This window comes from Triticum urartu, chromosome 1A, assembly GCF_056163025.1.
Source record: "Triticum urartu cultivar PI428250 chromosome 1A, HENAU_Tu73, whole genome shotgun sequence".
Taxonomy (NCBI): Eukaryota; Viridiplantae; Streptophyta; class Magnoliopsida; order Poales; family Poaceae; genus Triticum; species Triticum urartu.
In genome coordinates this window covers 78,444,477-78,516,565 of record NC_141873.1, presented here as the reverse complement: position 1 = coordinate 78,516,565, position 72,089 = coordinate 78,444,477, and positions in this window count along the sequence as shown.

Sequence of the window (72,089 nt, the reverse complement as noted above, 5' to 3'; positions counted from 1 at the left end):
GGTAATCTTTATCTTGAGGCTGGAAATTATGGAATTAGTGGCACGCATTATGCAAGCAACCCAAGAATTGGAGGAAGTAAGAATGTTGCATTTGAAGATGGAGGAGGTCCTGCTGTTTCTGCTATCTGAAGCACAAGGTAATCCCAGTTCTTCTTTAGATACCAGTTGAAATTGTCATTAGATTATTGTACTTGCATGTTGTGTCATGTCTCTGAATGGATTATGTTGCAAGACCCCCTATGTTGTCCATGTGTTGTAATGATCCGAATTTTTTAGGCGAGGTAATCCTCAGTACATGTATGATTGACATAAGGTGAACTGTTTTTCGTGTGAGCATATTGTATTGGACGAAATAACTGTTTGACTCAGAGTGTATCCAACCTACTGAATTCGAAGATCACGGCATTTCTAAATCATAATCATATATAAAGGTGGAATAAATCTTTGTTGTGGTTTTGAAGAAATAAATAACAAAACGTATAATTGTCTGTGGATATTCGTAATCGAATACAAATTGGCTATGAATTTAGTTAGCCAGGTCCCAGGGCAAACATGAATGCTAATTCTCCCAAGTTTTGAACGAAGCGGCTAAACACCCACTATAATTTGTGGGCTGCCCGAAGCAAGTGTTTGCGAGATGGAAATTACTGTCTACCCCTAACACTTGACATCCTTATCGACCGGATTTACACTGCTGTCGATAGGGGTAGTGTCGTGGTTTTGTCATGGCAGATGTCCTAGAGAAAGGACTTAGTCGTGGAGCCATCGCGACGGGTTAGCTTGAAGGGGTTAAAGCGGACACAGGGACGCAAGAGAGTTTATACTAGTTCGGCCCCTTCGATGAAGGTAAAAGCCTACGTCTAGTTGTGATGGAATTGATGGGGTTTCGATGACCAGGGAGCAAACAAGCTTCGCCTATGTCTCGAGTTGTTGTCTGTTGTCCTTGAACCGCCGCCGGGTCGTCCCCTTATATACACGGGTGACGCCAGTCGGTTCACAGAGTCCCAATACTGGCTCATAGATGTGTCCGGTTTGGTCTCTACTTATTCCTAACTTACAATACAAGTTAAATACCAATGTCGGTTTACGGCTACAGGCCTTGAACCGACTATGGGCCTTGAGCCCTCATCTGCCTTCTTGGGCTTTAACATACTTAACTACTGACAAAGTTAACCCGGCCCAGATAGGCCAGTTTATGCCCAGTAGTGATATCCCCAACATTAGGCCCCAGATTGATTTGAACATGTTCATGTCAATCCTTTAGCAAAAATCTTCATCTTCAATATCTTCTTGTAGTTTGTTGAATCGCCGTGATGTCATCTTCTCTAGTCGTTGTAAACCAGCGTGACGTCACCTATTATAAAGGACCTTAATAGGTCTGCGACAATTAAGGCGACATCTTTGTTTCCAAACCCATGGTCCCTTGATTTTCGTGCCTGACTCCTGTCCCTTGCCTTATAAATAGGACCGAAGGGTCATTTCTTTTTCCCCTCCGTGCCCTTGTGCTTTGTCTTCCTCGCATCGCCCAGCTTCGGAGCTCCGCCGCCACCGTCAACCTCTGCATCAACCTTGGCCACTGCATCAACCTGGGTGCACCAGAGCACCGCGGCAACCTTCCACGTCTTTCTCATCTCCAGTAAGTCTTCTATTCTTTTCAACACAGATCTGCTCTAGGGTTTCATGTTCTTCTAGTGTTCATCACCTGTTTCGTGTTCATACGATAACTCCTAGATGCATCTGTGAATCCTTACTCTATGTAGCGGTAGTTTTTAGCATCTGCCTTTAGTTTCATGCCTCAAGACCATAGATCTATATGTATCTCTGCCCATTGGTTCAGTACTGTTCTTTTTTGAACCTTGAATATTTTCCTTATTTTCTAAACTTGCTTCAGATCCGTCGCTGTAGAGAAGTCTTATGAAATCTATTTCTGTAAACTTACTCATCTGCTTCAATGTTTAGACCAGGCGGTTTAACTTTGTAGAAAAAATTGCCAAACCGCTATATACCATTAGTCCCCTTGTTGAACCGCCAGATGTTGTTGCTTCATAAAACTCCGGTTTAGATAGATCTGTCTCCGGTTTAACATTGCACATACCAATGTACCTTAATCAATGCATTTTTGAACCGGGATCACCTACCTTGTAGATTTCATCATGGCCAAGCAAGTATATGAGTGCAACTGGGTTCCTTCTCGCGTCACAGAGGCTCAACTGGACGATTTAGTCCTGATCGGCGCCTTAGGCAGCAAAGATACCATCCATTGGAGGGCTCCTGGCAAAGAATGCCCTCCCACACCTAAAGAAGGAGAGTTCGTCGTTTTCGTAGATCACTTAGCCCGGGGCTTTAAGCCGCCCGGTTCTAAATTTTACCGGGACGTTTTAGCCGATTTTCAACTCCACCCACAAGACACTGGTCCCAACTCTGTTACAAACATGTGTCTCTTCCAAGTGCTCTATGAGTCGTTCTTTCAAGAGGAGCCCACAGTGGAGTTGTTCAGAGACTGTTTCCATCTAAACCGCCGTACTGAGTTTTCTGATGGTTCCAATATGGAATTGGGCGGTGTGGCGATTCAGAAATGGAAAGAGGTCACATACCCTCATGCCAAGCTGCATAGCCACCCCAAAGAGTGGAATCAAACATGGTTCTATTGCAAAGACACCTCCCCTGCTGGTGAAAATCCTTTGCCGGGCTTTCGTCCGGAGCGGCTTAGCAATACACACCCCTTTCCGCAAAGGTTGACTGCCAAAGAGAGAAGCAAATACACTCCTCAACTGTCCAAGCTCAGAGCCTTTATGGCCAACGGTTTAAAAGGGGTTGATCTCGCTCGCTGTTGGATATCATGGAGCATACTACCCCTTAGTCAGTGCTCTGGTTTGATGTGCGAGTATACTGACAGTGTTGATGACCCACTGCGACATGCTAACATCCAGCTCACCGATGAAGAAATCACAGAGGCTGTGAACAAGATGCTGAATGAACCGGAACACATCTGTGCTAAAACCGGCCTGCTTCCCTTCTGTGCCACCAACAAACCGCCAGCTATAAGAGTTTAATTTTTCTTTTTGCAGAACCTGTTATTGATATATCTGGTCATTGTTTAATATCAGTGTCTGTGTAACCAGGGCAATGATCCTTTTTGGAGCAAGAAACTGCCACAGGAGAAACCAGAAAAACCAGACAAACCGGAAAGAGCAACCCGGCAAAAGACTAAAGCTGTGAAGAAGACTGCCCACAGGAAAAGAACCACTGCATCCTCTAATCCGGCCCCTGATGATGATGTGAATAATCCGGACCTTGAGGTAGGGCTTGACTCACTTGGCTTATTTTTCATGCGTCTTATTGATGATGATATTTGTCAGGATGATGCTGAAGCCAGCCATGCTGATGCTGCAGAGGTAATTATTCTCTCTTCCGATTCATAACCTTTGCCTTCCCTAAAAATCCGTCAGGCAAACCGGAAAGTTAATTTTTCTCATCCTCTTGTTATTTGGATCCCAAATTTCTTATGAAGACCCAACAGCACGAAGCTCGTCGCACAACCCAGCACAGCGGCTAGGTAGTTACCTCCGCCGGTTTACCGAACATTCCGGTTCGGAAACGCCGTTTAGAGGTCTCTAATTTGCTTGTCAGTGCTTGTCCTAAAGCGGGCTGTTTTCGTCAACCTCTTAATCCATCTGACTCTGATTATCAGGTTACTTCCCACTCATCCTCTGGCGAGTCATAGGCTACTCAGTTGCCACCGCTCAAAACGGTGCTTGGGTAAGCTATACTTATCATAATATTTGCAGTACATCACCTTGGAACATATGCTATATTTGATTTTCTTATTTCTTTCAGGGCCAAGCCTAGGCCAAGCAAGAAGGCTCGCCTGGACAAAGCGGCCGAAGAGGATGCCGTCCTTGAACCGGGCAAAACACCAGATCTTGAAGCGGCTATTCCTGAGGATATACCCAATGATCCACCGCAGCAAGACGACGATCTTATTGCTGAAGAGAGACCTATTGATACCTCAAGTCCTGTCAATCAACCCGCCAACTCCATCCGGATTGAGAAATCCACCGGTCCAACAAAGCCTACTGACAAGCCAACAGCCCCAGTGCAAACCGGCGATGCCAAGGATGATGAGGTTGTCATTACTGGCATTGGCTATACAGAGCCAAGCAATCCTATCGCTTTGTCCAAACATACTGCCAAGGAAGAATTTGCTGCCTTTGGCAAAGGCAAGTGGAATGCTGATCTGGCGACTTACGCTGCTCTGAACGCCCAAGATATTCATTCCGGCTACCTGAACCGGCTGTATACCATTCGGGACTATGAAGCCGGTCTGGTTATCATGATGAAAGATAAATATGAGGTAGCTTCCATATGCTCTTTCCTGCTTGTATATTTCAATTCTTGTTGACGCTCCTAGCCCCCGAGGGACGGTTTGTAATCTTCTTTCAAACCTGGACTTACTAATATAAATCTTAATACTTTGAAATTCGCTGATGTAGTCCCCAAGGGCCGGTTCAACTTAGCGTAGTTAAACCGGGACTTTAAGTAATTGAGATCGCCGCATCAGAATATATATGAGCAAATAGCCATTAGCCCCCAAGTGCCAAGTTGAATACTTGTATTGATCTTGGGACTTTGTAAGCAATTGAAAGATGAAGATCGAATATGCATTAGCCCCCAAGTGCCAAGTGCATAACTTGTTATGTGGTTGGTACTTCAATCCTTGTACCGTTTTGCTGAATCATATAACTGTCTGCATGCAGGCTGAGCTGAAGACGAAAGAAAGCTAAGTCGCCGATCTCCAAGAAAATCTGAAATCCCAACAAGCTGAAACCTCCAAAGCAAAAGAGGAATTAACCAGCGCTTTAAGCGCCATGGAACAGCTTAAGGAGAGCTTCAAGAAGAAGCGGGCGGATTGGGCCACTGAAAAATCCGCTTTAATCAAACGAGCAGAAGATGCCGAGGCTGCACTAAAACCGGTGGCGGATGAACTGACCAGCATAAAGCGGCACGTGCATGCCATGACCACTGCTATCTTTGGTAAGCCGGTTTGTCTTCTGAATTTATTCTGCCGTCTTACAGAGCTGCCGGTTTGTTAACCCTTTATGATATTTCAGGGACACACATTGGTCACTTGGGGTCAGATGTGCGAAAGAAATTGAAAGCCGCCTACACGTTGATCGAACAACTGTACACTGGTGCACAACGGATCATCTGTACTGCATCCCACAACAAGCCGACGCCCACTTTGATTCAGGACACTCTGATGAAACTGTCGGTGCTTCCTTCCCGGGTTGAAGAGCTGAAGAAATCTGCTGCTCGAACCGGTGCGATCAATGCCTTAATCTGGGCAAAAGCTTGGGTGCCGGATTTTGACCCTATTGAAGCGGCTCAGGGCTATCCCAGCTTGAAGGAAGACGGGTCAGAGTTTAGTGAAGCGGATCCGCGAACAATAAACCGGGAGGTGCGTCCGCTAGCTTGTCAATTGGCTGAAGAAGCAGACTTGTCTCATTATCAAGCCCAATATGATAATCAAAACAAGCAAGTAGTTGCACCAATTCATGAAGCGGAAAATCTTATCCCTCCAATCCGTAAGCATACTTACGCTCCCGATATTGACCCATCGTTGCTGATCCATGATGAAGCTGTCTTTCAAGCATTAATGGGAATCGACTGGACAACTGTTGATTTCCAGCCGCTAGGTAGAGAAACTGAAGCTGAAGCGGCGTGGGATGACCCACAACCATCAGGTCGGGCTGGTGCCCAAGCTTGAACTGGAAGTCGGTTTAAAACTGCTTCTCCCTTGCGAAAAACAATGATCTTATTGTGGGCACCGTGTTGCCTTGTAATAGGCTAGCTGATACTTTTGATGCTGATATGCCTTCGTGCATAATTACTGCAACTTGCTCTTCCTTTGGGTGATGAACTTTCCAAAGTACTTTCTGCAATAAAATTTTTAAAGTGCCACCACGGTTGTACGGTCAGGCAGAATATGATGTCTGCATACATGAAATCAAAACATCCGAAATTTTAAAGTATATGACCAAATTTTGAGATACATAACACCTGCCATCGTTGGACGTGAAGTTGGCTTGGCCAATCTTGAAGCGGAGTTTTATAAACCCACACTGTTGGACGAGATAGCAGCTCCTGTATATATATGATGCCGGTTTACCATGTAAACCGTGCCGAGTTGTAATAAACACCGTGTTACTCCGTAACAGGATGTTAACAAAAAATCAAACCGAGCAAATAGTCTCTAGATTAAAATGGACCGTGTTCCGTCAATTGACAGTTTGAACCAGCTTAAAACTTTGTCGGTTTAAAAAACGCAATAAAAAGAAAGAAATATCTTTCAAAGAAAAGTGTGAAGCAAAGGCAATGACAAAACTGTTTGCAAAAAGAGGCTTATTTGAGATGATCAGATGGCGTTACCATGGTCGAACATGACCAAGCTCCCGATAGGTGTAGCTATGGTTCAAGTCAGCCAGGTCCCCAAATGAAACCGTGGCATTTATGTCGATCAAGTGTGTCGTGGTTTTGTCACGGCAGATGTCCTAGAGAAAGGACTTAGTCGTGGAGCCATCGCGACGAGTTAGCTTGAAGGGGTTAAAGCGGACACAAGGACGCAAGAGAGTTTATACTAGTTCGGCCCCTTCGATGAAGGTAAAAGCCTACGTCTAGTTGTGATGGAATTAATTGGGTTTCGATGACTAGGGAGCAAACAAGCTTCGCCTATGTCTCGAGTTGTTGTCTGTTGTCCTTGAACCGCCGCCGGGTCGTCCCCTTATATACACGGGTGACGCCCGTCGGTTCACAGAGTCCCAATACCGGCTCATAGATGTGTCCGGTTTGGTCTCTACTTATTCCTAACTTGCAATACAAGTTAACTACCAACGCCGGTTTACGGCTACAGGCCTTGAAGCGACCATGGGCCTTGAGCCCTCATCTGCCTTCTTGGGCTTTAACATACTTAACTACTGATGAAGTTAACCCGGCCCAGATAGGCCGGTTTACGCCCAACAGTAATATCCCCAACATTAGGCCCCAGATTGATTTGAACGTGTTCATGTCAATCCTTTAGCAAAAACTTCATCTTCAACATCTTCTCATGATTGCTGTAAACCGCCATGATGTCATCTTCTCTGATTGCTGTAAACCGGAGTGACGTCACCTGTCATACCGAAGCTATCCATTATGCTTCCTTGTTTAATAGATCTACGGGAATCGAGGCAACAGTTCCGTTTCGTGGCCCCTTGATTCTCGCGCCTGACACATGTCTTTTTGCTTTATAAATAGGACCGAAGGGTCATTTCTTTCCTCCCCTTCGTGCCTTTCTTCTTCGTCTTCCTCGCGTCGCCAGCCTCGGAGCTCCGCCGCTGTCGTCAACTTCTGCACCAACCTTAGCCGCTGCATCAACCTAAACGAACCAGAACACCACGGCAACCTTCCGCGTCTTCCTCAACTCTGGTAAACCTTCTGCTCTTCTCAACACAGATCTGTTCTAGGGTTTCGTGTTCTTGCAGTGTTCATCACCTGTTCCTGTTCACATACTAGCTCCTGGATGCATCTGTGGACCCCTGCTCTGTGTAGTGGTAGCTTTTAGTATCCGCCTTTAGTTTCATGCCCAAGACCATAGATCTCACATATATTTCTGCCCATTGATTCAATATTGTTCTGCTTTGAGCTTTTGAATATTTTTCTTATTTTTTGAACTTGCTTCAGATCCAACGCTGTAGAGAAATCTTGTGAAATTTGTTTCTGCATACTTATCCATCCGCAATCTCAGCTTTTCAATGCTTAGATCAGGCGGTTTAACCTTATAGAAAATTTTCCAAACCGGTATATGCCATTAGTCCCCTTGTTGAACCGCCAGATGTTGGTTGCTTCATGAAACTCCGGTTCAGATAGTTCTGTCTCCGGTTTAACAGTGCCCATACCAACGTACCTTGATCAAATGTATTTTTGAACCGGGATCTTCGACCTTGTAGATTCCATCATGGCCAAGCAAGTATATGAGTGCAATTGGGTTCCTTCTCGGGTCACAGAGGATCAACTGGACGATTTAGTCCTGATTGGCGCTTTAGGCAGCAAAGATACCATCCATTAGAGGGCTCCTAGCAAAGAATGCCCTCCCACACCTCGAGAAGGAGAGGTTGTTGTTTTTGTAGATCACTTAGCCCGGGGCTTTAAGCCGCCCGGTTCTAAGTTTTATCGGGATGTTTTAGCCGAATTTCAACTCCATCCACAAGACACTGGCCCCAACTCTGTTACAAATATGTGCCACTTCCAAGTGCTCTGTGAGGTGTTCTTTCAAGAGGAGCCCACAGTGGAATTGTTCAGAGATCTTTTCCATCTAAACTGCCATACTGAGTTTACTGATGGCTCTAATACGGAGTTGGGTGGCATGGCGATTCAGAAAAGGAAAGAGGTCACATACCCTCACGCCAATCTGCACAGTCACCCCAAGGAGTGGAATCAGACATGGTTCTACTGCAAAGACACCTCCCCTGATGGTGAGAATCCCTTGCCTGGCTTTTGTCCGGAGCGGCTCAGCAATACACACCCTTTTCCTCAAAGATTGACTGCCCAGGAGAGAAGCAAATATGCTCCCCAGCTGTCAAAGCTCAGAGCCTTTATGGCCAACGATTTAACAGGGGTTGATCTCGCTCGCTGTTGGATATCATGGAGCATACTGCCCCTTAGTCAGTGCTCCGGTTTGATGTGCGAGTATACTGACAGTGTTGATGACCCACTGCGACATTCAAAACTCCAGCTCTCCGGTGAAGAAATCACAGAGGCTGTGCATAAGATACTGAATGAACCGGAACACGTCTGCGCTAGAACCGGCCTGCTTCCCTTCTGTGCCACCAACAAACCGCCAGCTGTAAGACTTTGATTTTTCTCTTTGCTGAATCTGTATATGATATGTCTGGTCATTTTTTTTAATATCAGTGTCTGCATAATCAGGGCGATGATCCATTTTGGAGCAAAAAACTGCCGCAGGAGAAACCAGAAAAACCAGAAAAACCGGAAAGAGCAACCCGGCAAAAGACTAATGCTCTGAAGAAGACTGCCCACAGGAAAAGAACCACTGCATCTTCTAATCCGGCCCCTGATGATGATGTGGTAATCCGGATTTTGAGGTAGAGCTTGACTCACTTGGTTTATTTTTCATGCGTCTTATTGATGATGATATTTGTCAGGATGATGCCGAAGCCAGCCACGCGGATGTTGCAGAGGTAATTATTCTCTCTTCCGATTCAGAAACTTTGCCTTCACAAAAAATCCATCAAGCAAACCAGAAAGTTAAATTTTCTCATCCTCTTGCTTATTTGGATCCTAAACTTCTTATGAAGACCCAACAACATGAAGCTCGCCGCACCACCCGGCACAGCGGCCAGGTAGTTACCTCCGCCGGTTTAACGAATAGTCCGGTTCGGAAACGCCATTCCGAGGTCTCTAGTTTGCTTGTCAGTGCTTGTCCTAAAGCGGGCTGCTTTCGTCAACCTCTTAATCCGTCTAACTCCGATTACCAGGTTACTTCCCACTCATCTTCCGGCGAGTCATCGGCTACTCAGCTCCCACCGCTCAAAACGGTGCTTGGGTAAGCTATACTTATTGTGATGTTTGCAGTACATTGCCTTAGAACATATGCTGTATTTGATTTTGTTATTCTTCTCAGGGCGAAACCTAGGCCAAGCAAGAAGGCCCGCCTGGACAAAGTGGCCGAAGAAGATGTCATTCTTGAACCAGGCAAGACACCCAATCTTGAAGCGGCTATTCCTGAGGATATACCCAACGATCCACCACAGCAGGACGATGATCTTATTGCTGATGAGAGACCTACTGACGCCTTAGGTCCTATCAATCAGCCCACAGGTTCCATCTGGATTGAAAGTTCCACCGGTCCAGCAAAACCTACTAACAAGCCAACAGCCCCAGTGCAAACCGGCGGTACCCAGGATGATGAGGTTGTCATTACTGGCACTGGCCATACTGAGCCAAGCAATCCTGTCGCTTTATCCAAACATTCTGCCAAGGAAGAATTTGATGCCTTTGGCAAAGGCAAGTGGAACGCTGATCTGACAACTTATGCTGCTCTGAACGCCCAAGATATCCATTCCGGCTTTCTGAACCGATTGTATACCAGTCGCGACTATGAAGCCGGTCTGGTTAATATGATGAAAGAGAAATATGAGGTAACTTCCATATGCTCCTTCCTGTTTGTATGCTTGCATTCTTGCTGACTCTCCTAGCCCCCAAGGGCCGGTTTGTTATATTCTTTCAAACCGGGACTTACCAATATAAATCTTGATGCTTTGAAGTTTGCTGATGTAGCCCCCAAGGGCCGGTTCAACTTAACGTAGTTAAACCGGTACTTTAAGTAATTGAAATTGCCGCATCAGAATATATACGAGCAAATAGCCATTAGCCCCCAAGTGCCAAGTTGAATACTTGTATTGATCTTGGGACTTTGTAAGCAATTGAAAGATGACGACCGAATATGCATTAGCCCCCAAGTGCTAAGCGCATAACTTGTTATGTGATTGGTAATTGAATCCTTATACCGATTTGTTGAAGCATATATCTGTATGCATGCAGGCGGAGCTGAAGACGAAAGAAAACCAAGTCACCAATCTCCAAGAAAACCTGAAAACCCAACATGCTGAAACCTCCAAAGCAAAAGAAGAATTGGCTAGCGCTTTAAGCGCCATGGAACAGCTTAAGGAGAGCTTCAAGAAGAAGCGGGCGGATTGGGCCACTGAAAAGTCCGCTTTGATCAAACGAGCAGAGGATGCTGAGGCTGCACTAAAACCAGTGGCGGATGAACTGACCAGCATAAAGCGACACGTGCATGCCATGACTACTGCTATCTTTGGTAAGCCAGTTTGCCTTCTGAATTGGCTCTGCCTTCTGACAGAGTCGCCAGTTTATTAACCCTTTATGGTATTTCAGGGACACGCATTGATCACTTGGGGTCAGATGTGCGGAAGAAACTAAAAGACGCCTATACATTGGTTGAACAATTGTATACTCGTGCCCAGCGGATCATCTGTACCGCGTCTCATAACAAACCGACGCCCACTTTGATTCAAGATACTCTGATGAAACTGTCAGTGCTTCCTGCCCGGGTTGAAGAGCTGAAGAAATCTGCTGCTCGAACCGGTGCAATCAATGCCTTAATCCGGGCAAAAGCCTGGGTGCCGGATTTTGATCCTATTGAAGCGGATCAGGGTTATCCCAGCTTGAAGGAAGACGGGTCAGAATTTGGTGAAGCGGATCTGCGAGCAATAAACCAGGACGTACGTCCACTAGCCTGTCAGTTGGCTGAGGAAGCAGACTTGTCTCATTATCAAGCACAATATGACAGTCAGAACAAGTGAATAGCTGCACCAATCCATGAATCGGAAAATCTGATCCCTCCAATCTGTAAGCATACTTACGCTCCCGATATTGACCCGTCATTGCTGATCCATGATGAAGCTGTTTTTCAAGCATTAATGGGAACCGACTGGACAACTGTGGATTTCCAGCCACTGGGTAGAGAAACGGAAGCTGAAGCGGCGCAGGATGACCCACAACCATCAGGCTAGGCTGGTGACCAAGCTTGAACCGGAAGCTGGTTTTAAAACTGCCTCTCCTTTGTGAAAAACAATTATATTATTATGGGCACCATGTTGCCTTGTAATAGGCTAGCTGATACCTTTGATGTTGATATGCCTTCGTCCATAACTTGTTCTTCCTGTGGTAATGAACTTTCCAAAACACTTTCTGAAATGAGAAATTCGTTAAGTGCCACCGCGGTTGTACCGTCAGGCGAAATATGATGTCTGTATATATGAAATGAAAACATCCAATACAAAATTTTAAGTATATGATCAAATTTTTGAGATACATAATAACTGCCATCGTTGAGTGTGAAGTTGGCTTGGCCAATCTTGAAGCGGAGTTTTGCAAACCCACACTGTTGGAGGAGATAACAGCTCATGTATATATATATGTTGCTGGTTTTACCATGTAAACCGTGCTGAGTTATAATAAACACCGTGTTACTCCATAAGAGGATGTTAACAACAAGGATCAAACCGGACAAATAGTCTCTGGATTGACGTGAACTGTGTTCCGTCAATTGATTGGTTAAAAAACTTTGTCGGTTTAAAAAACACAATGAAAAGCAAAAACCCCCCTTCAAAGAAAAGTGTGAAGCAAAAGCAATGACAAAAACGTTTGCCAAAAAACGTTTATTTAAGCTGATCAAATGGCGTTACCATGGCCAAACACGACCAAGCTCCCGTTAGGTGTAACTATGGTTCTAGTCAGCCAGGTCCCCAAGTGATTCTGTGGCATTTATGCTGACCAAATGGCGTGGTCATGGTTCAGGTTCGACCAAACCCCAAGTGATTCTGTGGCCTTAGGCCGATCAAGAGGCATGATTGGTTCAGACATGACCAAGTCCCCAAGTGATCTGGTGGCTCTCGCCTATCAAGAGGCATGGTATTGGTTCGGACACGACCAATCCTCCAAGTGATATAACACAATGATTTTAGCAAAGCGAACTCAAGGGGTAAACCGGAGGCCGCTTTAGAGCAACTCCGTGTAACCTCACATGATGTAAAAGAACAGATACCCCGCTTTAGCTGAGGCTCTGGTTTATTATATTTAATCATAACATATACATTGTCATAATATGTACATAAGTATAGCCAATGGCTCAGGTATAGTAAGGCCGAAGATGAGCTATATTCCACGGCCTATTAGTCTCCTCCTCTGATGTACGTGAGTCCTTATGCTCTCGAATATCGATCAGATAGTACGACCCGTTGTGCAGATTCTTGCTGACCACGAAAGGCCCCTCCCAAGGTGGGGATAGCTTATGCATATCAGTCTGATCTTGGATGAGCCGAAGCACCAAATCTCCTTCTTGAAAGGTTCTGGTTCTGACCCGGCGACTGTGATAACGACGAAGATCCTGCTGGTAAATCGCCGATCGGGCGGCTGCGATGTCACGCTCTTCATCCAACCGGTCCAAAGCATCTTGCCGTGCTGTCTCGTTGTCCGCTTCAATATAAGCTATGACACGAGGTGAATCATGACGGATATCACTGGGGAGAACCGCCTCTGCTCCATAAACCATGAAGAACGGTGTGTATCCTGTTGATCTGTTGGGTGTTGTATTGATGCTCCATAACATAGATGGTAATTCTTCTACCCAACAACCCGGCGTTCTCTGCAAAGGAACCATGAGCCGGGGCTTGATGCCTCTCAAGATCTCTTGATTAGCTCTTTCTGCTTGACCATTGGACTGTGTATGTGCCACTAATGAAACGTCGAGCCGGATGTGCTCCCGTTCGCAGAACTCCTTCATAGCACCTTTGGACAAATTGGTACCATTATCTGTGATAATACTGTGCGGAAAGCCAAACCGGAAAATCACCTTTTTGATGAACTGAACCGCCGTGGCCGCATCACACTTGCTAACAGGTTCTGCCTGCACCCACTTTGTAAACTTGTCAACCGCCACCAGGAGGTGGGTCTTCTTATCTTTGGACCTTTTGAAAGGCCCAACCATATCCAGCCCCCAAGTCGCAAACGGCCAAGTAATTGGAATCATTCTCAATTCTTGAGCCGGTACATGAGCACGTCTTGAAAACCTTTGGCAACCATCACATCGTCTGACCAGATCCTCCGCATCAGCATGAGCAGTTAACCAATAGAAGCCATGGCGAAACGCTTTAGCCACCAGAGACTTTGAACCGGCGTGGTGACCACAATCTCCTTCATGGATCTCACGCAAAATTTCACGGCCTTCTTCCGGAGACACGCAACGTTGAAAAGCTCCTGATACACTGCAATGATGCAACTCGCCGTTGATGATAGCCATGGACTTGGATCGCCGGATTATCTGCCGGGCCAGAATGTCATCCTCTGGCAACTCGCCCTGGTTCTTGTACGCCAGGTAAGGAAGCGTCCAATCCGGAATAACATGAAGAACTACCACCAATTGAGCCTCCGGATCAGGAATAGCCAAATCCTCTTCACCAGGGATCTTGACCGATGGGTTGTGCAGCACATCCAGAAAAACATTGGGTGGGACCGGTTTGCGCTGAGAGCCCAGCCGGCTTAAAGCGTCTGCCGCTTCATTTTTCCGCCGGTCCACGTGGTCCACCTGATAGCCTTTGAAATAACCTGCGACTATTATCCACCTCACGACGATATGCTGCCATGAGTGGGTCCTTGGAGTCCCAAGTGCCAGACACTTGCTGAGCCACAAGGTCCGAGTCACCGAAGCACTTAACTCGACTTAGATTCATCTCCTTAGCCTTCCGGAGACCATGGAGCAAGGCTTCATACTCAGCTGCATTGTTAGTACAAGGGAACATTAAACGGAGAACATAACAAAACTTATCACCTCGTGGGGAAGTTAATACGACTCCAGCCCCCGAGCCTTCTAACTGCCTGGATCCGTCAAAATGGATGGTCCAATACGTATGATCCGGCTTTTCTTCAGGTGCTTGCATTTCCGTCCAATCATTGATGAAATCAACAAGTGCTTGAGACTTAACCGTTGTCCGAGGCACATACTTCAAACCGTACGGCCCCAGCTCTATGGCCCACTTTGCAATCCGGCCAGTTGCTTCCCGGTTCTGGATGATATCTCCCAAAGAGCAGAACTGACCACCGTAATTGAGTGCCCTTGGAAATATTGTTTAAGCTTCTGGCTTGCCATAAAAACTCCATACACCAGCTTCTGCCAATGCGGATACCTTTGCTTGGACTCAATGAGCACCTCGCTGATATAATAGACCGGACATTGAACCGGATGCTCCTTACCTGCCTCCTTTCGCTCCACCACAATAGCTACGCTGACCGCCCGAACATTAGCAGCAACATATAGTAGTAACGGCTCCTTGTCAACGGGAGCGGCGAGCACAGGCGGATTGGCCAATTGCCGCTTTAAGTCCTCAAATGCTTCATCAGCAGCAGAACTCTAGACAAACTGATCCGTCTTTTTCAATATCTGATACAAAGGGATTGCCTTCTCATCCAGGCGACTGATAAACCGGCTTAGCGCAGCAATCCGGCCTGCCAGGCGTTGAACATCATTGATACACTTCGGTTTAGCCAGGGAGGTGATAGCCGTGATCTTCTCCGGATTAGCCTCAATTCCCCTGTTGGACACTAGAAACCCAATAGCTTGCCCGCCGGTACACCAAAGACACACTTGTACGGATTAAGCATCATCTTGTATGTTCTCAGGTTATCAAAGGTTTCCTTCAAATCATCAATCAGAGTCTCCTTCTCCCTGGATTTAACCACGATATCATCCACGTAAGCATGTACATTACGGCCAATCTGCTTGTGAAGACAATTTTGTACACACCTTGGTAAGTTGCCTGGGCACTCTTGAGCCCGAAGGGCATAGACACATAGCAGAAGGCTCCAAAGGGAGTTATAAATGCTGTCTTCTCCTGGTCCTTAACTGCCATTTTGATCTGATGATAGCGAGAATACGCATCCAAAAAACTTAAACGCTCACAACCAGCCGTAGCATCAATAATTTGATCTATACGGGGGAGGGCAAAAGGATCTGCTGGACAAGCTTTATTAGGATCTGTGTAATCCACACACATGCGCCAGGTGCCGTTTTTCTTGAGGACCAGCACCGGATTGGCAAGCCAATCAGGGTGAAAAACTTCAACAATAAAGCCAGCTGCTAAGAGCCTGGCTACCTCTTCTCCAATCGCCTTGCGTCTTTCTTCGTTAAACCGACGGAGGAACTGTTTCACCGGTTTATATTTAGGATCCACATTAAGTGTGTGCTCAGCGAGTTGCCTCGGTACACCTGGCATGTCAGAGGGCTTCCATGCAAAAATGTCCCGATTCTCATGGATGAACTCGATGAGCGCGCTTTCCTATTTCGGATCCAAGTTGGCACTGATGCTGAACTGCTTGGACGAATCGCCGGGTACGAAGTCAACAAGCTTAGTTTCTGCTGCTGATTTGAACTTCAGGGCCGGATCATGCTCCGTAGTTGGCTTCTTCAACAGAGTCATGTCCGCCGGATCAACATTGTCTTTATAGTACTTCAACTCCTCGGTGGCACAAACCGACTCTGCATAAGCCGCATCTCCTTCCTCGCATTCCCAAGCGATTTTGCGGCTTCCGTGAACCGTTATTGTCCCCTTGTGACCCGGCATCTTGAGCTGCAAATACACATAATAGGGCCGAGCCATAAACTTGGCCTATGTCGGTCGCCCAAACAGGGCATGATATGGACTTTGGATTTTCACCACTTCAAACGTCAATGTCTCCGAACTGGAATCATGATCATCCCCAAAGGCCACTTCGAGAGCTATCTTACCAACGGGATATGCTGATCTGCCAGGCACTACACCGTGGAATACTATATTAGACGGTTTGAGATTCTTATCTGTTAGTCCCATACGACGGAAGGTCTCATAGTATAGGATGTTAATGTTGCTCCCTCCATCCATGAGCACCTTGGTGAAGTTATAACCTCCCACCTGAGGCGCCACCACCAGAGCCAACTGACCCGGATTATCGACCTGGGGTGGGTGATCCTCTCTGCTCCATATGATTGGCTATTCAGACCAACGTAGATAACGGGGTATGGCTGGTTCAACAGAGTTGACTGCCCGCCTCTGAACCTTCCGGTCTCGCTTGTCCAAGCTAGTGGTAAAGACATGGTACTGCCCACTACTCAACTCCTTTGGGTCGCTCTGGTAACCTGACTGTTGCTGCTGTTGGTTGTAACCACCCTGGTTGTTCTGACTATTTTGACCATTATGCGTGCCCGGATTACCATTAAATCCTGAACCGGAACTTCCTCCAACGTAACCCGGCCCGGACCCTGAGCCACCGCTAGATTCGTGATCATACCGGAAATTATTAGAATTCTTGAACTCCTGCATAATAAAGCAATCCTTCCAAAGGTGGTTTGCTGGCTCCTCCTTCGTCCCATGTCTTGGACAGGGCTAGCTTAGCAGATAGTTTAGGCGGTTTGGGTTAGGTTTGGGTGCTCCATTACAATTTTTTGGCCTACCCTTGCGTCGCTGGCCATTGTCCTGTGTGTTGGTATTAGCCACAAAGTCCATGTTACCATCCGCTTTACGCTTGCCTCCTCTGCCATTGCCTACCCAGTGATGCTGCTGACCTTTGGAGCTGCTGTTCTTCTTCCCTTTCCCTATCTTGTCATCATCAGATTCAGGATCCTTGGTACTATCAGAATCACCATATTTCACCAAAGCGGCCATGAGGGTCCCCATGTCGGTGCAATGACGCTTCATCCGTCCCAATTTCAACTTCAGGGGCCCAAACCGGCAGTTGCCTTCTAGGGTTAATACTGCGGTGTCAGTGTTGATGCGGTCTGAGGAGTGCAACACTTGTGAAACCCGGCGCACCCAATGAGTCGTTGATTCTCCTTCCTCCTAGACGCATGCAGCTAAGTCCACTATCGACATAGGTTGTTTACAGGTATCCTTGAAATTGCTGATAAACTGGGCTCGTAATTGGGCCCATGAACTGATAGAATTAGCTGGCAAGCTTTTTAACCAAGTACGGGCCATTCCTTCAAGCATCATGGTGAAGTATTTCGCACACGCCGTGTCATCCACATCAAGCATCTCCATGGCCATCTCATAGCTCTCCACCCATGTCTCTGGAGGTTGATCCGCCGTGTAATTTGGTACCTTGCGCGGGCCTTTGAAATCCTTGGGCAGGCGCATGTTGCGTAAAGCGGGGATAAGGCACGGCACCCCCCAAAGAACTAGAAGTAACACCAGGTTCGATCGAGATGGTTGGACGAACCGGCGAGAGCTGCCGAGCCTGATGCTGCGCGGCTAACTCGGCCTCCCTGCGCGCTCGGGCCCGGTTCACCACTTCTTGAGCGTCATCAGCACCACCCGTCGGGTTGTTGCCACGGGGTGCTCCACGTCGTTCATTACTCGACACTGCTGGTTCATCCATATGTCTGCTATAGCTCCGGCTTGGACGGGGGGTCGAGTGGATCCAGTCGCGGCTGTACGAGTACGCTTCCTGTTGGGCCAAAGCTATCTTCAGAAGTTCCTTGACCCGTCGCGTTTCTATTGCCTGCGGCGAGTCACCTTCAATTGGAATGGCCTCCAGCCATGCAGCAGCGGCAACAAGATTGTCCATTGGGTTGGAGTAGTGACCCGGAGGTGTTAAAGCATCCTGAGGTATAACAGTGTTTTGACGAGGCGGGTCCATCTGACGAGGCTGAACCGGTGTACCGGTCCCAGGGGCTTCTGCCCGGTTCCCCTCCGGCGGATTGCCGGATCTTGGTTCTGGAGTGTTGAAAGGTCTCTAGCCTCGAAAACCGGAGGTAAGCGGGATCGGTGCTTCCTCCTCATGACTTCATGCGACGCGCTCTGGTCCAATATAAGCCTGTAGGCCTGTGCGTCTAAAGCGGCCCGCTCTGCGGCCATCCTGGTGTCCTCAGCCGCCAGATCGGCCTTGGCCTGGGTGATCTGTTCCTTTAACTTTGCAATCTCCATGTTGTGAACGTCCTGATCTGGCGGATTAACTTCCGCCATAAGCACAGCCAACGCATCAAATAGTTCTGATAGAACCTGAGCCGGCGGGCGCACAGGTCCTCCTGCCTCGGCAGCCGTCGCCGCTGCTGAACCGGAGATCGTTGCCGTGGCTGTCGAAGAATGAAGCGCTGCTTGTGTTCCGGTCATGAATATTCCAACCCGGTTGGGCAGATCAGAGGGGTCCGGAATACTGTCGCCATCGGAACAGCTCCCAATCCGGCCATCTTGTAGCTGATAAAGAGATTTGGTTTCTCCGGTCGAAGATTCGTCACCGGAACAAACGACAATCGCCCCGCGAAACTCCGATCCGTCCTCATAACTTCCTCCATGGATGACTCCCACGAAGGCACACTTCATGGCCGGTTTAACCCGGGCGGATTGCGCACACTGAGCCGTCTCGATGAGGTCGGTGCAAATGTCCGGCTCAGGGCCCGGTTCACCGATCTTGCCAATGAAAACGTGAATGCTACCAAAGGGGACCCGGTACCCGTACTCAATTGAGCCGGCCTCGGGGCCCCAGCCTGCGTCGTCTATGTAGAGCTTGCCGCGACGACTCTTAGTCATCCGGCCTACAGCGTAGCCCTCGAGTCCTTCAAAGCGGCCTCCAAGAACCGGAAACCATCGTGCGATAGCCCCACGGTGGGCGCCAACTGTCGTGGTTTTGTCACAGCAGATGTCCTAGAGAAAGGACTTAGTCGTGGAGCCATCGTGACGGGTTAGCTTGAAGGGGTTGAAGCGGACACAAGGACGCAAGAGAGTTTATACTAGTTCGGCCCCTTCGATGAAGGTAAAAGCCTACGTCTAGTTGTGATGGAATTAATTGGGTTTCAATGACTAGGGAGCAAACAAGCTTTGCCTATATCTCGAGTTGTTGTCTGTTGTCCTTGAACCGCCGCCGGGTCGTCCCCTTATATACACGGGTGACGCTCGTCGGTTCACAGAGTCCCAATACCGGCTCATAGATGTGTCTGGTTTGGTCTCTACTTATTCCTAACTTACAATACAAGTTAACTACCAACGCAGGTTTACGGCTACAGGCCTTGAACCGACCATGGGCCTTGAGCCCTCATCTGCCTTCTTGGGCTTTAACATACTTAACTACTGACGAAGTTAACCCGGCCCAGATAGGCCGGTTTACGCCCAACAGTAATATCCCCAACAAAGTGGCATGGCAATGGTTTGGGTTCGACCAAGCCCCCAAGTGATTCTGTGTCCTTAGGCCGATCAAGAGGCATGACTGGTTCAGCCGTGACCAAGTCCCCAAGTGATCTGGTGGCTCTCGCCTATCAAGAGGTATTGCATTGGTTCGGACACGACCAAGCCCCCAAGTGATATAACATGATGCTTTTGAAAAGCTAACTCAAGGGGTAAACCGGAGGCCGCTTTAGAACAACTCCGTGTAACCACACATGATGTAAAAGAATAGATACTCCGCTTTAGCTGAGGTTCCGGTTTATTATATTTAATCATAATATATACATCGTCGTAATATGTACATAAGTAGAGCCAATGGCTTAGGTATAGTAAGGCGGAAGATGAGCTATGTGCCACGGCCTGTTGGTCTCCTCCTCTGATGTACGTGAGTCTTTATGCTCTCGAATATCGATCAGATAGTATGACTCGTTGTGCAGATTCTTGCTGACCACGAAAGGCCCCTCCCAAGGTGGGGATAGCTTATGCATATCAGTCTGATCTTGGATGAGCCGAAGCGCCAAATATCCTTCCTGAAAGGTTCTGGTTCTGACTCGGTGACTGTGATAACGATGAAGATCCTATTGGTAAATCGCCGATCGGGCGGCTACTATGTCACGCTCTTCATCCAACCGGTCCAAAGCATCTTGTCGTGCTGTCTCGTTGTCCGCTTCAACATAAGCCGTCACACGAGGTGAATCATGACGGATATCACTGGGGAGAACCGCCTCCGCTCCGTAAACCATGAAGAACGGTGTGTATCGTGTTGATCTGTTGGGTGTGGTATTGATGCTCCATAACACAGATGGTAATTCTTCTACCCAACAACCCGGCGTTCTCTACAAAGGAACCATGAGCCGGGGCTTGATGCCTCTCAAGATCTCTTGATTAGCCCCTTCTGCTTGACCATTGGACTGTGGGTGTGCCACTGATGAAACGTCAAGCCGGATATGCTCCCGTTCGCAGAAATCCATCATGGAACCCTTGGACAAATTGGTACCATTATCTTTGATGATACTGTGTGGAAAGCCAAACCGGAAAATCACTTTTTTGATGAACTGAACCGCCGTGGCTGCGTCACACTTGCTAACAGGTTCTGCCTCCACCCACTTTGTAAACTTGTCAACCACCACCAAGAGGTGAGTCTTCTTATCTTTGGACCTTTTGAAAGGGCCAACCATATCCAGCCCCCAAGTCGCAAACGACCAAGTAATTGGAATCATTCTCAATTCTTGAGCCGGCACATGAGCACGTCTTGAAAACTTTTGGCAACCGTCACATCGTCTGACCAGATCCTCCGCATCAGCATGGGCAGTTAACCAATAGAAGCCATGGCGAAATGCTTTAGCTACCAAAGATTTTGAACCGGCATGGTGACCACAATCTCCTTCGTGGATCTCACGCAAACTTTCACAGCCTTCTTCAGGAGACACACAATGTTGAAACACCCCTGATACACTGCAATGATGCAACTCGCCATTGACAATAGTCATGGACTTGGACCGCCGGATTATCTGTCGGGCCAGAGTCTCATCCTCTGGTAACTCGCCCCGGTTCATGTACGCTAGGTAAGGAAGCGTCCAATCCGGAATGACATGAAGAGCTGCCACCAATTGAGCCTCCGGATCAGGAATAGCCAAATCCGCTTCACCAGTGAGCTTGACCGATGGGTTGTGCAGCACATCCAGAAAAACGTTGGGCGGGACCGATTTGCGCTGAGAGCCTAGCCGGCTTAAAGCGTACGCTGCTTCATTCTTCCGTCGGTCCACGTGGTCCACCTGATAGCCTTTAAAGTGACCTGCAACAATATCCACCTCACGACGATATGCTGCCATGAGTGGGTCCTTGGAGTCCCAAGTGCCAGACACTTGTTGAGCCACGAGGTCCGAGTCACCGAAGCACTTAAGTCGACTTAGATTCATCTCCTTAGCCATCCGGAGACCATGGAGCAAGGCTTCATACTCAGCTGTATTGTTAGTACAAGGGAACATTAAGCGGAGAACGTAACAAAACTTATCACCTCGTGGGGAAGTTAATACGACTCCAGCGCCCGAGCCTTCCAATTGCCTGGATCCGTCAAAATGGATGGTCCAATATGTGTGATCCGGCTTTTCTTCAGGTGCTTGCAGTTCCGTCCAATCATTGATGAAATCAACAAGTGCTTGAGACTTAACCGCCGTCCGAGGAACATACTTCAATCCGTGTGGCCCAAGCTCTATAGCCCACTTGGCAATCCAGCCAGTCACTTCCCGGTTCTGGATGATATCCCCCAAAGGAGCAGAACTGACCATCATAATTGGGTGCCCCTGGAAGTATTGCTTAAGCTTCTGGCTTTCCATAAAAACTCCGTACACCAGCTTCTGCCAATGCGGATACCTTTGCTTGGACTCAATGAGTACCTCATTGATATAATAGACCGGACGTTGAACTGGATGCTCCTTACCTGCCTCCTTTCGCTCCACCACAATAGCCATGCTGACCGCACGAGCATTAGCAGCAACATATAGTAGTAACGGCTCCTTGTCAATAGGAGCGGCAAGCACAGGCGGATTGGCCAATTCCCGCTTTAAGTCCTCAAATGCTTCATCAGCAGCGGAACTCCATATGAACTGATCCGTCTTCTTCAACAACTGATACAAAGGGATTGCCTTCTCCCCAAGGCGGCCGATAAACCAGCTTAACGCGGCAATCCGGCCTGCCAGGCGTTGAACATCATTGATACACTTCGGTTTAGCCAGGGAGGTGATGGCTGTGATCTTCTCTGCATTAGCCTCAATTCCCCTATTGGACACCAAAAAACCCAATAACTTGCCTGCCGGTACACCAAAGATGCACTTGGCCGGATTAAGCATCATCTTGTACGTCCTCAGGTTATCAAAGTTTTCCTTCAAATCGTCAACCAGAGTCTCCTTTTCCCTGGACTTAACCTCGATATCATCCACGTAAGCATGTACATTACGGCCAATCTGCTTGTGAAGACAATTTTGTACACACCGTTGATAAGTTGCCTGGGCACTCTTGAGCCCAAAGGGAATAGACACATAACAGAAGGCTCCAAAGGGAGTTATGAATGCCGTCTTCTCCTGGTCCTTAACTGCCATTTTGATCTGATGATAGCCAGAATATGCATCCAAAAAACTTAAACGCTCACAACCCGCCGTAGCATCAATAATTTGATCAATACGGGGGAGGGCAAAAGGATCTGCTGGACAAGCCTTATTAAGATCTGTGTAATCCACACACATGTGCCAGGTGCCGTTTTTCTTAAGGACCAGCACCGGATTGGCAAGCCACTCAGGGTGAAAAACTTCAACAATAAAGCCAGCTGCTAAGAGCCTGGCTACCTCTTCTCCAATCGCCTTGCGTCTTTCTTCGTTAAACCGGCGAAGGAACTGTTTCACCGGTTTGTATTTAGGATCCACATTAAGGGTGTGCTCAGCGAGTTCCCTCGGTACACCTGGCATGTCAGAGGGCTTCCATGCAAAAATGTCCCGATTCTCACGGATGAACTCGATGAGCACGCTTTCTTATTTTGGATCCAAGTTGGCACTGATGCTGAACTGCTTGGACGAATCGCCAGGTTCGAGGTCAACAAGCTTATTTTCTGCTGCCGATTTGAACTTCAGGGCCGGATCATGCTCCGTAGTTGGCTTCTTTAATGGAGTCATGTCCGCCGAATCAACATTGTCCTTACAATACTTCAGCTCCTCGGTGGCACAAACCGACTCTGCGTAGGCCGCATCTCCTTCCTCGCACTCCAAAGCAATTTTACGACTTCCGTGAACCGTTATTGTCCCCTTGTGACCCGGCATCTTGAGCTGCAAATACACATAACAGGGCCGTGCCATAAACTTGGCGTAGGCCGGTCGCCCAAACAGGCCGTGATATGGACTTTGGATTTTCACCACTTCAAACGTCAATGTTTCCGACCTGGAATCATGATCATCTCCAAAGGCCACTTCCAGAGCTATCTTACCGACAGGATACGCTGACTTGCCAGGTACCACACCGTGGAACACCGTATTAGACGGTTTGAGATTTTTATCTGTTAGTCCCATACGACGGAAGGTCTCATAGTACAAGATATTAATGCTGCTCCCTCCATCCATGAGTACTTTGGTGAACTTGTAACCTCCCACCTGAGGCGCCACCACCAGAGCCAACTGACCCGGATTATCAACCTGGGGAGGGTGATCCTCTCTGCTCCATATGATTGGCTGTTCAGACCAGCGTAGATAACGGGGCATGGCCGGTTCAACGGAGTTGACTGCCCGCCTCTGAACCTTCTGGTCTCGCTTGTCCAAGCTAGTGGTAAAGACATGGTACTGGCCACTACTCAATTGCTTTGGGTTGCTCTGGTAACCTGACTGTTGCTGCTGCTAGTTGTAACCACCCTGGTTGTTCTGATTATTTTGACTGTTATGTCCGCCCGGGTTACCGTTAAATCCTGAACCGGAATTTCCTCCACCGTAACCCGGCCTGGATCCTGAGCCACCGCCGGAGCCGTGATCATACCGGCAAGCATTAGAATTCTTGAACTCCTGCATAATGAAGCAATCCTTCCAAAGGTGGTTTGCTGGCACCTCCTTTGTCCCATGTCTTGGACAGGGCTGGCTCAGTAGATAATTTAGGCGGTCCGGGTTAGGGTTGGGTGCCCCACTACAATTTTTCGGCTTACCCTTGCGTCCTGGCCATTGTCCTGTGCGTTGGTATTAGCCACAAAGTCCATGTTACCATCTGCTTTACGCTTTCCTCCACCACCATTGCCTGCCCAGTGATGCTGCTGACCTTTGGAGTTGTTGTTCCTCTTTCCCTTCCCTGCCTTGTCATCATCAGATTCGGGATCCTTGGTACTATCAGAATCAGCATACTTTACCAAAGCAGCCATGAGGGTCCCCATGTCAGTGCAATGGCGCTTCATCCGTCCCAACTTCAGCTTTAGGGGCCCAAACCGGCAATTGCCTTCTAGGGTTAAGACTGCGGTGTCAGCGTTGATGCGGTCTGATGAATGCAACACTTGTGAGACCCGGCGCACCCAATGAGTCATCGATTCTCCTTCCTCCTGGACACAGGCAGCTAAGTCTACTATCGACATGGGCTGCTTACATGTATCCTTGAAATTATTGATAAAACGGGCTCGTAATTGGGCCCATGAACTGATAGAATTGGCCGGTAAGCTTTTTAACCAAGTGCGGGCCGTTCCTGCAAGCATCATGGTGAAGTATTTCGCACATGCGGCATCATCCACATCCAGCGTCTCCATGGCCATCTCATAGCTCTCCACCCATGTCTCTGGGGGTTGATCCGCCATGTAATTTGGTACCTTGCGCGGGCCCTTGAAATCCTTGGGCAGGCGCACATTGCGTAAAGCGGGGACAAGGCAAGGCACCCCCAAAGAGCTAGAAGTAACACCGGGTTAGACCGAAATAGTTGGATGAACCGGCGTAAGCTGCCGAGCCTGATATTGTGCGGCTAACTCGGCCTCCCTGCGCACTCGGTCCCGGTCCACCACTTCCTGAGCGTTACCAGCACCACCCGCCGGGTTGTTGCCGCGGGGTGCTCCACGTAGTTCATTACTTGACACTGTCGGTGCCTCCATACGCCTGCTATAGCTCCGGCTTGGGCAAGGGGTCGAGTGGATCCGGTCGCGGCTGTACGAGTATGCTTCTTGTTGGTTCAAAGCTGTCCTAAGAAGCTCCTTGACCCGTCGCGTCTCTATCGCCTGCGGTGAGTCACCTTCAATTGGAATGGCCTCCAGCCGTGCAGCAGCGGCGACAAGATTGTCCATTGGGTTGGAGTAGTGACCCGGAGGTGTTGAAACAGCCTGAGGTATAACGGTGTTTTGACGAGGCGGATCCATCCGACGAGGCTGAACCGGCGCACCGGTCCCAGGAGCTTCCGCCCGGTTTCCCTCCAGCAGATTACTGGTTCCTGCTCCCGGGGTGTTGAAAAGGTCTCTGGCCTCGAAAACCGGAGGCAAACGGGATCGGTACTTCCTCCTCATGACTTCATGTGACCCATTCTAGTCCAACATGAGCCTATAGGCTTGTGCGTCTAGAGCGGCCCGCTCTGCGGCCATCCTGGTATCCTCAGCTGCCAAGTCCGCCTTGGCCTGGGTGATCTGTTCCCTTACCTTTGCAATCTCCGCGTTGTGGACATCCTGATCCGCCGGATTAGCTTCCTCCTTAAGCACAACCAATGCATCAAATAGCTCTGATAGAACTTGAGCCGGCGGGCGCACAGGGCCTCCTGCCCCGGCAGCCGTCGCCGCTGCTGAACCGGAGGTTGTTGCCGCAGCGGTCGAAGAATGAAGCGCTGCTTGTGTGCCAGCCATGAATATTCCAACTCGATTGGGCAGATCAGAGGAGTCCGGAATACTGTCGCCATCGGAACAGCCCCCAATCCATCCATCTTGTAGCTGATATAGAGATTCAGTTTCTCCAGTTGATGACTCATCGCCGGAGTAAATGACGGTCTCGCCGCCAGATCCCGATCCATCCTCATGACCTCCTCCATGGATGACTCCCATGAAGGCACGCTTCATGTCCGGTTTAACCCAGGCAGATCACGCACGCTGAGCCGTTTCGACGAGGTCGGTGCACATATCCGGCTCAGGGCCCGGTTCTCCAATCTTGCCGATGAAAACGTGTATGCCACCAAAGGGGACCCGGTACCCGTACTCAACTGAGCCGGCCTCGGGGCCCCAGCCTGCATCGTCGATGTAAAGCTTGCCGCGACGACTCTTAGTCATCCGGCCTATGGCGTAGCCCTCGAGTCCTTCAAAGAGACCCTCCAAGGACTTGAAACCATCATGCGATAGCCCCACGGTGGGCGCCAACTGTCGTGGTTTTGTCACGACAGATGTCCTAGAGAAAGGACTTAGTCATGGAGCCATCGCGACGGGTTAGCTTGAAGGGGTTAAAGCGGACACAGGGACGCAAGAGAGTTTATACTAGTTTGCCCCTTTGATGAAGGTAAAAGCCTACGTCTAGTTGTGATGGAATTGATGGGGTTTCGATGACCAGGGAGCAAACAAGCTTCGCCTATGTCTCGAGTTGTTGTCTGTTGTCCTTGAACCGCTGCCGGGTCGTCCCCTTATATACACAGGTGACGCCCGTCGGTTCACAGAGTCCCAATACCGGCTCATAGATGTGTCCGGTTTGGTCTCTACTTATTCCTAACTTAGAATACAAGTTAAATACCAACGCCAGTTTACGGCTACAGGACTTGAACCGACTATGGGCCTTGAGCCCTCATCTGCCTTCTTGTGCTTTAACATACTTAACTACTGACGAAGTTAACCCGGCCCAGATAGGCCGGTTTACGCCCAGTAGTGATATCCCCAACAGGTAGACTAGTAACTTCAATCAGACGTGACACGACAGCCTCTGAGCCCATTTAGACACGGTGGGCGCCAAATGTGGGCGGCAAAACACATTTGATTCAAGCTTGTCCGAAAGACATGTGTCTCTTCCTCCATTTCCCCATTCATACACGGTGGGCGGGAAAACAAACTCTCCTCGTCCGAAATAGATGTAGGCTAATATTTTAAATAGGGGCAGATGTGTAACTTCCATTAGAAGTGACACAACTGCCCTACCTGTCAGCCCCGTTCATACACCGTGGGCGCCAACCGTGGGTGGAAAAACACCCTCCCGTCGCCCGAAATAGTTACCGGCAAATATTTGGGAGATGCGATATTACCGTCCTATCCCCAACCGACGCGATGTCCGAAATTTTAAACGGGGGATAAGTTCGTAACTTCCCCCCATTTCAGAGAAGCGCGTCCCAAAGTTTGAGATCCCCCCTCCCCTCCATTTCCCCATTCATACACCGTCAGCGGCACGACAACCTCCGCACTGCGGCCAGCCTCCTCCGTCTGCCACTCCATCCTCCACCTTGCAGGAGCCGCTACCCCTACCCTGTCGTCCACTACAAGAGATGGACGTCTCTCATCGACGGCGTTGGACCAGGATCCTTTCATCGCCTCCTCTCGCTTCAACGGCGTCGTCGTCCACCTTGCCGTTGCCGCTCCTACGACCTCCTCGTCCACGGCAACAGGATATATCCCCCGACCCGGCCGTCTGCCGTCTAAAGTCTTCTTCCCCGCCGCCGACAGCCATCGCACCCGCAGCACGCTCAACGTATCAGCATAGGCCTGCACGGCATCGCAAGAGAGGTGGTACTCTTCCATATGTGCTTAAGTTATTGATCTCACTCAGAAAATAGATCATAATTTGTTTACTATACTTTTCATGTCCGTACCAAATCGTAGTGGCTACTCCCTCCTTTCCAAATTACTCGTCGCAGAAATGGATGTATCTAGAACTAAAATACATCTAAATACATTCATGCATGCGACAAGTAATTCGGAACAGAGGGATTAGTTGAAAGCAAACATTGGTTGCGAAGTAGCTTTGTCCGATTTGCACCTTCAGATCCGCCATGGCACGGGCACTATACTTGTAAAGCTTATGGTTTCCCCCTTTATATTCACTACCATCATCGTAGGTGCTTTGTGTCGTGCTAGAACTGCTCCTCAAGACCTCAACCCAAAGCTTACGTGTTATAATATGAATCTGGTATGATGCTCATATCACTAAAACACAGAACGTTTAATTGGTCACCTAATGTTCCTATATTTGTTTCGAAAAGCATGTGCGCCACCCACTGGTCCAGCTAGTTCCACTTTCCTGATTTTTCTCTTGATGCTTAGGGTTTTCCCCTTTTATCTACTCTACTATGATCTGCGTAGGTGCTTTCTGTCGTACTAGCATTACTCCACCCTTCAAGCTAAACAAACAACACTCAGAATTCGAAATCTTAGTTCTTCAAATATGATTGTGATATGATACTGATATTAGTTAACCGACACATTTAATTGGTTAGCTAAAGGTCCCACTTGAGTTTCCAAATGCATGTCACGACATATAGAGAGACAACATAATTGCATTTCTTTGTCACTTGTTGACCGTACTTTCTTGTCCATACCAAATCTTAGTTGTTATTTCAAAGCAAACATCGGTTGCTAACTACCCTTTGCGCGGTTTGCAGCTTCAGATCTGCCATCCCACTGCCACGGTCAACACTCTACTCATCATGCTTATGTTTTCCCCATTTTATGATGACCACAATCAGCCTACGTGGTTCGTGTCGTAATAGCACTGCTCCACCCATCGAGCTAATCAAGCCTAGTTGTACAAATTCATATATCATATTATTGCTGATATTAGTAAAACTGCGAGATGTTTAATTGGTTAGCTAAATGTTCCTACTTTAGTTTTGAAATGCATGTGAGCCACATATGGAGAGACTGGAAAGAATAGTATTTCTCTATGCGCTCTGGTTCATCATGGGTGGCCAACCGACATTGTATTGAAAGACTTGTAATATCTTCAATCTTCTTGCTCTTTTGCTCTTCTTTAAGATGATACTCTTCTCTTGCGGTCAACTGGTCAGGTCGAGTTGTTCTCCCTTAGTATATTTTGAATCTGTCAGGTCAGGTCGACTTGTTCTTCTTTACTATATGTTGAAGCTATCATCTACTAAGTGTCATCACTTCTGGAGATCTCATATTTTGAGTAGTAGGCCACATTATATTAATGCACACAACAAATTACAGCATGCATGACATATTTTAAAAGAATTGTAGAGATAGCACAAAGGGGTTTACAGGGAGGTAGTATTGGATTAGAATCACTTCTGCATTACAAAGAAAATCTCACTTTTTTATGTTTTCATGCATGTCAGATATGGAATATTATCAAAATGAATATGAGAATGGGCGCACGAGAGGTATATTGCGGAACGATCCACTGGCTAACAAACTTGGCATGGTGGAGGATGAACTATCTTATTCACCCATCAAGGTGCTTGCTCTAACTTTGCAAAGTTGTATTGGTCGCACATATTTTGCATCTGACCTCTTGCATTACTTCTACTTTGTTACACCATCTGCTTAGTTTAAGCATCATATATGAGTATATGCCATACCTATCCATTTTCTATACCTATTCCATGTGTCTTCACACTATGTTTTTCCAGTTAAATGTTGCTCTTTCGCAATAGATGTCCAAAACGAAGAGGGTGAGTGCAGATCCTCAAGGAGTACAAACTAGGTATTTGGAGAAGGTAGTGATACCTGTTAAATCTGATAGATCAGCAGCCACAGAAAACACAGGCCCAACTGTACCACACTTCACCCCTACTCCAGTGGCCAAACCCCTATTAGAACTGCTGGGAGCCCAGCGTCAGGTACTCCTAAATTTCTGCTTGTGCCTTACCTTCTCTCTTGTATGAAAACTAATTTCAGATGAATCTCCTTGATCAAGGGATCATATGATCTCAAAACAATAATGGGCTCTGCATTGCTCTTGTCAGTACCTCTCTCCCTTTTGCCTTGTAATGCTGTACTTAATTAATTACTATTTGATTATGTATCATTAGTCTGCACCTGAGCTTCATTATCCTCTATTTCTTCCAATATTATTTGATCTAGATTTACTCTTTGCAAAATGTAGAATAATGGCAACACTTATAAAGAATTTTCTTTGGGGAATTTATTGAATTATCCTTCCATCAACATGGAGAAGGGCTTTGTCGAGCCCGTGTTAACATGTAATGTAAGTGCATCCTTCTCAAGCCTTCAAACTTTGTTCTAGTATAGATTTGGATAGGCATCATTTCCTCCACTGCTATTTTCTTTGCTGTTTACATCTGATTGGATGTTTGCAACAACTACCGTTTCAAATTGTAGTTGTAAAAACATGTTCCTTATGTAGAACAGATCCATTTATTTGCTTATATAATTGTGAAACCTGTTACGTGTCTCCTTGTTTCTCTTTCAGACTTGTATCTCTTACGCCAGGCTGAACTTTAGGGAAGATAGTGAGCCAAGCCATCTTGAGGACAGCGAGATGACCCCAAGGTCCTGTCTTGATGCAGACAGTGAGTTGAAGCTACCCACTAGTAGGTGTGAGAAAACCTCTGTGCAGTCGCTGCCTCAATCAGTTCGACTTCTTCAGTCTCAACTTAAAGCGGAAAGGCTTGCATCAGCTCAGCTCCGACTTGAAGTCAAAGATGCCATGAAGATGTCAGAGGACTGCCGTGCGCACCATCATGCCTTAAATCTAGTGTTGATGCATCTATCATTGACACAACTGAGGTCTACTCAGCTTCTTCAGCTGTTTGGGGGGGCCCGACCTGGCCAGGCCTAGTGCCTTCTGAAGCGCTCTCAGTTTTGTATATTCTTTTGTCGGCGCGTTTATTTGCACTGGTGGCGAACTTTGATGCCCAATGGATGTAATATGAGTGATAGCCGTGATAGCCTAGTGTAAGTTGCTTTCTTATTTATTTCCTTGTTGTCTTATTTATTTGTTTGCTTGTAGTCATTGCAATTCTTTTTCCGCGGTTTGCTGCTGGCTGCAATAACCTATTTTTCAAAACTAGGCCACAATAACCATGGGCTAATATTTACTGTAGTGACACTGGGCCTCCTACAGGCCTTAGAAACAGTGGGCCTTCTATGGGCCGTAGAAACAATGGGCCTTGTATGGGCCATAGAAACAATCGGCCTTCTACGGGCCGTATCGTCAATGGGCCTTATATGGGAAGTATGATCGATTGGCCAAACATGGGCCAATAACAGGCCGCATTATGGCCGTAAACGGGCTAGAGTTGGAATCGTCCGTTCATGGGCCGACCATAACGGGCCATCGTTAATCGGCTGTATTTGATGACGCTATGAAAACGGCCCAACGTATTAACGGACCACAAACGGGCCGACTGTAACCATGGGCTGAATTTGGCCCACAAGCAGAAAATGACAGTAATGGGCCGTAAGTAAACGAATGCTGGAAATGAGCCCAAGAATAAATGGGCTCTGAGAAGGCCGAAAGATAACATGGGTTGGAAACGGCCCAACAGAATAACGGGCCGTTAATGGGTATAAAGTGATACACTATTCATTACGGCCAGTTTCACGACGGGCCGTTAATGGGTGTAAAGTGATACACTGTTCATTACGGGCCAGTTTGACCACAGGCCGTTAATAGGCCAAGAGTTACATAGGGCCTCATATGGGCCGAAATACGTCATGGGCCATACATGGGCCAGAAGTGAAAATGGGCTGGAATCATATTGGGTGGCCCAGATGACGCTACTGGGCCTAATTCGGATAGGGCGTAACGGGCCTTGGGTTAGCGGGCTGTAAATGGGCTATATGTGAACAAGCCGTTAACAGGCTTTACATGTGCCAGCCCACCACCTTTTAACCAAGTCAAACGGGCCGGCCTTTTCACAGGAATAGGCCTCTGTTGGGCCGTGCCACGTGTCGACGTATCATAGACGCCTTCTGTCCAATGAGTGGATGACATCTGTCCCAACGATGAGCCGACACATGTTTCCTCCAGCCAATGATGATTTTACACGTGCAAAATCCCCATTGGTCGGGGCTGTTAACGGGTTATCGGATCCAAAACCCGATCCGATAGCTTAACGACGTTCCATTACAGTGGATGCCACGTGTCGGTCACCCTTGACGAAAGCACTTCTGTGATGCAGGATTTATCATCATGGAAGTGGACACTTCCATGATAATAATTTTGGTAATGTCATGGAACACTTCTATGACAGCATAGGTATGACTATCTTGATTGTGTCATAAAATCGTCATGGATGTACATGCATGACAGAAAATGCGACCTACTGTGATAAACACGTATCTTCACGGAAGTGTATTTTTTTGTAGTGCTTATAGTGATGTGCGTTACCGATAGGGCCCAGAGATACCTCTCCGATACACGGAATGATAAATCCTAATCTCAATCTATGCCAGCTCAACAAACACCATCGGAGACACCTGTAGAGCAACTTTATAGTCACCCAGTTACGAGGCTCTTTGATTCGTAGGATTTCCCAAATGCAGGAATAGGAAAAATGTGGGATTGGATTGGCATGTCATCTTGAATCCTACATATGATTGTATGAGTGTTCGATTGTGCACAAGAAAAACGTAGGATTCTTTCAAAGAGGTTCGAGTGGATGGAAAATTTCCTATGAAATCTAGTGCAAATGAATCCTATGGAAAAATTCCTATGGTTTACAATCCTAAGAATCAAACAACCCACATAGGAAAAAATCCTAAGGATTAGAATCCTTCAAAATTCCTTTGAGAATCCTTTCAATCAAAGAAGCCCTACGTTGTGACGTTTGATAGCACACTAAGTGTTCCTCCGGTATTCAGGAGTTGCATAATCGCATAGTCATAGGAACATGTATAAGTCATGAAGAAAGCAATAGCAATAAACTAAACGATCATAGTGCTAAGCTAACGGATGGGTCTAGTCCATCACATCATTCTCTAATGATGTGATCCCGTTCATCAAATGACAACACATGTCCATGGCTAGGAAACTTAACCATCTTTGATTAACGAGCTAGTCAAGTAGAGGCATACTAGGGACACTCTGTTTGTCTATGTATTCACACATGTACTAAGTTTCCGGTTAATACAATTCTAGCATGAATAATAAACGTTTATCATGATATAAGGAAATAAAGAATAACTTTATTATTGCCTCTAGGGCATATTTCCTTCAGTCTCCCACTTGCACTAGAGTCAATAATCTAGTTCACATCGTCATGTGATTTAACACCAATAGTTCACATCTTTATGTGATTAGTTAACATTTTCATGTGACTAATACCCAAAGGGTTTACTAGAGTTAATAATCTAGTTCACTTTGCTATGTGATTAATACCCAAAGAGTGATCATGTTTTTCATGTGACAGAACTTTAGTCTATGGGTCTGCAACATTCAGATCCATATGTATTTCGCAAATTTCTATGTCTAAAATACTCTGCACGGAGCTACTCTAGCTAATTGCTCACACTTTTAATATGTATCTAAATCAAGACTTGGAGTCATCTGGATCGATGTAAAAAGCTTGAATTGATGTAACTCTTTACGACGAACTCTTTTATCACCTCCATAACCGAGAAATATTTCCTTAGATCTCTAAGGATAATTTTGACTGCTGTCCAGTGATCTACTCGTAGATCACTATTGTACCCCCTTGCCATAATCATGCTAAGGTATAAAATAGGACTGGTACACAGCATAACATACTTTATAGAACCTATGACTGAGGCATAGGGAATGACTTTTCATTCTCTTTCTATTTTCTGCTGTGGTCGGGTTTTGAGTCTTTACTCAACTTCACACCTTGCAATACAGGCAAGAACTCCTTATTTGACTGTTCCATTTTGAACTACTTCAAAATCTTGTCAAGGTATGTACTCATTGAAAAAACTTATCAAGCGTCTTGATCTATCTCTATAGATCTTGATGCTCAATGTGTAAGCAGCTTCACCGAGGTCTTTCTTTGAAAAATTCTTATTCAAGTATCCTTTTATGCTATCCAGAAATTCAGTATCATTTCCGATGAACAATATGTCATCCACATATAATATTAGAAATGCTACAGAGCTCTCACTCACTTTCTTGTAAATACATGCTTCTCCAAAAGTGTGTATAAAACTATATGCTTTGATCAACTCATCAAAGCGTATATTCCAACTATGAGATGCTTGCACCAGTCCATAGATGGATTGCTGGAGCTTGCACATTTTGTTAGCACCTTTAGGATTGAAAAAACTTTCTTGTTGTATCATATACAACTCTTCTTTAAGAAATCCATTAAGGAATGCAGTTTTGACATCCATTTGCCAGATTTCATAAAATGTGGCAATTGCTAACATGATTCGGATAGACTTAAGCATCGCTACGAGTGAGAAAATCTCATCGTAGTCAACCCCTTGATCTCGTCGAAATTTTTTTGCGACAATTTGAGCTTTGTAGATAGTAACACTACTATCAGCGTCCGTCTTCCTCTTGTCCATTTATTCTCAATGGCTCGCCAATCATTGGGCAAGTCAATCAAAGTCCATACTTTGTTCTTTATACATGGATCCCATCTCAGATTTTGCCTTAAGCCATTTTGTGGAATCTGGGGTCATCATCACTTCCTCATAGTTCGTAGGTTCGTCATGGTCTAGTAACATGACTTCCAGAAAGGATTACCGTACCACTCTGGTGTGGACCATGCTTTGGCTGTCCTACGAGGTTCGGTAGTAACTTGATCTGAAGTTTCATGATCATCATTAGCTTCCTCACTAATTGGTGTAGAAATCACTAGAACTGATTTCTATGATGAACTACTTTCTAATTCGAGAGAAGGTACAATTACCTCATCAAGTTCTACATTCCTCCCACTAACATCTTTTGAGAGAAACTTCTTCTCTAGAAAGGATCCCCTCTTAGCAACAAAGATCTTGCCTTTCAGATCTGTGATAGAAGGTGTACCCAACAGTTTCTTTTGGGTATCCTGTGAAGACACACTTTTCCGATTTGGGTTTGAGCTTATTAGGCTGAAACTTTTTCACATAAGCATCACAACCCCAAACTTTAGAATCGACAGCTTAGGAATCTGGCCAAACCATAATTCATACGGTGTCATCTCAACGGATTAGATGGAGCCCTATTTAACGTGAATGTAGCTGTCTCTAATGCATAACCCCAAAACAATAGTGGCAAATCAGTAAGAGACATCATAGATTGCACTATATCCAATATAGTACGATTATGACGTTCGGACACACCATTATAATGTGGTGTTCCAGGTGGCACGAATTTGTGAAACTATTCCACATTATTTTAGTTGAAGACCAAACTCGTAACTCAAATATTCGTCTCCGCAATCACATCATAGAAACTTTATTTTCTTGTTATGATGATTTTCCACTTCACTCTGAAATTCTTTAAAATTTTAAATTGTTTCAAACTTATGTTTCATCAAGTAGATATACCCATATCTGCTCAAATCATCTGTGAAGGTCAGAAAATAATGATACCCACTGTGAGCCTCAACACTCATCTGATCGCATTGGCTTCAACATTATGAATATGTGTAGCACTACGATCGAGATTCAATAAACGATTTATATTGAGTGTATGACCATAGAAGGTTTTATTCATGTAAATAGAACAACAAGTATTCTTTGACTTAAATGAATAATTGTATTTCAATAAACATGAACCAATCATATTCATGCTACAAGCACCAAATAACATTTATTTTAGGTTCAACACTAATCCCAAAGGTAAAGGGAGTGTACGATGGTGATCTTATCAACCTTGGAATCACTTCCAACACACATCATCACCTCGCCCTTAACTAGTCTCTGTTTATTTTGCAACTCATGTTTCGAGTTACTACTCTTAGAAACTGAACCAGTATCAAATACCAAGGGGTTGCTATAAACACTAGTAAAGTACACATCAATAACATGTATATCCAATATACCTTTGTTCAGTATGCCATCCTTCTTATCCTTCAAGTATCTAGGGCAGTTCCACTTCCAGTGACCATTTCCTTTGCAGTAGAAGCACTCAGTTTCAGGCTTGGGTCTAGCTTTGGGCTTCTTCATGGGAGTGGCAACTTGCTTGCCATTCTTCTTGAAGTTCCCTTTCTTTCCCTTGCCCTTCTACTTGAAACTAGTGGTCTTGTCAACCATCAACACTTGATGCTTTTCTTGATTTCTACCTTCGCTGATTTCAGCATCGCGAAGAGCTTGGGAATTACTTTCGTCATCCCTTGCATATTATAGTTCGTCACAAAGTTCCAGTAACTTGGTGATAGTGACTAGAGAACTCTGTCAATCACTATTTATCTGGAAGATTAACTCCCACTTGATTCAAGCAATTGTAGTACCCAGACAATCTAAGTGCATGCTCACTTGTTGAGCTATTCTCCTCCATCTTGTAGGGAAAGTACTGTCAGAAGTCTCATACCTCTCGACATGGGCATGAGCATGAAATATCAATTTCAACTCTTGGAACATCTCATATGCTCCATGTCGTTCAAAACATTTTTGAAGTCCCGGTTCTAAGCCATAAAGCATGGTGCACTAAACTATCAAGTAGTCATCATACTGAGCTTGTCAAACATTCATAACGTCTGCAACTGCTCCTACAATAGTTCTGTCACCTAGAGGTGCATCAAGGACATAATACTTCTGTGCAGCATTGAGGATAATCCTCAGATCACGGAGCTAGTCCGCATCATTGCTCCTAACATCTTTCAACTTATTTTCTCTAGGAACATATCAAAAATAAAGAGGGAGCTACATCGCGAGCTATTGATCTACAACATAGTTATGGAAATACTATCAGGACTAATTTCATGATAAATTAAAGTTCAATTAATCATATTACTTAAGAACTCCCACTTAGATAGACATCCCTCTAATCATCTAAGTGATCACGTGATCCATATAAACTAAACCATGTCCGATCATCATGTGAGATGGAGTAGTTTTCAATGGTGAACATCACTATGTTGATCATATCTACTATATGATTCATGCTCGACCTTTCAGTCTCAGTGTTTCCAGGCCATATCTGCATATGCTAGGCTCGTCAAGTTTAACCCGAGTATTCTGCATGTGCAAAACTGGCTAGCACCCGTTGTATGTGAACCTAGAGCTTATCACACCCGATCATCACATGGTGTCTCGGCACGATGAACTGTAGCAACGATGCATACTCAGGGAGAACACTTATACCTTGAAATTTAGTGAGAGATCATCTTATAATGCTACCGTTGAACTAAGCATAATAAGATGCATAAAAGATAAACATCATATGCAATCAAAATATGTGACATGATATGGCCATTATCATCTTGTGCCTTTGATCTCCATCTCTAAAGTACCTTCATGATCTCCATCGTCACCGGCATGACACCATGATATCCATCATCTTGATCTCTATCAACGTGTCGTCACATGGTTGTCTCGCTAACTATTGCTTTCGCAACTATTGCTATCGCGTATCTATAAAGTAAAGCAATTATATGGCGCTTGCATCTTATGCAATAAAGAGACAACCATAAGGCTTCTGCCAGTTGCCGATAACTTTAACAAAACATGATCATCTCATACAACAATGTATATTTCATGACGTTTTGACCATATCACATCACAACATGCCCTGCAAAAACAAGTTAGACGTTCTCTACTTTGTTGTTGCAAGTTTTACGTGGCTGCTATGGGCTGACCAAGAACCGTTCTTACCTACGCATCATAAACCACAACGCGGTATAGTGATTGCTTTTTGATATTCAGAAAGAACCCTGTTCATTGAATCCAATTCAACTAAAGTGAGAGAAACTGACACCCACTAGCCACCTGTGTGCGGCGCACGTCGGTAGAACTAGTCTCGCGTAAGCATACGCGTAATGTCGGTCTGAGACGCTTCATCCAACAATGCCACTGAATCAAGAATCAACTAGTGATGGCAAGCATTATGTATATACCCACGCCCATAACTCCTTTGTGTTCTACTCGTGCATATAACATCTACACATAGACCTGGCTCGGGTGCCACTGTTGGGAACACAGTAATTTCCAAAAAATTCCTACGCACACGCAAGATCTATCATGGTGATGCATAGCAACGAGAGGGGAAGAGTGTTGTCCACATACCCTCATAGACCGTAAGCGGAAGCGTTATGACAATGCGGTTGATGTAGTCTTATGTCTTCATGATCCGACCGATCCTAGTACCGAAAGTACGACACCTCCACAATATGCACACGTTCGGCTCGATGTCGTCCCACGAACTCTCAATCCATCTGAGTGTCGAGGGAGAGCTTCATCAGCACGACGGTGTGATGACGGTGACGATGAAGCTACCGACGCAGGGCTTCGCCTAAGCACTACGACGACATGACCGAGGTGGATTATGGTGGAGGGGGCACTTCACATCGCTAAGAGATCAATGATCAACTTGTGTATTCTAGGGTGCCCCCTGCCCCCGTATATAAAGGAGCAAGGGGAGGGGGCCGGCTTCCTCATAGGGTGCACCCCAAGGGGGGAATCCTACTCCTACTAGGAGTAGGTTCCCCCTTTCCTAGTCCAATTAGGAGGGGAAGGAAAGAGGAGGAGGGGAGAAGGAAAGAGGGGGGCGGCCCCCCAAGCCCTAAACCAATTAGGTTTGGGCCTAGGGGGGAGCTCCCCACTGCTCCCTTGCTGCCCTCTATTTCCACTAAGGCCCATGAAGGCCCATTGACCCCCCGGGGGGTTCCGATAACTCCCCGGTACTCTGGATTCCTCCGAAATCACCCGGAACACTTTCGGTGTCTGAATATAGCCATCCAATATAAGCATATTTATGTCTCGGCCATTCTGAGACTCCTCGTCATGTCCGTGATCACATACGGGACTCTGAACAACCTTCGGTACATCAAAACACATAAACTCATAATATCGATCATCACCGAACGTTAAGCATGCGGACCCTACGGGTTCAAGAACTATGTAGACATGACCGAGACACGCCTCCGATCAATAACCAATAGCGAAACCTGGATGTTCATATTGGCTCCCACATATTCTACGAAGATCTTTATCGGTCAAACCGCATAATGATATACGTTGTTCCCTTCGTCATCGGTATGTTACTTGCTCGAGATTCGATCGTCGGTATCTCAATAGCTAGTTCAATCTTGTTACCAGGAAGTATATTTACTCGTTCCGTAATGCAACATCCCGTAACTAACTTATTAGTCACATTGCTTGCAAGGCTTATAGTGATGTGCATTATCAAGAGGGCCCACAAATACCTCTCCGATACACGGAGTGACAAATCCTAATCTTGATCTATGCCAACTCAACAAACACCATCAGAGACACCTATAGAGCATCTTTATAGTCACCCAGTTATGTTGTGACGTTTGATAGCACACTAAGTGTTCCTGTCGTGGTGGGCACACAGCAAATGCCAAGGGGTGGCTAAAGATAGGAGGAGGCTCGAGGGCACTGGTGGGCTCTAGAGGTGAGGTCGGCGTGAGCGAGCGTGGGACGCAAGACATACCCAGGTTCGGGGCTCTCCAGAGAGATAGCACCCCTAGTCCTGCCGAGTGTGGTTTATATGTAATAGTATAGAGTTGCTCCTAGAGCTGTAAGGAGGAAAAGGAGGTCTGTCCAAGGCTTAGGCTCCTCCCTCTCCTCGAGTGTCGCTTGCTAGGTGTGTGTGATCAACTGTGTGAATGAAGTGGGTGCTACCCGTATACATGGGGGCTCCTGGGGGGTTTTATAGGTCAACCCCCCAGGGTACAAGGGTAACGTTACAAGGTCGTAGGGCCGGGTTGTCAGTGTCCGGGAACCCGGTGCTGGGACCCGTCGGGTACCAGGGCTAGCAGGGTTCTCCGGGCGCGGGCCCCATGCGCCTAGGGGGCACTGTGCCGTCTTGTTAATCGTCTGGGCGTGGCTGGGTTGAGTCGGCTACAGTGGCGCTCCGTCAGGTCGCCGCTTGTTGGCATCATTGGTCATGCCGGCGCACTGTTGCCACGCCAGACCTAGTCAGCGGGTAGGTGTAGGGCACTGTAGCCACGCCGGCCCTAGTCAGCGGGTAGGTGGAGGGCACTGTTGCCTCGTCCGGCTGATTAGAGGCATGGGAGGGGTATTGTGGCTTTGATCATTAGCTGGCGGAGACTCGTCCCATCGTACGGCTGGGATGGGACGGCCGCTGACCCTCGGTCGGGTTTGGACAACACGCCAAGGGCGGTGCTGGCTTGCTGGAGAAGTCTTGAGCTTGGATGTTGGGGCCGAGTTGAGGAGTCTGGCCGAGTCGGCCTGCTAGGCCGGGTCGAGCGACCTGGCCGAGTCGAGCAACTCGGCCAAGGTCGGGCCGGGTTGAGGGGCGATGCAGGCCCTGTTGTTTCCGAAAGGGATCCGAGTTCCGTTGCCTGCCTGGGGTTCATCCCCCCGACAGTTGTCCCCGAAGCTGTGAAGGTCCACCGTCTTTAGATGGGTGGGCCTTCGCAGTTTCCCCCCTTTGCAGAGGCAGACTTGGTGACCGCCGGGTCCGGCAACACCCACTGTGTGCCAGCTTCCAAAAACCGGATCGCGGCGTCTTGGTCGTGGCGGGAAACCGAGGAGCTCGACGAATCTTGGGCAATCTTTCAGGCTTCGCGCGGCCGCCACATGGTGCATGGGAGCCAGAAGGGCCTGACAGGGCACGTGCACGATAGGACAGGGCGACACCCTAGGGCCCGCTGCTGCACGCCGTCGGCCTACGCGCGTGGATTTATTGTGGCGTCCGCCGGTCGGTTACCATTCTCCAGGCAGTTATTGTGGCGTTCGTGCACACTTATTGCAGGGAAGTGGTAGGGGCGAGCACAAACGATCCCACATCCCCACATTTCGAATTGTGGCCTATAAATTGGGGGCAAGGGGGCAGCGGAGATCATTCACGCTCGCGCTCCCCTGCCTCTTCATCCTCCATCTGCTTCCGAAGGCCGCTGTCGGTGTCAAAACCGGCGGATCTCGGGTAGGGGTCCCGAACTGTGCGTCTAAGGCGGATGCTAATAGGAGGCCGGGGACACGATGTTTACCCAGGTTCGGGCCCTCTTGATGGAGGTAATACCCTACGTCCTGCTTGATTGTTCTTGATAATATGAGTAGTACAAGAGTTGATCTACCCCGAGATCGAAGAGGCTAAACCCTAGAAGCTAGCCTATGGTATGATTGTTGTTCTTGGTTCTATGGACTAAACCCTCCGGTTTATATAGACACCGGAGGGGCTAGGATACACAGAGTCGGTTACAAGGAAGGAGATCTACATATCCGTATTGCCAAGCTTGCCTTCCACGCCAAGGAGAGTCCCATCCATACACGGGACGAAGTCTCCAATCTTGTATCTTCATAGTCCAACAGTCCGGCCAAAGGATATAGTGCGGCTGTCCGGATACCCCCTAATCCAGGACTCCCTCAGTAGCCCCCGAACCAGGCTTCAATGACGATGAGTCCGGCACGCAGATTGTCTTTGGCATTGCAAGGTGGGTTCTTCTACAAACTCCGAGTACCTGTTAAATAGTGTCCGGCTTCTCGTAAATGTTGCGCTTCTTGGCTTCTGCGTCCAATAATGGCCATCTTCCATGTGTCAAGCGAATGTGAGGAGCCAGGGTGTTTTTACATTTTCCACCCCATCTACGTGAATGAACTGTCTATTAAAGAGACGAGGACCCTCAGATCCAAACCACACCATCCTCCCTCAGCGAGCATTCATCGGAGCGCGCCCGAAAAAATCCATCCCAACATGGCCGGCCAGCGCAGCTCCTCCTGTCGCTCCCGCAGCCCCAAGCCCAGAGATTGGGAGAAGTGTTCCATCCCGTACAGCCAATTAGTGAAGCTACAAACCCAAGGTTTCCTCCCTCCAGCGTATATGGTCCCGGTTCAAGCCGGGCTCGCCACCTATAATGGAGGGGAGCCAGCGGAGAGCTTTCCCAACCCCTCTAAGGGAGAGCGGGTATGCCTTGTCCCTTATTTCCAATCCATCCATTTCTCCGAGGGCTCCTGGAGTTCTACGGCCTCCAGTTGCACAACCTCACCCCTTCCTCCATACTGCACATCGCTGGTTTCGTAGCCCTTTGCGAGCTGTTTCTCGGTTGCGAAGCTCATTTCACGTTGTGGAAGAAGTTGTTCTGCCTTGTGCCCCGTACACAGAGGGGATCAATATATCAAGTGGGCAGAGCCGAAGTATGGCGCATTGTCGGGACCGGATACCTATCCGGTACACCGAAGAAGACGTCCGAGGACTGGCCTTTGAAATGGTTTTATATGGAGGATGTTTCTCTCCCGGATCCTATCCTGATTGGTCTTCCTGAGTTCGACAACGCCCCTTTGAAGAAATGCCTAAGCTGGCACTCACGGAGCCCATAGGAGGAAGATGATAGAGACGTATTTTATCTGATGAGCCAGATAAAGTTGTTGGCCAAATCAGGATTGACCATAACCGAGGTTATCGAGATATGCATTATGCGGGGGGTGCAGCCACTTCATTATCGAGGCCACCCCATGTGGCACTTCAACGGGGAATATGATGCCACTCGCTGCGAGCGCAAGGGACCGGACTCAGTTGCTGCTCTAGCAACAATTCTATCTGATCTGTATAAGGGGGAAGAAGAGGAGTTCCTCTGCATCAAGCCACGGGATGGATTCTCCATGAACAACCCTGGAAGCTGGGTGAGCTTCCGCTCTTTTTACTTCCATCCAACCCTTGTTTTCGTGATAAATATTTACCTTGCCGTTTCATCGCAGGAACTGCGTAAGGCGGTAGGGAAGATCAATAGCCCACCTCCACAACCGGAGGATCCTGAACGGGTCCTCGACCCCGGCCTCAAAGAGGATCCGGACATATTCGCGGAGCTGATTGATAGGATTTTCTATCAGCTAAGCTATGATGATGCCATGGTGTCCATTATAGCCGATTACCCTGGGCTACTCCCAGCCTCGCAGGTAAATGAGACCGAAATCCCAACCTTTGAAAAGGATTTCCTTTTATGCACTTCACCTACCGTATACAAACGGTGTTTTATAGGGAAGGCCCTCGGGACGCCATGCCGAGCCCGCGGCAACTCGCCAACAAGGAGTTTCAAAGCCGGACAAAGTAAAAAGGAAGGCGGTCTGGACGGAGACGCTGGCGCAGAGGTATGATGCAACACCTCACTTCGTGGTTGTCGTTTTTAAAACCATAATAACACCCGTGTTTCCTAGAAGGAAGAACACTCGCCGAACAATATACGTAGAGGCCGCCGATCACGCCTCTACCAGTCGGTCTCCAGGGCCGGACACAGAAGCGGATGCTAACACGAGGCACACTCCGGATGCTCCTTCTACAGAGGATGCAGAAAAGATATCCGCTACAAATTCCAAAGTGGAGAGCGCCATGAATCACAGGTGTCGCCGAGCCATACTCCGTGATGCTTGTTTCTCCCAAGAGGCGTTTGATGCATTCAACTCAGGAGATGCGTATATCTGTGCTGCTCAAAATGGTCTAGCCAGAGCCACGAACCAGTATGTAAAGGATGCACGGGTATGAAAATTTGATGAGTATATATATATATATATTAGTAGCCCCTGAGACTTGAAACAGTTGGCACAACTGATTTAAGGATCATTTATTGTGCAGGTTCTTACAGAGAAGAATACTCGACTGTCACAGGAGCTGGAGGAATGCAAGACCCAACTTCGGGCCACCGTTGCCGCATTGAAGGAACCTGAAAAGTCTCCAGCTGGTAACATTTGTTTCAAAGAATGATAGGTACCATATATTGTGCGGCATGGATGCGGATCTAACAATAGATATTGCAGATGACTCCGGAGAGAACCGGAGGACCGGCATGTTGTACGACAGCTAAAGGCTGGCGAACGCGTGCTGACTAAGGTCATGCGGGAGAAAAACAATCTCCAAGATGCCAATACCAAGCTGAGCGTGGAACTGAAAGATGTTCGAGCCCAGCTTGCGAACTCCATGAAGGAGAATAAGCAGCTTCGACGCGGCATTTTCAGTAAGTGCTTGAACGAACCCTTAAAAGAGTGCGACGAAGAAGCCGGCTAACCGAGTTATGTCTGCAGGTATGCTGACGGGTCGTCCCGCGAAGGAGATGCCCGGGTCTGCGGGTGATCTTCTACCCGAGCTCTGACAACTGCACGAACAAGTTCGGCAGGTGATGCAAAGTATTTCCCGGGCCTTGTGGCCATCCATCTCCCTGCCAGCAGGCATTGGAGAGCTTGCGGAGAAGCTCAAGGCAGCACGGCGGCGCTTCCGATTATGGAAGATATTGGCCTGCCGTCAAGGTGCCAGGGAAGCCTGGGCCATGGTGAAGACGCGGTATACCAAGGTTGACCGAAACCACATGGCCGAGGTCAGACCTGTGGGGCCCGATGGGAAAGAGATCCCCATTAGCTTAGTGTATGGGCAAGTAGAATTAGCCGCAAAGTATTCCCAACAGGATTGTAGGCTAGACAGCCCGTTGGATGGTATAGAAGAGGAATTTAGTTAGTCTAGATGACTATGTAATTAAAGTGACATGTATAATGCCTTCTAGCCGGATTGTAAATAATTTGTCATGGAGGACCTTTTTGCTTCAACCTTGGGACACGATAGTCCGGAGTGTATCCGAATACCCGCTCAATTATATAAGAACCAGGGTATGCGTGGAAACCAGGCGTAGGGGTCATTAGTGCTTGAACAGACAAGTACCCAACTAGTTATGTTATATTACATGGGTAGTAAGAAACATCTTCCAGGGAGAATAGTTCTGTTAAGGGTTCCTTTCCCTGGGTACACATGCCCTAAAGTGCATGTCCGGACTGCGAGAGGAGATGCAGGCAAAAACATCTGGGCGCACATATGGAAAATAAATAAAAATCATCTTTTGTTCATCGACCGAATATTCCCTTAAGAACGCTAGCTTTCGGCTTCACCCAGTCTGAGGTACACATCCGGCTGACCCGGCAGTACCAATCGCAGAGGTGCTCCCCTTGTGCCCTAGCTGAATTAACGGGAACGTAGGGCATAAATACAAGAGCCAGGCAACCCAGCTTGGCCAAAACTTAAGTCATATAGATGCATATAATGGTGAAGAAAAGGTACATGCGGAAGAATAACACATGTGCGGGGCATGAAGCCCATATAAGTAATTAAGCTTCTGTGTAAGAAGCCCCCAGGTATAATGAGCGCGGTTAGCGCGTCAATAGTGTGAAAGCAAGGCACAAGTTGGCCCTTGAAGGCCTTGAGAAAGAATAAAAGAAAGAAAGACAGAAAAGACAGATAATGTATATGCAAAAAATGGACAGAGGAAGGAGACGAACATAGAGTCCGGCACTAGGCGTAGAATCTTCAGAGCCTGGCTGCGTTCCATGGGTTCGGCTCAAGTCGATCATTCGATGCATCCCGCAGACGGTATGCTCCACAGGTCAGAACTTGGTCAATAATGAAGGGACCTTCCCATTTGGGCTCGAGCTTGGTCTTTTTCTTCTCCGGAAGGCGTAGAACTAGCTCGCCAACGTCATAAGTTTTGGCCCGTACTTCTCTGCTTTGGTATCTTCGAGCCTGTTGTTGATAGAATGCGGAATGGGCTTTTGCCACATCGCGCTCCTCCTCCAGGGTGTCCAGACTGTCCTGCCGATCGAGCTCGGCTTCTCTTTCTTCGTACATGCGCACTCGAGGTGAGTCATGAAATATGTCGCAGGGCAGAACCGCCTCTGCACCGTACACCATAAAGAAGGGTGTGTATCCGGTAGTATGATTCGGCGTGGTCCGCAGCCCCCAGAGTACGGAGTCGAGCTCCTCTACCCAGTGTGTTTTAGACTCCTTTAAGGACCGCACTAATCTGGGTTTGATGCCGCTCATGATAAGACCATTTGCTCGCTCAACTTGGCTGTTAGTTTGTGGGTGATAGACAGAAGCATAATCGAGCTTGATGCCCATGTTGTTGCACCAGAGTTTTACCTTGTCGGCCGTGAAGTTCGTGCCGTTGTCAGTGATGATGCTGTGGGGGACGCCATAACGGTGTACAACCCCGGATATGAAGTCTATCACCGGTCCAGATTCGGCCGTTTTAACATGTTTGGCTTCTATCCATTTGGTGAATTTATCCACCATGACCAGTAAGTATTTTTTCTTATGGGTTCCCCCTTTAAGGGTTCCAACCATGTCAAGCCCCCAGACCGCGAAGGGCCAGGTAATGGGGATTGTTTGGAGGGCGGTGGGTGGCATGTGGCTTTCGTTTGCAAAAAGCTGGCAACCAACGCAGCGTTGGACCAAGTCCTGTGCATCTACCTGGGCCGTCGGCCAATAAAAACCTGTACGGAAGGCCTTGGTTACAAGGGCCCAGGCTGCGGCGTGGTGGCCGCCGAGTCCGGCGTGAATTTCTGTCGAAAGCATCCGCCCTTCCTCTTTGGAGATGCGCCTTCGAAGGACTCCGGTAGTGCTTTTTTTATACAGCTCTCCCTCGTGGACCCTGTCGGCTTTAGATCGCCGCACTATGCAGCATGCCTCATTTTGGTCCTCGAGAAGTTCCTGCCTATTTAGGTAGGCCTGGAATGGTTCTGTCCACGGGGCGATGATGGCCATTATTACGTGGGCTGAAGGTGTTATTTCAGTGGCAGAGCCTCCGATTATGTCAGAGTGTTCGGTATCGGGCATTTTGGCCGGGTCCGGACTATTGTTACCGGTGTCCCCTTCCCATACCACAGATGGCTTAAATAACCTCTCCAAAAAGATGTTGCGGGGGGGGGGACCGCATCGCGTTTTGTGCCGATGCGGGCGAGGATATCCGCCGCCTGATTATTTTCCTGAGCCACATGGTGAAATTCGAGCCCCTCGAACCAAGCTGACATCTTTAGGACGGCGTCGCGATAGGCCGCCATTTTCGGATCCTTGGCATCAAAGTATCCATTTATTTTGGATATTACGAGGTTCGAATCCCCACGCACCTCCAGGCGTTGAATGCCCATGGAAACTGCCATCCGAAGACCATGTAATAGGGCTTCGTATTTGGCTGCGTTGTTGGAGTCTGTATACAGTATCTAGAGTACGTATTGAACTGTATCTCCGGTTGGGGACGTCAGGACAACGCCAGCCCCCAGCCCAGCCAGCATTTTGGAGCCGTCGAAGTGCATGATCCAATTGGAGTATGCGCCGTACTCTTTAGGGAGTTCGGCTTCCGTCCATTCGGCAACAAAGTCGGCCAATACTTGTGATTTAATGGCTCGCCGGGGTTTGTATGTTATGTCGAACGGGAGGAGCTCAATGGCCCATTTAGCAATCCGGCCCATGGCGTCACGCTTGTTTATAATATCATTAAGTGGCACTTCCGAGGCTACTGTAATTGAACATTCTTGAAAGTAGTGTCGTAGCTTCCGGGATGCCCTGAATACCGCATGGGCTATCTTTTGATAATGTGGGTACCATTACTTGCATGGAGTGAGGACAGTGGATACATAATATACCGGCTTTTGAAGGGGGAATTTATGTCTGTCTGTTTCTCGTTCGACGACGAGCACTGCGCTTACAACCTGATGAGTTGAAGCAATGTACAACATCATTGGTTCATCGATGTTTGGCGCGGCCAGGATTGGGTCGGATGCCAGTATGGCGTTTATTTCTTCCAATCCGGCTGTGGCAGCATCCGTCCACTCCAAGTGTTCGGTGCGCCAAAGGAGGCGATAAAGGGGTAATGCCTTTTCTCCTAAGCGGGAGATAAAGCAGCTTAGAGCCTCCACACATCTGGTTAATTTCTGGATTTGTTTGAGGTCCGTTTGGTGGACATGGAATTTGACTATTTCATCCATTGGTTTAAAAGAGGTGGACTTGGATCTCTTGTCAAGTATCACGTCGTCCCTGTCCACTATGGAGCGCAGCGCAGTTAATTCCTCGGCCGTAAGGGCTTCGGATAATGCCTCGAGGGCCAATGCGTCTGTTTTGTTTTCGGCACAGAGTGCTGTGTCCGGATCACTAGCGATAGTGATGATTCCGTTGGGCCCGAGCATTTTGAGCTTCATGTACCCGTAATGGGGTATGGCTTGGAAGATCGGGAACGCCCCCGCCCTAAAAGGGCGTGGTATCTGCTACTGAGCGGGGCCACTTGGAATGTAATTTCTTCGGACCTATAGTTCTCTGGCATGCCGAATACAACATATAGTGTGATTTTCCCAGCACAGCGTGCTTCCCGACTGGGGATGATTCCTCTGAAGGTTGTGCTGCTTCGCTTAATGCGGTTCCAGTCTATTTCCATTTTTTGAAGAGTTTCCTCATAGATGAGGTTTAATCCACTACCACCGTCCATGAGTACTTTGGTGAGTCGGAAGCCGTCCACAATTGTACTGAGGACCGGTGCAGCAGGTGCTCGGGCTGTTCGGAATTTAGGTTCGTCACTGGCATTAAAGGTAATAGCCGTGTCACTCCATGGATTTATTGCTGCCATGTGGCAGATTTCGGCAAGGTTGCGGAGTGTTTGCTTGCGCCTATTATTTGATGTGAAGGTCTCAAAGACTGTTAATACTGTATTGTTATCCATGGGATGGTGCTCTGTGGCATCTGCGATGAGAAGATCCTCACCACTTTTGGCCACCTTCCGGAGTACCCAACATGCTCTGAGGCTGTGTGTTGGTATGGTATCCATTGTACTATGAATTTTGCAGGGTCCGTTGAGCCATCCCTCCAATACGGTTCCACACCCTGTATAGGGTCTTTGCTTCTTTGTAATTAACTCGGGTGTCTTATGATAGTGCACCCTTTTACTTCGGACTGGGTGTATATTTGGAGCCGGATTATCCCAGACTTTACTTCCGGTTTTCCAGGCGCTTTCCATCGCACAATACTTTCGTACTATGGACGCCAAGTCGGCGAAGCGTGATATGTCACGGCGACTTATGGCGTTAAGGATTCCCTTGTCCGTGCAATTATTGCAAAAAAATGAGACTGCGTCTTCCTCGCGACAGTCCTTAACCTTGTTCATCACAAGGAGCAATCTGGCCCAATAATGATGTACTGTTTCCTAGGGCTCTTGCCTGATGTGGGAAAGATCTTTTATGTTCGGGCGGGTGGGTGGATTTGAGTACGAACCCTTAACCGATCTGAGACCCAGGAGCCGAGGAGTTTCCAATCTTGGAAGTTTAGATTCCGGGATGTTGCCCGATAAGTCCGGCCTGCTGCCTGACTCTAGGTTCATGGCTTGGGTGATGTCCTCCCATAAATGGGTATCCGTCTCGGAGAGCTCAGGAATCCGGACATAGTTAGTCCTCAAGATAGAGGAAGAAACGCCGCATTGTTCCTCCACCACCGCAATATGATGGGTGACCGGTGGAGAGTTAATCTCCCTTTGATCGGGTTTAAGCCCAATCCGATCATAGTCCGTAGCGACTCCCAAGGCAGCGATGTGATCCAAGAGCTCGTTTAGGGAAGAGAGCTCCATTGGATCCATCTGCTCGGCAAATTCCGAGCCGACGTGGAGGCTGTTTTCGATCACCCGAGAAGTCATCATCGGTGCAGCAGCCGAACGGGCGGTCATGATGAAACTGCCTAGTCGGAGAGTTTGGCCGACAGCCAGGGCTCCCCCGGCGGTAATGTTGTTTTTAACAACGAGACGAGACATCCTTCCTTACGGTGACGGCACAATGGAACTCTCAATGAAAGCACCAATGTCGGTGTCAAAACCAGCGGATCTCGGGTAGGGGGTCCCGAACTGTGCGTCTAAGGCGGATGGTAACAGGACGCTGGGGACACGATGTTTACCCAGGTTCGGGCCCTCTTGATGGACGTAATACCCTACGTCCTGCTTGATTGTTCGTGATAATATGAGTAGTACAAGAGTTGATCTACCACGAGATCGAAGAGGCTAAACCCTAGAAGCTAGCCTACGGTATGATTGTTGTTCTTGGTCCTACGGACTAAACCCTCCGGTTTATATAGACACCGGAGGGGGCTAGGGTTACACAGAGTCGATTACAAGGAAGGAGATCTACATATCTGTATTGCCAAGCTTGCCTTCTACGCCAAGGAGAGTCCCATCCGGACACGGGACGAAGTCTCCAATCTTGTATCTTCATAGTCCAACAGTCCGGCCAAAGGATATAGTCCGGTTGTCCGAATACCCACTAATCTAGGACTCCCTCAGCCGCCGCTAGCTGCGACGCCTGCCGTCCCGAGCAGGGCTTTCTTGCCATATTCCTTTCCCTCTCCTTCTTGTACAAGAAGAAGCCATCTAGCTAATAACTATGGACCCAAAGGTCTGAGGTAAACTACTCACAATTCATTAGAGAGGCTATGGTGCTGATGTAGAAGCCCTCCGTGATCGATGCCCCCTTCCGGCGGAGCTCCGGAACAGGCCCCAAGATGGGATCTCATGGATACAGAAAGTTACGGCGGTGGAATTAGGGTTTTGGCTCTGTATCTGGTCGTTTAGGGGTATGTAGGTACATATATGAGGAAGAAGTACGTCGGTCGAGCAACAGGGGGCCCACGAGGGTGGAGGGCGTGCCTGGGGGGGTAGGCGCACCCCCCTACCTTGTGGCCTCCCTTTTGGTTGCTTGACGTAGGGTCCAAGTCTCCTGGATCTTGTTTGTTCCAAAAATCACGTTCCCGAAGGTTTCATTCCGTTTGGACTCCGTTTGATATACCTTTTCTTCGAAACCCTAAAATAGGCAAAAAAAACAGCAATTTTGGGCTGGGCCTCCGGTTAATAGTTAGTCCCAAAAATAATATAAAAGTGGATAATAAAGCCCAATAATGTCCAAAACAGAAGATAATATAGCATGGAGCAATAAAAAATTATAGATACGTTGGAGACGTATTAAGCATCCCCAAGCTTAATTCCTGCTCGTCCTCGAGTAGGTAAATGATAAAAACAGAATTTTTGTTGTGGAATGCTACTTGGCATAATTTCAATGTAATTCTTCTTAGTTGTGGTATGAATATTCAGATCCGAAAGATTCAAGACAAAATTTTAATATTGACATAGAAATAATAATACTTCAAGCATACTAACTAAGCAATTATGTCTCTTCAAAATAACATGCCCAAAGAAAGTTATCCCTACAAAATCATATAGTCTGGCTATGCTCTATCTTCACCAACAAAAGTATTTAAATTATGCACAACCCCGATGACAAGCCAAGAAATTGTTTCATACTTTTGACATTCTCAAACTTTTTCAATCTTCACGCAATATATGAGCGTGAGCCATGGACATAGCACTATCGGTGGAATAGAATGGTGGTTGTGGAGGAGACAAAAAGGGAGAAGATAGTCTCACATCAACTAGGCATATCAACGGGCTATGGAGATGCCCATCAATAGATATCAATGCGAGTGAGTAGGGATTGCCATGCAACGTATGCACTAGAGCTATAAGTATATGAAAGCTCAAAAAGAAACTAAGTGGGTGTCCATCCAACTTGCTTGCTCAGGAAGACCTAGGCCATTTTTAGGAAGCCCATCATTGGAATATGCAAGCCAAGTTCTATAATGAAAAATTCCCACTAGTATATTAAAGTGATAACAAAGGAGACTATCTATCATGAAGATCATGATTCTACTTTGAAGCACAAGTGTGGTAAAAGGATAGTAGCATTGTCCCTTCTCTCTTTTTCTCTCATTTTTTTATTTGGGCCTTTTCCTTTTTTATGGCCTATTTTCTCTTCTTTTTTTATTTGGGCTTCTTTGGCCTATTTTTATTTTATTTTATTTTTTGCCCGGAGTCTCATCCCGACTTGTGGGGGAATCATAGTCTCCATCATCGTTTCCTCACTTGGGACAATGCTCTAATAATGATGATCATCACACTTTGATTTACTTACAACTCAAGAATTACAACTCGATACTTAGAACAAAATATGAATCTAGGTGAATGCCTCCGGCGGTGTACCGGGATATGCAATGACTCATGAGTGACATGTATGAAAGAATTATGAACGGTGGCTTTGCCACAAATACAATGTCAACTACATGATCATGCAAAGCAATATGACAATGATGGAGTGTGTCATAGTAAACGGAACGGTGGAAAGTTGCATGGCAATATATCTCGGAATGGCTATGGAAATGCCATGATAGGTAGGTATGGTGGCTGTTTTGAGGAATATATATGGTGGGTGTATGATGCCGGCGAAAGGTGCGCGGTATTAGAGAGGCTAGCAATGGTGGAAGGGTGAGAGTGCGTATGATCCATGGACTCAACATTAGTCATAAAGAACTCATATACTTATTGCAAAAATCTACAAGTTATCAAAGCAAAGTATTACGCGCATGCTCCTAGGGGGATATATTGGTAGGAAAAAACCATCGTTCGTCCCCGACCGCCACTCATAAGGAAGACAATCAATAAATAAATCATGCTCCGACTTCATCACATAACGGTTCACCATACGTGCATGCTACGGGAATCACAAACTTTAACACAAGTATCTCTCAAATTCACAACTACTCAACTAGCATGACTCTAATATCACCATCTCCATATCTCAAAACAATTATCAAGTATCAAACTTCTCATAGTATTCAACACACTCATAAGAGAATTTTATTATTAATCTTGTATACCTAGCATATTAGGATTATTTAAGCAAATTAAAATGCTATTTAAGACTCTCAAAATAATCTAAGTGAAGCATGAGAGTTCAATAGTTTCTATAAAACAAGTCCACCACCGTGCTCTAAAAGATATAAGTGAAGTACTAGAGCAAAACTATATAACTCAAAAGATATAAGTGAAGCACATAGAGTATTCTAATAATTTCCGAATCATGTGTGTCTCTCTCAAAAGTTGTGTACAGCAAAGATGATTGTGGTAAACTAAAAATCGAAGAATCAAATCATACAAGACGCTCCAAGCAAAACACATATCATGTGGTGAATAAAAATATAGCTCCAAGTAAAGTTACCGATGGAAGTAGACGAAAGAGGGGATGCCTTCCGGGGCATCCCCAAGCTTTGGCTTTTTGGTGTCCTTAGATTATCTTGGGAGTGCCATGGGCATCCCCAAGCTTAGGCTCTTGCCACTCCTTGTTCCATAATCCATCAAACCTTTACCCAAAACTTGAAAACTTCACAACACATAACTTAAAGTAGAAAATCTCGTTAGCTCCGTTAGCAAAAGCAAAACAAAAGAGCACTTCAAGGTACTGTAATGAACTCATTATTTATTTATATTGGTGTTAAACCTACTGTATTCCAACTTCTCTTAGGTTTATAAACTATTTTACTAGTCATAGATTCATCAAAATAAGCAAACAACACACGAAAAACAGAATCTGTCAAAAACAGAACAGTCTGTAGTAATCTGTAGCTAGCGCAAGATCTGGAACCCCAAATATTCTAAAATAACTTTCTGGACGTGCTTAATTTATCTTTTAATCATATGCAAAAAGAATTAACTAAATATCACTTTCCCAATAAAAATGGCAGCAGTTCTCATGAGCGCTAAAGTTTCTGTTTTTTACAGCAAGATTAACAAGACTTTCCCCAAGTCTTCCCAACGGTTCTACTTGGCACAAACACTAATTAAACACAAAATACACAACCAAAACAGAGGCTAGATAAATTATTTATTACTAAACAGGAGCAAAAAGGAAGGAATAAAAATAAAATTGGGTTGCCTCCCAACAAGCGCTGTCGTTTAACGCCCCTAGCTAGGCATAAAAAGCAAGGATAGATCGAGGTATTGCCATCTTTGGTAGGTAATCCATAAGTGGCTCCCATAATAGATTCATAAGGTAATTTAATTTTATTTATAGGAAAGTGTTCCATGCCTTTCCTTAATGGAAATTGGAATCTAATATTTCCTTCCTTCATATCAATAATTGCACCAATCGTTCTGAGGAAAGGTCTACCAAGAATAATAGGACATGAAGGATTGCAATGTATATTAAGAACGATAAGATCTACGGGCACTTAATTCCTATTTGAAACAATAAGAACATCATTAATTCTTCCCATAGGTTTCTTAATAGTGGAATCCGCAAGGTGCAAGTTTAAAGAGCAATCATCAAAATCACGGAAACCTAACAAATCACACGAAGTCTTTGGAATCGTGGAAACACTTGCACCCAAATCACACAAAGCATAGCATTCATGATCTTTAATTTTAATTTTAATAGTTGGTTCCCACTAATCATAATTTTTTCTAAGGATAGAAACTTCCAACTCAAGTTTTTCTTCATAAGATTGCATCAAAGCATCAACGATATGTTTGGTAAAAGCCTTATTTTGACTGTAAGCATGAGGAGAATTTAGCACGGATTGCAACAAGGAAATACAATCTATCAAAGAGCAGCTATCATAATTAAATTACTTGAATTCCAAAATAGTGGGTTCATTAACATCTAGAGTTTTTATCTCTTCAATCCCACTTTTATCAATTTTAGCATCAAGATCTAAAAACTCTGAATTTTTGGAACGCCTTCTAGGTAAAGGTGGATCATGTTCAGTCCCATTATTATCAAGATTCATATTGAAAAACAAAGATTTAATAGGGGACCCATCAATAACTTTTGTATCTTCATCTTTATTATCATGGAAACTAGAAGAACACGCTCTTATAAAGGAATCTTTCTTAGCATGCATCCTAGCGGTTCTTTCTTTGCACTCATCAATGGAAATTCTCATGGCTTTGAGAGACTCATTGATATCATGCTTAGGAGGAATAGATCTAAGTTTCAAAGAATGAACATCAAGAGAAATTCTATCAACGTTCCTAGCCAACTCATCAATCTTAAGCAATTTCTCTTCTATCAAAGCATTAAAATTATTTTGTGATGTAATAAATACTTTAATATTGGATTGAAAATCAGAGGGCGTCTTATTTAAATTTCCATAAGAATTGTTGTAGAAATTACCATAATTATTAGAGGAATTGCTAGGATAAGGCCTAGGATTAAAGTTTCCTCTATATGCATTGTTACCAAAGTTGTTCCTACCAACAAAATTAGCATCCATAGATTCATTATTATTCTCAATCAAAGTAGACAAAGGCATATCATTTGGATCAGAAGAAACACTTTTATTAGCAAATAATTTCATAAGTTCATCCATCTTTCCACTCAAAACATTAATTTCTTCAATCGCATGCACTTTTTTATTAGTAGATCTTTCAGTGGGCCATTGAGAATAATTAACCATAATATTATCTAGGAGTTTAGTAGCTTCTCCTAAAGTGATTTCCATAAAAGTGCCTCCCGCGACCGAATCTAAAAGATTTCTAGTAGCGAAATTCAATCCGGCATAAAATTTTCATATAATCATCCACAAATTCAAACCATGTGTTGGGCAATTTCGTATCATTAATTTCATCCTCTCCCAAGCTTGTGCAACATGTTCATGATCAAGTTGCTTAAAATTCATAATATCGTTTCTAAGAGAGATAATCTTAGCGGGAGGAAAATACTTAGAGATAAAAGCATCTTTGCACTTATTCCAAGAATCAATACTATTTTTAGGCAAAGACGAAAACCAAGCTTTAGCATGATCTCTAAGAGAAAAAGGAAATAGTTTCAATTTAACAATATCATTATCAACATCTTTCTTCTTTTGCACATCACACAAATCAACGAAGCTATTTAGATAGGTAGCGGCATCTTCACTAGGAAGGCTGGAAAACGGATCTTTCATGACAAGATTCAGCATCGGTAAGAGGAGCAATCGGAGTGCTAATAAAATCATTGTTGTTGGAATTGGTAAAGTCACAAAATTTAGTGTTATCTTGAGCCATCATGACAAGCAAGCAATCCAACACACAAGCAAACGGGGAACGGGAAAAAAGAGGCAAATAGAGAAAGAGAGGAGGATAGAGAGAGAGGGCGAATAAAATGGCAGGGGTGAAGTGGGGGAGAGGAAAACGAGAGGCAAATGGCAAATAATGTAATGCGGGAGATAAGGGTTTGTGATGGGTAATTGGTATGTTGACTTTTGCGTAGACCTCCCCGGCAACGGCGCCAGAAATCCTTCTTGCTACCTCTTGAGCACTTGCGTTGGTTTTCCCTAGAAGAGGAAAGGGTGGTGCAGCAAAGTAGCGTAAGTATTTCCCTCAATTTTTGAGAACCAAGGTATCAATCCAGTAGGAGGCTACGCGCCAGCCCTCGCACCTACACAAAACAAATAAATCCTCGCAACCAACGCGATAAGGGGTTGTCAATCCCTACATGGTCACTTACGAGACTGAGATCTGATAGATATGATAAGATAATATTTTTCGTATTTTTATGATAAAGATGCAAAGTAAAAAAGCAAAGTAAAAGGCAAAGGAAATAACTAACTATTGGAAGATTAATATGATGAAGATAGACCCGGGGGCCATAGGTTTCACTAGTGGCTTCTCTCAAGAGCATAAGTATTTTACGATGGGTGAACAAATTACTGTTGAGCAATTGACAGAATTGAGCATAGTTATGAGAATATCTAGGTATGATCATGTATATAGGCATAACGTCCGAGACAAGTAGACCGACTCCTGCCCGCATCTACTACTATTACTCCACACATCGACCGCTATCCAGCATGCATCTAGAGTATTAAGTTCCAGAGAACAAAGTAACGCTTTAAGCAAGATGACATGATGTAGAGGGATAAACTCATGAAATATGATGAAAACCCCATCTTCTTATCCTCGAGGGCAACAATACAATACGTGCCTTGCTGCCCCTACTATCACTTGGAAAGGACACCACAAGATTGAACCCAAAGCTAAGCACTTCTCCCATTACAAGAAAGATCAATCTAGTAGGCCAAACCAAACTGATAATTCGAAGAGACTTGCAAAGATAACCAATCATACATAAAAGAATTCAGAGAAGATTCAAATATTGTTCATAGATAAACTTGATCATAAACCCACAATTCATCGGTCTCGACAAACACACTGCAAAAGAAGATTACATCGAATAGATCTCCACAAGAGAGGGGGAGAACTTTGTATTGAGATCCAAAAAGAGAGAAGAAGCCATCTAGCTAATAACTATGGACCCGAAGGTCTGAGGTAAACTACTCACACTTCATCGAAGAGGCTATGGTGTTGATGTAGAAGCCCTCCGTGATCGATGCCCCCTTCCGGCGGAGCTCCGGAACAGGCCCCAAGATGGGATCTCGTGGATACAAAAAGTTACGGTGGTGGAATTAGGGTTTTGGCTCCATATCTGATCGTTTGTGGGTACGTAGGTATATATAGGAGGAAGAAGTACGTCGGTGGAGCAACAGGGGGCCCATGAGGGTGGAGGGCGCGCCTGGGGGGGAGATAGGCGCCCCCTACCTCATGGCCTCCCTGTTGGTTGCTTGATGTAGGGTCCAAGTCTCCTAGATCTTGTTCGTTCCAAAAATCACGTTCCCGAAGGTTTCATTTCGTTTGGACTCCGTTTGATATTCCTTTTCTTCGAAACCCTAAAATAGGCAAAAAAAACAGCAATTTTGGGCCGGGCCTCCGGCTAATAGGTTAGTCCCAAAAATAATATAAAAGTGGATAATAAAGCCCAATAATGTCCAAAATAGAAGATAATATAGCATGGAGCAATAAAAAATTTTAGATACGTTGGAGATGTATCATCGGCCAAAGCCTGGGACTTGATCGTGGTGCGGGGATCATAGAAGATGGTGTGGTCGGCTAGCTCGAGCGCCCACTTTGCGACCCGGCCAGAGGCATCCCGGCACCCGATGATCTCGCCAAGAGGGACCGTGCTGACCATGGTGATGACATGCTCTTGGAAGTATTGCTTCAACTTCTTGGCGGTGAAGTACACGCCGTAACACATCTTCTGGTAGTGCGGGTAGTTCTGCTTCAAGGTTGACAGCACCTCGCTTAGGTAGTAGAGGGACACTAGACGGCTTGAACCTTGTCCTTCTCTGGTCGTTCGACCACCATCACCGTGATGACCGACCACGAGGTCGCGGCGACATAGAGCAACAACATCTCCTTCTCGGCCGGGGCGGCCAGGACAGGTGCAGTGGAGAGCATGCGTTTGAGATCCCGGAAAGCTTCGTCCGCCTAGTCGTTCCACTCGAACGGCGTTGTCTTCTTCATCAGGTGATACAGGGGCAAGGCCCTCTCGCCCAGCCGGCTGAGAAACTGGCTGACCGAGGCCAAGCAGCCGGTGAACTTCTGGACATCGCGCAGCCGAGTCAACTTGCGCATGCGCTCGATGGCCTTGGTATTCTCCGGGTTCGCCTCAATGCCGCGCTCCGAGATGAGGAAGCCGAGTTGCTTTCCGGCCGGGACACCGAAAACGCATTTTCCGGGTTGCGCTTGACCTTGTATTTGCGCTGGTTGGCGAAGGTTTCCTTCAAATCATCGTGGAGCGTGAGGTGCTGCTTGGTCTTCACCACGATGTCATCCACGTAGACGTGGATGTTGCGGCCGAGTTGCGGCAGCAAGCATTTCTGCATGCAGCACTAGAAGGTGGCGCCAGTGTTCTTCAAGCCGAACGACATGGTGATGTAGCAATACACCTCGAAAGGCATGATGAAGGACCTCTTCAGGGCGTCGGCTGGGTCCATCTTGATCTGATGATAGCTGGAGTAAGCATCCAGGAAGGACAGGAGCTCACACCCGGTGGTGGAGTCGATGACTTGGTCGATCCGCGGGAGGGCGAACGGGTCTTTGGGGCAGGCCTTTTTCAGGCTGGTGTAATCGATACACATGCACCAGGTCTTGTTCTTCTTTAGGACGAGGACTAGGTTGGCCAGCCACTCAGGGTGAAATACTTCCATGATGAAGCCGGCTGCCAAGAGCTTGGCGACCTCTTCACCGATGGTCCTTCTCTTCTCCTCGGAAAAGTGTCGCAGGGGTTGACGGACAGGCTTGGTGTCCTTGCGGACGTGGAGTTTGTGCTCGGCGTACTACCTCGGGATACCCGGCATGTCCTTGGGGTCCATGCAAAAATATCCCGATTCTCACGGAGGAAGTCGACGAACTCGCCTTCCTATTTGCTGTCGAGGCGGGTGCCCACGACAACGTACTTGCTGCAGCTAGGAGGGCTTGAATGCGGCCTCATCGGCCGGCTCCTCGGTCGGGATCTGGGTGGTCGATGCCTCCTGGGCCAGGGCGACAATCCGGTCAAGTTGGCGCCACTCCTCGGCTACGACCAGCAACTAGGCTAGCTTGGCGTCATCTCGGGCGCAGTCCAGGGACTTGCGGTAGTCGCCGGTGATGGTGATGAGGCCCTTTGGACACGACAGCTCTATCTTTAGGTAGGCGTAGTGGGAGACCGGCATGAACTTGGCGAGCGCGGGCCTACCCAGCAACGCGTGGTGTGCGCTGGACAGGTCCACCACCTCGAACTAGATCAGCTCGCGTCAGAAGTGGTTGCTGTCGCCGAACAGGACGTCGATCCAGATCCGGCCGATCGGGGAGCAGGAGAGGCCGGGAATGATGTTGTGGAAGATCGTCCGGATCGGTTCCAGGTCCTTGGCCTCGAGGCCGAGCTTGGTCATGGTGTCGCGGTATAGAATGTTGATGCTGCTACCACCGTCGACGAGAACCCGGGAGAACTTGCACGTGCGTCGGGGCACAACGATGGTGGGGTCGAGCATGAGAGCGTACCCACCCGGGTTCGGCATGACGGCCGGGTGGTCTTCCCGGGTCCAGGTGACCGGGCGCTCCGACCAATGCATGTACTATGTCTTGGCTGGGACGACGGTGCTCACCTCCTGCCGAAGGAGGCGCTCCCTATGCTTGTCATCACCGAGGCTGGTGAAGACAACGTAGGTCGCATTTTGGGCCGGGTAGGGGCCGTCGCGCATCGCGCCAGCGGCCGAAGGTGGTGGCGGAGGCGGCTGCCCTGCTCCCAGAGTCGGGCCGGAGGCGGCGGGATGTCGCCCCTGGCGATTCGCTTGGTAATGGCACACTGTTGAAGCGTGTGCGTAGACGGTCTCACGCTGCTGTGGTGCTTGCAGGGAGCGTCGAGCATCTCCTCGAAACTCATGGTGGGCTTCCATGCCATATTGCCGGTGTTCGGGCATTTGGCGGCCGGGTCGGCCGCGGGCGCCTGCTCGGCGGCCGCGACGAGTCGGTTGTCATAGCGCTAAGCCGGTTGATCGGCTTTGCGCTTGTTGTTCTGCTGGTTGTGCTGCTGCCGGCTTCCCTCGCCGGACGACTTCAGAGGCGGCACCGACTTTGCCTTGCCAGTTTCGTCTAGTGCCACCTAGATCTTCATGGTGGAGTCGGCGTTGGCGTACTTGTCTGCTGTTACCATGAGCGCAGCCATAGTGGCCGGCTCGGAGAGCAAGAGATTGTGTTTGAGGAGGGTGCCGTCTCGGCACCCGTTGACAAAGTACTGGATGGCTTGAACTTTGTGGACGCCCTCGCAGCTGTTCCGGAGCTTGGTCCAGCATGCGAGGTACTCGCGACCAGTTTCTGTCAGCCCCTGCACGCACATGGCGAGCTGACTGGGGCGGCCGGGTCACTTGTAGGTGCTGGTGAAGTTGCGCACGAAAGCCTACTCGTAGTCGACCCATGTGTTGATGTTGTCGGCCGGTAGACTGTTCAGCCAGGTGCGTGCTGACCCCTGGAGCATGAGAGGCGCGTAGCGCACGGCGAGGCGGTGGTTGCCGCCGGCGATGCCGATGGCGGTGGTGTAGTCGGTGAGCCAGTCCTCCGGCTGCACAGTGCCATTGTACTTGGGGGTGTCACGGGGGAGCGTGATCCCTTTGGTGTAGGGCTCGCCCCGGATGCGTGGCCCGAAGAACGCCGGTCCGACGGGGCCGTTCTCCTCCAGCTTCTGGGAGAGGGAGAGTCAGTCGAGGCGGTGACGAGCGTCGGTGTTGTCGGTGTCACGTGGGCCCAGCCGGTCGGTGACCGTGCCGCGGGGGGGCGGGTTGCCTATAGCCGGACGTCGGCCGGGTTGGAGCAGGAGATCGAGGCGGCGCCGGGCCTCAGAGGCTGGCTCGTCCTCCAAGCTGCTAGCGGCCGTCAGGGCGGGTTGAACCGGGTCCGGTGCGGCTGGAGTGCGCCTCGCCGGGAGGCGAAGACGTCGTGTGCTGGAAATCGCCGGGTCCAGCGACATGAGCGGAGCTGGATCCGGCCGGCTTGGCGAGTTGGTTGAGGCGGTCATTCTACGTGTTAGCCGCAGCGAGGAGGTCGTTCACCCTTTTGAGGCGATCCTGCAGCTCTACGCCTGCGAGCTGATCCATGCCGGCCGCAGCCGCCTGGGCGGCGCGCATATTCTTCACCGGAGTCTTGTAGACGGGGGGAGGGCGCCGAAAGCGTGCCCGATCGCACCACCCGGGGCTCGCACGTCGGCGACCCGACTTGGCTCGAGGGCAGCAGGCATGAAGCCATAGGCGGTGTTGCGCTCTAGCTGGGTGGAGTCGAGGCGACGCTGCATGGCGGCAAGCGGCTCGGTGAGGTCCAGCAGGCGCTGGCGATCATCGTTAGGCGAGTCCGGACCTCGACGATGTTGGAGGCGTCGATGTCGGTGCCGATGGGAACGCGGAGGCTCTGTATTGTGGGGCGCAGCGGGTTGGGCGAGCCGGCCCTATCCACCGCGACCTTAGCTTCGGCAGCCTTCCTTGCCACGCTCGACGATGAGAAGGCGTCGATGTCGGTGACGAAAACCTCCACGCAGAGGTCCATCGCGCCGGTGGGAGCGCCGTCGTTGATGGAGAGCAGGGAGTCGGAAAAGCTAAGTACCTCGTGGGGGTACTCGTCGTCCGTAGGCGCGTCGGAGATGTGCAACGTGGCGAAGGAGGCGTTAAGCGTGTCGATGACGTCATCCGCTAGCATGACGGGCTCGTCGGAGTCGAAGAACATCCCCGTCTGAAGCATGCTCCCGGCCAGGACCTCGAGCTTCCCCACGGTGGGCGCCAACTGTCGTGGTGGGCGCACGGAAGATGCCAAGGGATGGCTAAAGATAGGAGGAGGCTTGAGGCCACTGGTGGGCTCTAGAGGCGAGGTGGGCATGAGCGAGCGCGGGAGGCAAGACATACCCAGGTTCGGGGCTCTCTAGAGAGATAACACCCCTAGTCCTGTCGAGTGTGGTTTATATGTAACAGTACAGAGTTGCTCCTAGAGCTTTAAGGAGGAAGAAGGAGGTCCAGCCAAGGCTTAGGTTGCTCCCTCTCCTCGGGTGTCGCTTCCTAGGTGTGTGTGATCGACTATGTGATTGAAGTGGGTGCTGCCCGTATACATGGGGGCTCCTGGGGGGGTTTTATAGGTCAACCCCCAGGGGTACAAGGGTAACATTACAAGTCCGTAGGGCCGGGTTGTTAGTGTTCGGGAACCCGATGCTGGGACCCGCCAGGTACCAGGGCTCGCCGGGCGCGGGCCCCACACGCCTAGGGGGCACTGTGCCGTCTTGTCGATCGTCAGGGTGTGGCCGGGTTGAGTCGGCTACAGTGGCACTCCGTCAGGTCACCGCTTGTTGGCGTCATTGGTCATCCCGGGGCACTGTTGCCACGCCAGACCTAGTTAGCGGGTAGGCGTAGGCCACTGTAGCCACGCCGGCCCTAGTCAGCGGGTAGGTGGAGGGCACTGTTGCCTTGTCCGGCTGACCAAAGGCATGGGCGGGGTACTGTGGCTTTGATCATTAGCTGGCGGACACTCGTCCCATCGTACGGCTGGGATGGGACAGCCGCTGACCCTCGGCCGGGTTTGGAGAACACGCCAAGGGCGGGGCTGGCTTCCTGGAGAAGGCTTGAGCTTGGTTGTTGGGGCCGAGTTGAGAAGTCTGGCCGAGTCGGCCTGCTAGGCCGGGTCGAGCGACCTGGCCGAGTCAAGCAACTCGGCCAAGGTCGGTCTGGGTTGAGGGGCGATGCAGGCCCCATTGTTTCCGAAAGGGATCCGGGTTCCGTTGCCTACCTGGGGTTCATCCCCCCAACAGTTCCTCCAGTATTCGGGAGTTGCATAATCTCATAGTCATAGGAACATGTATATGTCATGAAGAAAGCAATAGCAATAAACTAAATGATCATAGTGCTAAGCTAACGGATGGGTCTAGTCCATCACATCATTCTCTAATGATGTGATCGCGTTCATCAAATGACAACACATGTCTATGGCTAGGAAACTTAACCATCTTTGATTAACGAGCTAGTCAAGTAGAGGCATACTAGGGACACTCTGTTTGTCTATGTATTCACACATGTACTAAGTTTCCAGTTAATACAATTCTAGCATGAATAATAAACATTTATCATGATATAAGGAAATAAAGAATAACTTTATTAGTGCCTCTACGGCATATTTCCTTCAATTGGGCCAATAAAGAGCAGAATTATGATTTCAAACATCCGGTGAGAAGAGACTATTTGACAATAGCTCAGTTGATGAGTTGAGAACCCAGGCCTATGAAAATGCCAAACTTTTTAAAGAAAAAGTTAAAAGATGGCATTACAAAAGGATACAAAAATGTGAGTTTAATGTAGGTGATTATGTATTGTTATACAACTCTCGTTTAAGATTTTTTGGAGGAAAACTCCTCTCTAAATAGGAAGGTCCTTACGTTATCGAGGAGGTCTATCATTCCGGTGCCATAAAAATCAACAACTTCGAAGGCACAAATCCGAGGGTGATGAACGGTCAAAGAATCAAACATTATAACTTAGGTAATCCTATAAATGTTGAAACTAATGTTATTGAAACTGTAACCCTGGAAGAGTATATAAGGGACACCTTCCAGAACGTTTCAGCCTCCGAAAATGAATATGTATGTGGTACGATATGTAAACCGACTCCAAAACTGTTCTAATAGGAATTTTTCTCCATTTTGGAATATTTAAGAAAATAGGAAAATAAGAAGCAGTCAAGAAAGGACACGAGGTGTCCACGAGGGTGGAGGGCGCGCCCTACCCCCTGGGTGTGCCCCATGCCTCGTGGGCACCTCGTGTACCAAACTCCGTTTTCTTGCACGATACTTCTTTTGGTCGGTAAAAATTCATTATATAATCTCCCGAAGGTTTTAACCACCGTACCACACAAATATCCTCTGTTTTTGTTTTGAGTTGTTTCTGCTACAGATTTAGATCGAGATGTCTTCTCAAGAGTCAGTTGGGGAGAGCCGGATGTCCCATCCGACACCGGGACCAGGAGCAAACAGTGATGCTGACCACTTTGGGCCATCAACGGAGGAAGAGATGGAGGCCGGCTTGAAAAGGATAGATGCCTTGGAAGAGAATCAAGAAGTTACTTCTCGTTTCCGAGCTGGATTCATGATGGGGAACTACAGAGCTCAGCTATTCCAAACTCGGTCATCCCTTCGAATGTTAGATTTCTTTCTTATGAAAATATGAAAAAGAGTGTTACTTGTTCTCCCACAGCTATGCAACATCCAGGGGTGAAATGAGCTTTAGCCGTCATGGGAAAGCTCCGTAAGGAAATAATGGACCTCAAGCAGCAAGTCAATAAGCTCGAGGAAGAGAATCGTATCCTGAGGGGCATCATCGCCAAGAATATCACATCACCACCTCCGAAGAAAGAGACATAAACACATGGGTATGGGCACTCCCCTTGGCAACTACCAAGCTTGGGGGAGGGGCCCCGGTATCGTATCACCATCACACAACTATCTTAACATTTTTTCTTAGTTTGATCCTTTTGGTTATATCTTGATCTAGTAGAATAAATTTATTATGATCTAGTTTTGAGTTTTGCTTTATGATACTTCTATGTAATCGAGTCTATGAGCTATATATAATAAATATTAGTTTTGAGTCAAGGGCTTTGTTATCTTGCTATGATCTTGAGGGAATAAAAAGAGAGAAAGACTAAAAAGAAATAAAGAGATCATATTTATCTTATGGAGAGTAATGACTTCACATATATAGAGTATGATGAATAAAAGTAGTTGAGAGTTGACAAACATAGTTTTAGTCATCGTTGCAATTAATAGGGAGTAATATATAAAGAGAGGTTTTCACATATAAATATACTATCTTGGACATCTTTTATGATTGTGAGCACTCATTAAAATATGATATGCTAAAAAGTTGATGTTGGAAAAGGAAGACAACATAATGGGTTATGTTTTCTTGCATCTGAAATAAATTATATTGTAATGGACCATCCAACATGTTGAGCTTGCCTTTCCCCCACATGCTAGCCAAATTCTTTGCACCAAGCAGAGATACTACATGTGCTTCCAAATATCCTTAAACCCAGTTTTGCCATGAGAGTCCATCATATCTGCCTATGGATTAAGTAAGATCCTTCAAGTAAGTTGTCATTGTTGCAAGCAATAAAAATTGCTCTCTAAATATGTATGATCTATTAGTGTGGAGAAAATAAGCTTTATACAATCTTGTGATGTGGAAGAAATAAAAGCGACGGACTGCATAATAAAGGTCCATATCACAAGTGGCAATATAAAGTAACGTTCTTTTGCATTAAGATTTCGTGCATCCAACCATAAAAAGACATGACAACCTCTGCTTCCCTCTGCGAAGGGCCTATCTTTTATTTTTGTCTTATACTTTATACAAGAGTCATGGTGATCTTCACCTTTCCTTTTTACATTTTATCCTTTGGTAAGCACTGTGTGTTGGAAAGATCCTGATATATATAGCCAATTGGATGTAAGTTATCATAAACTATTATTGTTGACATTACCCTTGAGGTAAAAGGTTGGGAGGCAACACTATAAGCCCCTATCTTTCTCTATGTCCGACTAAAACTCCATACCCATAAGTATTGTGTGAGTGTTAGCAATTGTGAAAGACTAAATGATAGTTGAGTATGTGGACTTGCTAAAAAGCTCTTATATTGACTCTTTCCGATGTTATGATAAATGGCAATTGCTTCAATGACTGAGATTATAGTTTGTTAGTTTTCAATGAAGTTTCTGATTCATACTTAACATTGTGAATAGATTGTTACTTTAGCATAAGAAATCATATGAATATATATATATATATGTTGTTCTAAGAGTGATCATGATGCCCTCATGTCCTTATTTTATTTTATCAACACCTCTATCTCTAAACATGTGGACATATTTTTAGTTATCGGCTTCCGCTTGATGACAAGCGAGGTCTAAGCTTGGGGGAGTTAATACGTCCATTTTGCATCATGCTTTTATATCGATATTTATCGCATTATGGGTTGTTATTACACATTATATCACAATACTTATGCCTATTCTCTCTCTTATTTTACAAGGTTTGCACGAAGAGGGAGAATGCCGGCAGCTGGAATTCTGGGCTAGAAAAGGAGCAAATATTAGGGACCTATTCTGCACAACTCCAAAAGTCCTGAAACTCCACAGAAGTTAGTTTTGGAATATATAAAAATTATTGGGCGAACAAAGCACCAGAGGGGGGCCACCCACCATCCACGAGGGTGGGGGCGCGTCCTACCCCCTGGGCACACCCCCTGTCTCGTGGGCCCCCTGGCAAGCCTCTGGTGCCCATCTATTTCTATATGAAGTCTTTCGCCCTGGAAAACATGAAGAGGAAGCTTTGGGGGCGAAGCATCACCATCTCGAGGCGGAACCTTGGCGGAACCAATCTAGGGGGAAATCATCACCATCCATCCTCTCATCGGGAGGGGGTCAATCTCCATCAACATCTTCACCAGCACCATCTCATCTCAAACCCTAGTTCATCTCTTGTATCCAATCTTTGTCTCAAAACCTCAGATTGGTACATGTGGGTTGCTAGTAGTGTTGATTACTCCTTGTAGTTGATGCTTGTTGGTTTATTTGGTGGAAGGTCATATGTTCAGATCCTTTATGTATATTAATACCCCTTTGATTATGAACATGGATATGATTTGTGAGTAGTTACGTTTGTTCCTGAGGACATGGGAGAAGTCTTGCTATAAGTACTCATCTGAATTTGGTATTTGTTCGATATTTTGATGAGATGTATGTTGTCTTTCCTCTAGTGGTGTCATGTGAACGTCGACTACATGACACTTCACCATTATTTGGGCCTAGGGGAAGGCATTGCGAAGTAATAAGTAGATGATGGGTCGCTAGAGTGACAGAAGCTTAAACCCTAGTTTATGCGTTGCTTCATAATGGGCTGATTTGGATCCATATGTTTCATGCTATGGTTAGGTTTACCTTAATACTTCTTTTGTAGTTGCGGATGCTTGCCAGAGGGGTTAATCATAAGTGGGATGCCTGTCCAAGTAAGGGCAGTACTCAAGCACCGGTCCACCCACATATCAAATTTTCAAAGTAACGAACGCGATCGAATCATATGAGCGTGATGAAAACTATCTTGATGATAATTCCCATGTGTCCTCGGGAGTGCTATCCCTTATATAAGAGTTTGTGCAGGCTTGTCCTTTGCTACAAAAAGGATTGGGCCACCTTGTTGCAACTTGCTTACTTTTGTTACTTGTTACCCGTTACATATTACCATATCACAAAACTATCTGTTACCGATAATTTCAGTGCTTGTAGAGAATACCTTACTGAAAACCGCTTGTCATTTCCTTCTACTCCTCATTGGGTTCGACACTCTTACTTATCGAAAGGACTTCGGCTCTGTAGGCACCGACCCCCGCGCCCCCTTCCTGGAGTGATGCGCGGCGGTGCCCCCTGGAGGCCCCCCCAGCACGGCGCCTTCTGCCGCCACCGCCTGGTTGTCGACTCCCTCCCTAGAGGTCGAGTCTGACCAGGCCCCCGGGTCCCGGTTGAGCCGACGGGTACCCCGCTCGCCACCCCGGCTGGCGCTGCCACCTCAGCGATGGGCTCGACATCCTCCTCGCTCGACGCCCCCTTAATATGTCTCCAATGTATCTATAATTTTTGATTGTTCCATGCTATTATATTATCTATTGTGGATGTTTATTGGGCTTTAATATGCTCTTTTATATTATTTTTGGGACTAACCTATTAACCAGAGGCCCAATGCCTGTTTCTGTTTTTTTGCCTATTTTAGTGTTCCGCAGAAAAGGAATATCAAACAGAATCCAAACGGAACGAAACCTTCGCGAGGATCTTTCTCGGAACAAACGCAAACCATGAGACTTGGAGTGGAAGTCTGGAACTCCATGAGGCGTCCACAAGATAGGAGGCCTACTAGATTGATCTTTCTTGCAATGGGAGAAGTGCTTAGTGATGAAACTATGTACCTAGGGTAGGGGCACGGACCCGTCCAAAGAGCCCTACCCAAGGACATCGCTAGAAGAAGTCACCTTTCAATCGACTTGAAGGTATCTGACTCGACGGGTTCAAGACACTCGACGAAGAAGCTACCACTCGACCATGAAGCTAGCCACTCGACCGCCAGGAGATCTGAAGTCACTCCGCAGGCAAACGGTCGGCTATTAAGTAGTCTTTATGGTCATTGTAGCACTCTATTAGGGGCGTTACCAGTAACGCCCAACCTTAAATGTACCTTAAACCCTGCATTACTGAGGGAAGGAGAGGGCCGTCGAACTCTATATAAGCCACCCCCCTCCTCAGTAAGAAGGGTTCGCACCCCTGTTATTCACACGCCAGTAATCCAGTCGACCGCCTCCGGGCACCGAGACGTAGGGCTGTTACTTCCTCCGCGAAGGGCCTGAACTCTTACATCTTGGTGTGTTTACAACTTCCCAATAGCTGAGATCTAGCCTCTCCATACATACCCCCCTACATCACTGTCAGAGTTAGAACCACGATAGTTGGCGCCCACCGTGGGGCAGGAATCTTAGCGCCTGATTGGAGAAGTTGTGATTTTTCCGATCCCTTTGATCATGGTTTCGTGCGGATTTTTTGTGGAGGGCCACGAGATCTGCCACGGCGCGCTCACGTTCATCGCCAACGACTCCGCCTGGCTTCAGGAGGCGCCACTCGACATCGACGCGCTCCCCGTCCGCGGTGCGACGCATTTCCGCGCATGCGTTCGTGGCGTCAGTCGGCCGCACCGCAAGTCGCGGCAATCGAGCCCGACGAATCCCTCTGCGGCCTGTTCGACTGGCTCCGCGGAGACCGCATCCGAATGCGACAGCAGCGACCCAGCGGCTGAGATCCTAGCGGTCGATGGAACGCACAGTCCTCCCGGTTTCCCTCGCGCTGGTGGAGGCGCGGGTGGGGGCGACCCGTCGCATCCCCACGATGAGTATCTCCCCGAACCATTCACGTCATTGCAGCGAGAGGAGCTTCGCCGCCGGAACACGACGCACTCCGCACTCCTATCGTCGGAGAGTCGCCCGGGCCTTGGAGGACGCGCGCTTAGCTAATTTGGCCGAGCGCACTCGACTAGAGAATCTCCAGCGAGCACTCGACGAGAAAGCACGTCAGCGGGCTCCCGAGTCTAGTCGACGTCAGCTTTTCCCGCCGACGCAGGTATACCGAACCCTAGTTCAGAATTTGGCCGCCGCGACCCATATAGCAGAATCGATTCAGCCCTCCCAGTCGGAGGCTGGCAGGGGCTTGTTACAGATCAGAGCATTGCTCCGGGCGGCGGGAAACCAGAATTCCGCTGTTTCTCAGTCGCGGAATAGGATCCACAGTCGATCTGTTGCAACAGATACAGTCCAGTCGGCTCACAGCCCGAGATCGCCCCCGAGGCGTGAGGGACGTGGTGACTGGCATGATCAGTGCAGGAGGAATGAGCAGTATGATCACCGATCCGATCGTGATGATCGACGTGGAGTGCCAACCCCTCCCCCGAGGAGTGGGTCATATGCGCCTCGACATCGAGATGACAGGCGCCCTCATAGCGTTGGGCAGAGGATTCCCGTCGACCCCAGGGACCCAGGCTTTGACGCGAGATCTGTCCTCGTTCAAGGCTTGGTTGACAGGAACAGGGCTCATCGGGAAGGCTAGAACAGAGATGCGCCCGCCAGCAGCAGAATACGTGTTTCAGGGCCAGAGTGTTTCAGTCGAGCCATCAGGGCCGCGGTGATTCCTCCCAACTTTCAGTTGGCGACTGGAGTCAGCAAGTTCACCGGTGAGTCTAAGCCTGACACTTGGCTCGAAGATTACCGAGTGGCTGAACAGATTGGCGGTGGCAATGATGAGGTGGCCATGAAGCATTTGCCTCTCATGTTAGAGGGCTCAGCCAGAGCGTGGCTAAATCAGTTGGCACCCAGCAGCATTTACACTTGGGAGGACCTCTCCCGAGTGTTTATCACAACCTTTGAAGGAACATGCAAGCGACCTGCAGGCCTTACAGAGTTGCGGTCTTGCGTGCAGAAGCCGAATGAAACTCTGAGGGAATACATCCAGAGGTGGATCACACTGCATCACTCGGTTGAGAATGTGCCAGACCATCAAGCAGTTTGTGCCTTCAAGGAAGGCGTTAAATACAGAGAGTTGAATCTGAAGTTCGGTCGAACTGGAGAGATGTCTCTGAATCGGATGATGGAGATTGCCACCAAGTACGCTAATGGTGAAGACGAGGACCGACTCCGGAGTGGCAAGCACAAGGCAGTCGCCCAACAAACCGGAGGAAACTCCAGTCGGAAATAGAAGCGGAAGGCTGAGCCAGCCGCTCCTAGGGAGGCCCTGGCCATAGCCCAGGGAAACTTCAAGGGAAAACCCAAGGGCACCTGGAAGCCCAAGAAAGTCAAGGATCAAGATGGAAATGATGTTTTGGATCTGCCGTGTCACATCCACACCAAGAAAGATGAAGAGGGTAATTTCATTTACCCAAAGCATACCACTCGACAGTGCCGGCTCCTAATCCAGCAGTTTCAAGGCAAACAGTCCAAGGATAAGGAAAAAGAGTCGGACAGAGTCGAGGACAAGGAAGACAGTGACGATGGATACCCCCAAGTCAATTCCACCCTGATGATTTTTGCTGATGTCGAAAGCAAAAGTCGACTGAAAGTCATTAACCGTGAGGTGAATATGGTTGCTCCGACAACACCCAGTTATCTGAAGTGGTCGCAGACTGCCATCACGTTCGACCAGTCTGATCACCCTACGCACATTGCCACCCCTGGGAGGCAAGCTTTGGTGGTCGATCCAATTGTCGAAGGCACTCGACTGACCAAAGTCCTGATGGATGGTGGCAGTGGCCTGAACATACTGTACGCCGAAACTTTGAAAGGAATGGGCATTCCGATGTCCAGACTAAGTACCAGTAACATGAGCTTCCACGGAGTCATTCCTGGCAAGAAAGCCGAATCACTCGGCCAGATTGCTCTTGATGTGGTTTTCGGAGATTCAAAGAATTACCGCAAGGAAAAGTTGACATTCGAGGTTGTGGACTTCCAAAGTGCTTATCATGCCATTTTGGGCAGGCCAGCTTACGCACGCCTCATGGCTCGACCATGTTACGTGTACCTCAAACTGAAGATGCCTGGCCCTAAAGGTGTAATCACTGTTACAGGCAACCGAAAGAAAGGAGAAGAGTGTTTTCAGAAAGGCTCAAAGATTGCTGATGCTCAGATGGCAGTGGTCGAGCTACAAGAGTACCAAAAGACTGCCGATCCGAGTGAATTGCTACGAGCCAAGAATCCTGCTTCAAAATCATCTTTTCAGTCGTCCGGTGAAACAAAACCAGTCAACATTCACCCGACCGACCCCGATGCTGCCCCAACTCACATCTCAACGACGCTCGACTCCAAATAGGAAGAAGCGCTCGTCCAGCTCCTCCATGAGAACTGGGACATCTTCGCATGGAAGCCCTCTGACATGCCTGGAGTTCCCAGAGGGCTGGCTGAGCACCCTCTACGAGTCGACCCAAAATTCAAGCCTGTGAAGGAACATCTTCAACGGTCCGCCGTCCAGAAGAAGCAAGCCATTGGCGAGGAGGTAGCTCGGCTCTTAGCAGCGGAGTTCATCCAAGAGATTTACCACTCCGAGTGGCTCGCCAATGTCGTCATGGTCCCCAAGAAGGACAAGTCACTTCGCATGTGCATTGATTTCAAACATATCAATCGGGCCTGCCCGAAAGATCATTTTCCTCTCCCTCGCATCGACCAAATAGTCGACTCGACTGCGGGGTGCGAGAGATTGTCTTTTCTAGATGCCTATTCCGGGTACCATCAGATCCGTCTGTATGGACCCGACGAGATCAAAACAGCTTTCATCACTCCATTCGGATGCTTCTGTTA